The 72,089-nt window shown below is 34.5% G+C and overlaps 2 protein-coding genes and 1 pseudogene across 2 annotated transcripts; all 3 read left to right on the top strand.

Annotated features, from left to right (window-relative positions):
• Nucleotides 1-14,824: 14,824 nt before the first annotated feature.
• On the top strand, nt 14,825-22,019 carry LOC139875046 (TMV resistance protein N-like; annotated as a pseudogene).
• A 5,185-nt stretch (nt 22,020-27,204) lies between these two features.
• Nucleotides 27,205-32,172, top strand: LOC139875047 (disease resistance protein RUN1-like). Its single transcript, XM_071862423.1, has 6 exons — nt 27,205-27,737; nt 28,101-29,223; nt 29,332-29,649; nt 29,737-30,594; nt 30,691-31,264; nt 32,072-32,172. Exons 1-6 carry the CDS (start codon nt 27,205-27,207, stop codon nt 32,170-32,172), a joined length of 3,507 nt encoding a protein of 1,168 aa, XP_071718524.1.
• Nucleotides 32,173-42,454: 10,282 nt separating this feature from the next.
• On the top strand, nt 42,455-43,084 carry LOC139875048 (uncharacterized). Its single transcript, XM_071862424.1, has one exon. The coding sequence runs from the start codon at nt 42,455-42,457 to the stop codon at nt 43,082-43,084; it is 630 nt and encodes a 209-aa protein (XP_071718525.1).
• Nucleotides 43,085-72,089: the final 29,005 nt, after the last annotated feature.

The following is a 72,089-nucleotide window of genomic DNA, read 5'->3' on the forward strand; positions in this document are numbered from 1 at the left end:
CCCGTATCATACGCAGCTTCTAGATGTATTTACTATTGGTATATACCAATAAAAATCTGCTCCTTAGCAGCCTTAAATGATTAAGAAACATGTGGAACCAACCATTTGTCAAGTAGCATGAATTATTTAGCAAGAAAACAAAGTTAGGTATCTTTTTTTTCCTTTATAACCTAAAAACGTTTTTATGCATGCACACCATTTCTTCACCCCATTTTCTCATACTTACACTTCCATTTCTCTCTCAAAATACTCTTAACTTCATACTTGATCATCTCCAAGCATTTTCCCCATCATTTAGCTTCAAAAACCTTACTTAATCACCATAAGAAAACCATACAAAAACACTTCAAGAAATCCTTCCAAGAACACAAACTTACTTCCAATCTTTGATCCAATTCCATCACCCTTTTGGTTCTAGCTTTTTACTCCTCTTTTACAGCAACCTTGTCCAAGGAACTTGAGGTAGAATCTATGTTCATAACCTTATTCGATTCATATATATATAGCTATCTTATTTTGTGGTATAAAATTTTAACAACAAGAACATAGTTTGAATGTTTTCAAACTTGTTTGCAAACTAAATAGATCCTTCTAACTTAACTTTTAAAATACTTCAAGACCTGTAATATATCATAAATATATGCTAATTTAACAAGGTATAACTTGGTTTTTCAAAGAACACCTTAAAAACTGAATTTACGACGTCGGAGTGCAACCGGGGGCTGTTTTGGGTTGGATAATTAAAAACCATCTTAAACTTTGAATTGGAGGTTTATTTTCTGGAAAAATGATTTTTACTATGAATATGATAACACATAAAAATTTCATGATTTAACTCAAAGTATAAGTATTTTTAGAAAAATAATCATTTAAGGTTGTTTACATGATGGAAAATGATTAACTTCATAAGTTTCACTAAAGTTTGACCTATGACCTGTGATTTCTAATACAAACTAAGGTATTTACAGTTCATAGTCTTAAAGAGGGACTCGATCCAAGGAAGTGACAAGTTGAATCAACGAAAACGGAGTTGTAACGAAGAAACTATGACCAAAACGAGATCGGATATCTAAGACTTGTTTAACTTCGGGATAAATTGGGAAAAATTAAATAAAATCACATATTTCTAAGATAACATGATATTTTATATATATGTACTTATAATTCAATTTTATATGGTTCAGGATCACCCGCAAACAACACGAGAAGATTAATCATAAGATCCCATGTTTGTACGCAACACGTCATTTGACAACACCGGTACTTTATGTACGCAACACGTCATTTGACAACACCGGTACCGTGGGTCAAGATTAATCTCGACCAATACATATACGATGGGGTTTTATTTATTTCGTTAGGGGGTTTTATTTATTTCATTGCGGGTATATTAAACATCTAAAAATGAACCATTAAAATTGAATTACTAACAACGAACTGCTAACTACGGACTAAGGAATTATTCAAAGTATTAAAAGTATAACAAGTATATATATGTGACGTTTGTTTAAAAAGAAAAGGTATTGATATATTATATATGGATAGGTTCGTGATATCAACCGGAGACCAAGTCAAATTATATATATCTTCAAGACAACAGTGAGTATATAGTCCCACTTTTAAACTCTAAATATTTCGGGATGAGAATACATGTATTTTATGTTTTACGATATGGACACAAGTAACTGAAAAATATATTCTACGTTGAGTTGTACCACTGGCATACTTCCCTGTAGCTTGGTAACTGTTATTTACAGCGGTATTGTAAACGCGAATCCTGTTGATAGATCTATCGGGCCTGACAACCCCAACCGGACTGGACGACCAGTATTCAACGGTTGCACAGTACTTCGTTTCGTGACTACACTTGGTACGGTGTAGTAAGATTTCATAATAAAGGGAATATGCGACGTGATTAAATGTTAAGTATGGTTACCAAGTGCTCAACCACTTAGAATATTTTTATTAAAATGTTTATATATGAAATCTTGTGGTCTATATTTATATCGCTGCCGGCATTAAACCTATATCTCACCAACTTTATGTTGACGTTTTAAACATGTCTATTCTCAGGTGATAATTAGAAGCTTCCGCTGCATCATGTTGAATCTAAGCAGGATCTTGCGTACGCATATTTGTGTAAAAAATAAGACTGCATATCCAAGAACTTGTGTTGTAAAATATGCTAGAAATCGGGTTGTTATTATCATTTGTAAAGTTTGTAAGTCGAAGATTATCGCTAAACGATAATCATCTTTATTTTGTCCAAAGCTTGTATCAAAAATAAGGATCATGGTTTGTAATGTATAATATATGCAGTTTTTCTTTAAAAAAATGTCGCATATAGAGGTCAATACCTCGCAATGAAATCATACGTTATCTAACACGTTCTTATGGTTAAGGATGTGTTATGACATGTGGTATCAGAGCGGTGGTCTTAGCGAACCAGGTTTGCATTAGTGTGTCTAACTGATAAGTCGTTAGGATACATTAGTAAGTCTGGACTTTGACCGGGTTTGATTTAAAAACCATTGCTTATCATTGTTGGTTAAAATTTATATGTAAATATTATGTTGTACTAATGGGTTAGTTATTGTGTGATAGATGTCGGGCTCAAAACTTATCATCACGTTCAGCGACTCCGAACCAGAATCTTCAGATGGTGTTCCAGTCACAAATTCCGGATGAACCGACTATAGAGAACCCGGAAAGTGAACCCGAGGAGGAAAGTGAACCCGAGGAGGAAAGTGAACCCGAGGAAGAAATACAGGAAATTACAAAAGACGAGTTCGAACTAGGAAAGAAACGAAAGGCTAATGAATTAGAAAATTCAAATCTCGAGTTTAGTAAGGATGATGTGGCACCAACTCCACTAGACACTACCACCCCTATTCCCGCTATTCCTATTCGTTCTATCCCGGCATCCAGTTCTTTAGTCCCACAGCCAAAATATAGGCAGACAGCCAGGATAAGCGTTAAGCGATTCTTTGAACCTAAACGTCCTAGAAAATAGACCAAACGATGCGCTGCCGTATTAAACCATGGGATCATATAATGTTTTGTATAATATTATTAGTGTGGTTTGTTTAATGTTCGATGTAAGATAAGCATATGTAAAATAGTGAAGTGTGAAATGCAATAATTTTCCATGGTTAAGTATTATTTAGATGGTAGTAATTGATTCTGTACTAAGCTATTAAGTATGGACATTAACGGGTAGGTACTACCCTAGATATAATTATAAAACGCTAATAAGAAGAAAAGGCTTTTATAATAATACCTGGTTCATATTATTAATAAGCTATAATGTACTGTAAATATACACTACATCTATAATATTCCATGTGAATAATTATTTTCTTTTCATTCTTATAGAAGAATATGGCGCGATTGAACCGAATGACGGAACAAGAAATCCAGGAACTCATCAATCAGCGAGTGAACGACAGAATGTTATGGGTCGAGGCTGCAAGAGGTGCTGCAGTTAACCCAAATCCTCGTGTGGGGTGCACTTACAAAACCTTTCAAGCTTGCAAGCCCTCATCATTCAGTGGAACAGAAGGACCGATCGGTTTAACCCGGTGGATAGAAAAGATGGAGACTGTGTTTAAAATCAGTGGTTGTGTTGAAAAGGACATGACCAAGTATGCATCGTGCACTTTACAAGATAGTGCACTCACGTGGTGGAAAAATTATGTGAAGGCTGTAGGAGGAGATGTAGCTTATGATACTCCGTGGGAAGAATTCAAAACAATGTTAATCAACGAATATTGTCCAAGGAACGAGGTTAGGAAGTTGGAAGATGAGTTACGAAGTCTGAAGGTTATTGGTACTGAAATCACCAACTACAATCAGCGATTCATGGAATTAGTTTTGCTATGTCCTGAATTGGTTCCAACCGAAGAACGGAAGATTGAAATGTACAAAGATGGTTTGCCCAAAAAGGTCAAGGCAAATGTTACAGCATCGAAACCTAAGACAATTCATGAAGCTATAACCATGGCAAACGAGCTAATGGATCAGGTCATCATGGATAAGAAAGTATCCAATACTGATGTGAAGGTATCAGGTAACAAAAGAAAGTGGAATGGAAATTATGATCGAGGTAACCAACAACAATCTTTTAAGAAACAAGAAAACACGCAAGGTGCGGGTAGTGGTTTAAGCTTTGGTTATAAAGGACAAAATCCTTTATGCAACCGATGCCACAAACATCACTCTGGTTACTGTAATGTGGTATGCAACAAATGTAATCGAAAGGGTCATCTTGCTGAAGATTGTAGGGCTCTCGTTACAAATACAAATGGTACCAAGACTCCTGCCACCAATGCAAATAGAACTGCTTTGGCTACCATTACTTGTTTTGGGTGTGGAAAACAAGGTCACTATAAGAGCCAGTGCCCGAATCCAGAGAAGAATATCAGACCTGCACGTGGGAGAGCATTTGTTATTAATGCTAGAGAGGCATGTGAAGACCCGGAGCTTGTTACGGGTACGTTTACCATTAATAACTTATCCGCATCTATTATATTTGATACTGGTGCTGATAGAAGTTACGTGAGTAGAGGCTTTTACGCTAAATTGAATTGTTCATCATTACCTCTAGATGCTAAGTACATGATTGAGTTAGCTAATGGTAAACTAATTAAAGCCGATAAAATTTGCCGTGATTGTAAAATAAATTTAGCCGGAGAAACATTTAAGATTGATTTGATACCCGTAGAATTAGGAAGTTTTGATGTAATAATCGGCATGGACTGGATGTCCAAAATAGGAGCTGAAGTTGTGTGCGCCAAGAAGGCAATTCGCATTCCTCGTAAGGATAAAACGCCAGTAATGATTTATGGAGAGAAGGGTAAATCAAAGCTAAAACTCATTAGTTATTTGAAAGCTCAAAAGTGCTTGAAGAAAGGGTTCTATGCTATCTTAGCACATGTTAATAAAGTCGAAAAGAAAGAAAAAGAGAAGTGCATCAATGACGTGCCTGTGGCAAGAGATTTTCCTGAAGTATTTCCGGAAGAGTTGCCGGGATTACCTCCATTTAGATCTGTAGAATTTCAAATAGATCTTGTACCAGGAGCTGCACCGGTTGCCCGTGCTCCATATAGACTTGCACCGTCCGAGTTAAAAGAACTTCAGAGTCAGTTAAAAGAATTACTGGATCGTGGATTCATACGACCAAGTACTTCACCGTGGGGAGCTCCAATTTTATTCGTCAAGAAGAAAGACGGATCTTTCCGAATGTGTATAAATTATCGTGAATTAAATAAGTTAACTATCAAAAATCGGTATCCACTACCGAGAATTGACGACTTATTTGATCAACTCCAGGGATCATGTGTTTATTTGAAAATCGACCTAAAATCGGGCTATCATCAACTACGTGTCAAAGAAGAGGACATTCCGAAAACTGCTTTTCGGACACGCTACGGTCATTACGAATTTTTGGTCATGCCGTTTGGATTGACGAATGCGCCAGCTGTATTCATGGACCTCATGAATCGAGTTTGTAGTCCATATTTAGATAAGTTTGTTATCGTTTTCATTGATGATATTCTTATCTATTCCAAGAGTGAGCAAGAGCATGAGCAGCATTTAAGGTTGATATTAGAGTTGTTGAGAAAAGAACAGCTATATGCTAAATTTTCTAAATGTGCTTTCTGGTTGAAAGAAGTGCAATTTCTTGGCCACGTTGTTAGTAGTAAAGGAATTCAGGTTGATCCAGCAAAAATTGAAGCCATTGAAAAATGGGAGACTCCTAAGACACCAATGCAGATACGCCAATTTTTGGGTTTAGCCGGTTATTATAGAAGTTTTATTCAAGATTTTTCCCGAATAGCTAAGCCGTTGACAGCGTTAACGCAAAAAGGGAAGAAATATGAATGGACTTCTGAGCAGGAGAGTGCATTTCAATTACTGAAAAAGAAGTTGACTACGGCGCCTATTTTATCGTTACCAGAAGGGAACGATGATTTTGAAATATATTGTGACGCTTCGCGACAAGGTTTTGGTTGCGTTCTTATGCAACGGAAGAAAGTTATTGCATACGCATCCCGACAATTAAAGATTCACGAGCGGAATTATACGACGCATGATCTAGAACTGGGAGCAGTCGTGTTTGCATTGAAGATATGGAGACACTACTTGTATGGGGTTAAATGCACTGTGTTTACTGATCATAAAAGCCTTCAACATATTTTCGATCAAAAACAGCTGAACATGAGGCAACGTAGGTGGGTCGAGCTGATAAACGACTATGATTGTGAAATTCGTTATCATCCCGGGAAGGCGAACGTGGTGGCCGATGCTCTAAGCAGAAAGGAACGAGAACCAATTCGAGTACGAGCGATGAACATAAAAATTCGCATGAATCTCAACTCACAAATCAAAGAAGTTCAACGAGAAGCACTTACTAAAGAAAATATAGGAAATGAAATAATGAAGAAGTATGAGAAGCAACTCGTTATGCGGGAAGATGGAATTCGATATTTTGCAAATCGTATTTGGGTACCGAAGTTGGGAGGATTAAGGAAGTTGATATTGAATGAGGCACATAAGACAAGATATTCGATACATCCTGGAGTTGGAAAGATGTATCAAGATCTTAAGACGCATTATTGGTGGCCTAATTTAAAGACAGACGTTGCAACATATGTTGGGGAGTGTTTAACTTGTTCCAAAGTCAAAGCAGAACACCAAAAGCCGTCAGGATTACTTCAACAACCAGAAATCCCAGAATGGAAATGGGACGGTATTACCATGGATTTCATCACGAAGTTACCAAAGACTGTCTGGGGATACGACACTATTTGGGTAATTGTTGATCGTCTTACCAAATCTGCACATTTCTTGCCTATAAAGGAAACGGATAGAATGGAGAAATTATTACGATTATATATAAAGGAAATAGTTTCAAGGCATGGAATACCTATTTCCATTATATCTGATCGTGATAGTAGATTTACCTCAAAGTTCTGGCAATCACTACAGGAGGCACTAGGAACTCGTTTGGATATGAGTACCGCATATCATCCGCAAACCGACGGGCAGAGTGAAAGAACAATTCAGACTCTTGAAGACATGCTCAGGGCATGTGTGATCGATTTTGGAAACGGATGGGATAAATATCTACCGTTAGCAGAATTCTCGTATAATAATAGTTATCATGCGAGCATTGGAGCTGCGCCATTCGAAGCATTGTATGGAAGGAAGTGTAGATCTCCTATCTGTTGGAATGAAGTAGGAGATCGACAATTAACGGGTCCCGAGATCATACACGAAACGACTGAGAAGATTGTACAAATCAAGGAGAGATTGAAAACAGCCCGTAGTCGCCAAAAGAGCTACGCCGATGTTCGAAGGAAACCATTAGAGTTTCAGATCGGTGACATGGTTATGTTAAAAGTGTCACCATGGAAAGGTGTAATACGTTTCGGCAAAAGGGGTAAACTGAACCCAAGGTACGTAGGCCCGTTCAAGATTATTGAACGCATTGGACCGGTAGCTTATCGACTCGAGTTACTGCAACAACTCGCCGGAGTACATAATACCTTTCACGTCTCGAACCTTAAGAAGTGTCTTGCAAAGGAAGATCTCACCATTCCTCTTGAAGAAATCCATGTCGATGAGAAACTACAATTCATCGAAGAACCAATCGAAATCATGGACCGTGAAGTTAAACAGCTCAAGCAGAGCAACATACCGATCGTTAAGGTTCGTTGGAATGCTCGAAGAGGTCCTGAGTTTACTTGGGAACGAGAGGATCAGATGAAACAAAAGTATCCACACTTGTTTCTCGATGACGCAAAATAGGTACAATTTTAAAATTTCGGGACGAAATTTATTTAACGGGGAGGTAATGTAACGACCCTCACTTTTTCGATCGTTCTATACTTATAAGATTAATATTTACATAAATTAAACCTTACCAACATGATAAGCAATCCAAATTGTCGAGATTTATATTTCCGAAAAGAGTTTACACAACGTTTGACCGTCTAGTTTGACCGATGATATCACGAACTATATAACATATGATAATTATACGTTTGTGTATATATATGTATATGTACATATTTAACATGATCTAAGAATGTTTTAATATCTCATTTTGTATTAATAACAATAAGTTATAAGTATATTTTAAAACTACTAACTTAAGTTTTCAAAACGATAACTATACGTAATGTTTTTCGACGTAAATACTTATAACCTATATTACTTATACATGCATCGTATAGATATGTATTTTATCACTTTTAAAGGGCTTACATACATAAAACAATATAAGTATATTTACAAAAGATAGCTATATTTGAATCCTCGTTCCGTTTCCTCAAAGATTTCTATACGTATACCTAGAGTATATGTACCCGTATCATACGCAGCTTCTAGATGTATTTACTATTGGTATATACCAATAAAAATCTGCTCCTTAGCAGCCTTAAATGATTAAGAAACATGTGGAACCAACCATTTGTCAAGTAGCATGAATTATTTAGCAAGAAAACAAAGTTAGGTATCTTTTTTTTCCTTTATAACCTAAAAACGTTTTTATGCATGCACACCATTTCTTCACCCCATTTTCTCATACTCACACTTCCATTTCTCTCTCAAAATACTCTTAACTTCATACTTGATCATCTCCAAGCATTTTCCCCATCATTTAGCTTCAAAAACCTTACTTAATCACCATAAGAAAACCATACAAAAACACTTCAAGAAATCCTTCCAAGAACACAAACTTACTTCCAATCTTTGATCCAATTCCATCACCCTTTTGGTTCTAGCTTTTTACTCCTCTTTTACAGCAACCTTGTCCAAGGAACTTGAGGTAGAATCTATGTTCATAACCTTATTCGATTCATATATATATAGCTATCTTATTTTGTGGTATAAAATTTTAACAACAAGAACATAGTTTGAATGTTTTCAAACTTGTTTGCAAACTAAATAGATCCTTCTAACTTAACTTTTAAAATACTTCAAGACCTGTAATATATCATAAATATATGCTAATTTAACAAGGTATAACTTGGTTTTTCAAAGAACACCTTAAAAACTGAATTTACGACGTCGGAGTGCAACCGGGGGCTGTTTTGGGTTGGATAATTAAAAACCATCTTAAACTTTGAATTGGAGGTTTATTTTCTGGAAAAATGATTTTTACTATGAATATGATAACACATAAAAATTTCATGATTTAACTCAAAGTATAAGTATTTTTAGAAAAATAATCATTTAAGGTTGTTTACATGATGGAAAATGATTAACTTCATAAGTTTCACTAAAGTTTGACCTATGACCTGTGATTTCTAATACAAACTAAGGTATTTACAGTTCATAGTCTTAAAGAGGGACTCAATCCAAGGAAGTGACAAGTTGAATCAACGAAAACGGAGTTGTAACGAAGAAACTATGACCAAAACGAGATCGGATATCTAAGACTTGTTTAACTTCGGGATAAATTGGGAAAAATTAAATAAAATCACATATTTCTAAGATAACATGATATTTTATATATATGTACTTATAATTCAATTTTATATGGTTCAGGATCACCCGCAAACAACACGAGAAGATTAATCATAAGATCCCATGTTTGTACGCAACACGTCATTTGACAACACCGGTACTTTATGTACGCAACACGTCATTTGACAACACCGGTACCGTGGGTCAAGATTAATCTCGACCAATACATATACGATGGGGTTTTATTTATTTCGTTAGGGGGTTTTATTTATTTCATTGCGGGTATATTAAACATCTAAAAATGAACCATTAAAATTGAATTACTAACAACGAACTGCTAACTACGGACTAAGGAATTATTCAAAGTATTAAAAGTATAACAAGTATATATATGTGACGTTTGTTTAAAAAGAAAAGGTATTGATATATTATATATGGATAGGTTCGTGATATCAACCGGAGACCAAGTCAAATTATATATATCTTCAAGACAACAGTGAGTATATAGTCCCACTTTTAAACTCTAAATATTTCGGGATGAGAATACATGTATTTTATGTTTTACGATATGGACACAAGTAACTGAAAAATATATTCTACGTTGAGTTGTACCACTGGCATACTTCCCTGTAGCTTGGTAACTGTTATTTACAGCGGTATTGTAAACGCGAATCCTGTTGATAGATCTATCGGGCCTGACAACCCCAACCGGACTGGACGACCAGTATTCAACGGTTGCACAGTACTTCGTTTCGTGACTACACTTGGTACGGTGTAGTAAGATTTCATAATAAAGGGAATATGCGACGTGATTAAATGTTAAGTATGGTTACCAAGTGCTCAACCACTTAGAATATTTTTATTAAAATGTTTATATATGAAATCTTGTGGTCTATATTTATATCGCTGCCGGCATTAAACCTATATCTCACCAACTTTATGTTGACGTTTTAAACATGTCTATTCTCAGGTGATAATTAGAAGCTTCCGCTGCATCATGTTGAATCTAAGCAGGATCTTGCGTACGCATATTTGTGTCAAAAATAAGACTGCATATCCAAGAACTTGTGTTGTAAAATATGCTAGAAATCGGGTTGTTATTATCATTTGTAAAGTTTGTAAGTCGAAGATTATCGCTAAACGATAATCATCTTTATTTTGTCCAAAGCTTGTATCAAAAATAAGGATCATGGTTTGTAATGTATAATATATGCAGTTTTTCTTTAAAAAAATGTCGCATATAGAGGTCAATACCTCGCAATGAAATCATACGTTATCTAACACGTTCTTATGGTTAAGGACGGGTTATGACATTAATAATAATAATAATAATAATAATAATAATAATAATAATAATAATAATAATAATAATAATAATAATAATAATAATAATATTAATGATTAATGATTAATGGTAATAATAATAATAGAAATTAAATCAAAAGCATATACCTATTTGGAACCTTTGCTAAAAAGATTTGTCCCGGAGGAGACTCGAACCCCAAACCCCTTGATAACTCGACACTCCCTCTAACCAACTGAGCTGGCTCACTATTCTGTTATTATTCAATTTCATTTATAACTAAACCGTATCATTAATGCTTTTAATCCCTTCATCTTCTTCTGTCGACAGTAAACGACCAATGAAAAATTATAACGAGTCCTTATTAGTTTTAAGCTTTAAATATATATACAGAAACGATTTGTAATAGATGGTTTTGAAAATCAGTAAAAGAAAAAAAATATAAAAATAAGAAGGACATATCTGCTGTAACTCACGAAGAACACTAACTACTACAACATTGATTTTTAAAAATTAGACTGTTTTAGGCCACAACTCCTACATGAAATATTTTTCTTAACATCATAGAAACACTCGGCAATCATTTTTAAAATCTGAATCAAAATACAATTCACAAATTTGAATGATTTTAAACCGTTTGACCTTTTGACTCAAAACTTTGACTCACAAATTCAGGCTTGATAGGATGAATTGAACTTTAATAATTTACAGAAAGTTTGAAAAAGAGATTCCTAACATAATTGCATTGTTACATTTTTAAAATTCATTCGAATTCGTGATATGCTGAAAAAGTTAGAAGAACAGAGAAAAGAACTCGTTCTGTTTAAATTTTGCTGTTTAATTCTACAAGTTGAAGTAGCTGTAATTGATAACTGATATTGGAAAAGAATGATTTTTGAATTACGTCTAATGAATCGATCACTGGTTATACAAATGGTTCGTGGGTCTCGTTTGGTGATAACAGAGAACAACAAAAAAATAAAAAAATAAAAAGGTGATAGAGATGGCAAACTGCATTTGTATTTTACTGATATTAGATTCATTCTAGTAGAGGATTTTTAGAGACAAGATTATCAATCAAAAATAGTTAGATGGATACTCATAACAAACTCGTACGAAATCTTGATTTTATATGTTATATAATTAATATTATTGACTAATAAATATGTTAGTAATAATAATAATAAATAATAATAATAATACAAATAATAATTATATTAATATTATTTATAATAATGATAGATAATAATAATGATATAAAAAAATGGTGATAATAATATTAATCATAATGCAAATAATAATACTAATTATATTATACTAATAATAATAATATACAAATTATACACATCAAATATCATAATTGTATATCTCTTATATTTATATATTTACCTTTATAGATTCTAATTAACCTTATTAATACATATAAATATAATAATAATACTTTTAATCATTCTTATTTATATATGAAGTCTTTATTTTGATATTCAAAATTTTAAAATTTAAATTATAATATTAATAATAATAATATTAATAATAATAATATAACCATTTATGTTTATTTACTTTCATATATATATATATATATATATATATATATATATATATATATATATATATATATATATATATATATATAATTGCTTACAAACAATTGTTCGTGAATTATCGGGCATAGTCAAAGGTTAATTGAATACATAAATATAGATTTCAAAACTTTTAAGACTCAACATTACAGATTTTTGCTTATCGTGTCGGCAACATATAAAGAATAAAGTTTAAATTTGATCGAAAATTTCCGGGTCATCACAGTTTCCATTATTTGTTGATCTGTTTTGTGATCTTGCAGCTATTTAAATAAATAAGAATATAAAATGATATATAATAGTTGACTTTTTTTAGAAGAAAGATTTTATATACATGTCCAATCCCCTGTGGTGGCAGGGCCAACCAAGATGTATGTCGTCTAATCCAACCTCAGACTCTTTCTTCCCTACCTATTTGACTCTTCAGGTCAGTTGATTTTTATTCTAGATGTCACATGGTAACAATCACTTTGAACTTGATTGTAGTTGCATTTGATGATTAGATGGTTAGATATATTAGGTCACATTGACTATTTATGTTGTGAAATTGTTGTTAGAACATAGTAAACTGAAATGTGTTATCGGAAGTGTGTGATTCAAGGGACAAGGTCTGATACAAATAAGACTTATTTGATACCGGATCAAATATGTGTATCATCAAGTAGATGGATGTACTCAATCTGATCTTACGATTTGCATCACTTTTAATTTCAGTTAATCTCCTGATTTATTTTAATTTATTTTATGCATACTGTATTAGTATATATTAATGGACCACTAAAGTATTTGTAATCACTTTCCATAAAATTATCATCTGAACTCCTAATTGTAACTTTATATATATTTATTATAGATATGATTTGAACTTATTATAATTTTTGTTCTTAAATCTTAAATCATATTTTGCCATTTAAATTGTTGAACTGATTTGTGTTTAATACAGGTTTCAAGATCGATGAGCTCGGGATAGACTTTACACGTTCAATGGTGAGGACAATTGGGAATGGCAACAACACTAGTTTTTGGCACGACCCTTGGCTTGTTAACGCTCCACTTAAAACTGTCTATAGCAGACTGTTTCGGCTCGAAGTAAACCAAGACGCCAAGGTCTGTGATCGAGTGATATGGCAGTCTCCCGCCTTTGTTTTTGATGCGATTTGGGCCCCGGTTCCAAACGGGCGAACAAGAGGTGAGCTGATCGAGATTAACAAGCTACAAGATTTTTGTTTCGATAAAACAAAAGAAGACTCGTGGAAATGGTCGTTAAGTAGCAACGGTGTTTTTTGTACAAAAGTACACACTGATCTTATATTCTCGAAAACTTTTCAAACAAGCGGAATCACAAATGGTGCGACTCTATGGAACAATCTTATACCGAAGAAAGTTGAAATCTTCATATGGCTGACAAAACGGAAAAGGTTGCTCGTACTTTTGGAACTCGACAAGAGAGGCATCGACCTTCACTATGTCCGCTGCCCGTTATGTGACGAGGAATTGGAATCGGTAGAACACTCACTATATTTGTGTAAACATGCGGAAACTATTTAGAAAAAGGTGTTCTCGTGGTGGGGAAAAAATAATGTAAACCAACAAAGCTATGAAGACATCTTCAACAACAACTCCACGTGCGTAACTTCCGGTATTGGTGCGAAGGTTTGTCAAACGGTGAAATGGGTGTGCGGGTATCTCATTTGGAGAAATCGGAATCAAAAGGTTTTCAAACTTAAATGTTGGACTCCTCCGGTCGCTTTAAATGAGATACAAATCTTGAGCTAAGAATGGATATCAAAAAGATGTAAGACTATGAAGATCGAGTGGCATAGATGGCTTCATGACCCGGCATCGATTTTTACATAAGTCGTGAGGCTAATCCTCCTACATTCACATGAAGAACATGGATGCAATCTTTGCAACTAGTTTACTGTGTTGTCTAATATGTAGTAGGTCTAGTTGTGAGACTTTTTACTTGAGATACTTTTGTAAATCAATGTGTAAATTTGCGAATGAATAAAAGCATGCTTTTCAAAAAAAAAAAAATGTGATAATCAATTAAAATATGCATCTTTAGTCATATTAATCGAAACAGATTGTTTCTCTCATTATTTTATCGAGCTTAATTTTCAATTATATTTTTTAGTTTATTCTATATCATATTAGTTCTCATAATAGAGATTTTAGTATAGTTTATTTAACTCAATCTACTATGACTTTTACATATATTTTAAAAAAACTTAGCTATAACCAAATATATAAATATATAATAATATTATGTTTGCCGACCATCAAATTATAATACTCCATATTATTTTTGTAAGATTCCTAACAACTTCATCATGGTAGAAGAGGTAGTTGTTTACTTGTTTACTTGTTTACTTTGTGAATCTAATTAGTACAACCATATCCTCCTACTTGTTTACTCCTCTCTCAAATCACTATTCACTAAAACCTTTTACAATTCACTAAAATGGTAATCCTCACTGAAGTTTCAGAATCATTTTCATCTGGCAATCAAAAGTATGATGTTTTTCTAAGTTTTCGAGGTGCTGATACCCGTAATAACTTCACTAATCACCTCCACAAAGCCCTTGAGGGTGCTAACCTCGAAACCTTTTTGGACAAAGAAGAGATTCATACCGGGCTATATTTAAAACCGGAATTGGAGATGGCTATCAAAAATTCCCGGGCTTCTGTTATTGTGTTGTCTAAAAATTATGCCTCTTCAACGTGGTGCCTTGACGAACTTGTACTGATTCTTGAGCAACATAAGACCTGCAGACATATTGTAATTCCGATCTTCTATCATGTGGAGCCCACTGATGTTAGAAAGCAACAAAAAAGCTTTAAAGTTGCAATGGATGAACATAAGAAGAAGATGGAAGCAGAGTCAGATTTGGGGAAAAAACGTGTGTTGGCTAAAAAGATAGAAAAGTGGAAGGAAGCACTAACAAAAGTTGCTGATTTAAAAGGGTTTGATGCAAAGGACAGGTAAACTTCTTTTGAATGTTTGAAGTTGTTAATTCTCCTACTAATCTTTAAAACTAATTTTTAGGTTATCTTATATAGCTCAATTAAATTAAAGTAATTAACGAAATAAGATATATACAATTACAATTAACTGTAACATAAAATCATATATGTTTCGGAAAATTTGAGAATAAAGAGTGAAGAGTAAACCTCAAATGAATCTTATATGGTTGACCACTTTGACTACTAATTTTCAGGCCAGAAGTGAAGTTTATAGAAGAAATTATCGAGGACATCTTCCGCAGATTAGGTGGAACCATAAGTAGTTCTCTGCCACTACTTTTTGGAAGGGAGGATTCCATTGATTTCATCACTTCATGGTTGAAAGATGTCTCCTCACATACGGTCGACATTCTTACCATTTCGGGCATGAGTGGGATCGGAAAGACGTATTTAGCCAATCACATCTTTGAGTTACATCGTTGTGAATTTGAAGCGAGTAGTTTTATTGAAAGTATCATTAAGGCTCAATTCAATGGAATGCTTGGTTTACAAAAACGGCTTCTTGGCAACATTCTGAAAACAAGTCCAGTTCATGTGGATCGTGTATCTGAATACACCTCCATTATTGAAAGAACACTGGCCCGTAAAAAGGTGTTTCTAGTTCTTGATGATATTAATAGTGTCGAACAGTTAAATGAGTTACTAGGAAATAAAGGTCTTCATCCAGGAAGCAAAATTATAATTACGGCCAATGACATGTCATTGACAGAGCGTTGTGCACTATTCAACCTCCATGTTCAACCTAAGCATACACAATACATAATTGAAGGCTTATTTTACCATGAATCAGTACGTCTTTTATGTTTTCATGCTTTTAAATGTGAAGTATGTAAAGAAGAGTATAAAGAGGTTTCATATAAGATCGTGAATTATTGTGAAGGACACCCATTGGCTCTTATAGTTTTGGGCAGCTCTCTACTTAACAAAGATGTGGCTCATTGGAAAGAATGCATTGATATGCTAGAACAAGGACCAGAAGGCGCTGTTTCTCGTATAAACAAAATCTTGAAAAGGAGCTTTGACAGTTTGGAATCCAAAAATGACAAGGAATTGTTTAAGCATATTGCTTGTTTTTTTATTGGAAAGCGGAGAGATTTCACTGAAACAATATTAAAGGCATGTGATATACAAGCTATAAGTGGGATCTCTCGTCTCATTGAAAGATGCCTTCTTCGAGAAGATAAGTACTCTAATGTGTTGATGATGCATTCACTTATTCAAGAGATGGGAAGAAATGAAGTACGCCAAGAATCACCCGAGAAGCCCGAGGAGCGTAGTAGATTATGGCGCCATACAGAGTCATACAAAGTGTTGAAGAAAAAGACGGTAAGAGGCCATACATGCTTTCATATTTAATATTACGGTAGTAGTGAATTTTATTTGATTTATTTATCATGTAAATCATCTTAATTATTTTAAGGGTCTCTTCTTTATAGGGTACAAAAAATGTTAAAGGCCTTGCCCTAGACATGAAAATGATTAGAAATGAAAAGTTACGCGGATCATTATTTGAGTTGGAAATAAATGCATTAAGTGGGATGGATAAGCTAATGCTACTACAACTTAATTATGTGAGACTCAATGGGTCTTATGAGAGATTTCCTAAGAAATTAAGATGGTTGTGCATGCAATGGTTCCCTTTAGAGTCTATGCCTTCAAACTTACCAATATCACATCTATTGACACGTTTTCTAGTAGTCCTGGAATGAGGCAAAAGGTAAGAAGTTAGAATGATCCACTTCAATTATTAGTGCTCTTTTATACCACGTCACTACAATTTACTTATTATGTATACCTTTCCGGCAGTTGACTGGATCCTCATCAGAAGATACACTATTGCTTGTATCATTAAAGATCCTTAATGTGAGTTTCTGCAAACAGCTTCGTACTTTAGGTGGTTTTTTTGAATATCATAAACTTGAGAGGTTAACTGCTACATATTGCACAAGTTTGATCGAGGTTTGTGAATCGATTGAGCTATGTTCTGAGCTTGTATTCATTGATCTGAGTTACTGCACCAAGCTTGAAAAACTTCCGTTACTAAAGTTGGAGAAGGTTAGAACACTAGTGCTAGATAGTTGTAATTTTGGTAAGAGGGATATGGGTTCACTAGAGATGCTCAACCTTAGCAACATTAGTAAACACTCACACACATCTTCCTCTTCCATTGTGATGTCTACACAACGAAACTTAAAGTTCTTTGCAGTTTCTTTTCCACATTCATTAGTAACGTTGTCACTTCAAAATAATAATTTGTCTAATGAATCATTTCCTATAGAGTTAAGTAGCATACCTATGTTGAAGGAATTAGTGTTAAGATGATAATCCAATTATTTCAATGCCTAATTGTGTAAGAACCCTTCCTCGGCTTGAATCACTTAGTATGAATTCCTGTCACGAGCTGACGTCAATCAAACATCCACCACCTACCTTAACAAGTCTTAGCACCGAATATTGTCAATTGTTGATAAAAGTTGTGTTTGATCCAGAAATGTCCCCAATGATGTTATGTACGACTAAGTATGATATATCATCTTTGTCCATGGAAATTGAAGGTGCGATAAAAGTCCAACCAATGGAAAGTGTTGAGAAAAGAGTATTACATAGTTTGGGGTGGAGTAATTTAGACTTCACTAAAAACAAGGGCACCCTAAGTTATGGAAAATCTCAACCTCAGGTTTTTTCTAGTTAGCATTATCTAGTCTTATATATATATATATATATATATATATATATATATATATATATATATATATATATATATATAGTGGTAGGATCAAGAGGGAATTAACCAATCGGGAGAAGCTGGGGGAAGCAAAAACTTTTTTTTTTTTTTCGTTTTTTGAAAAAACTTTGTTCACGAACATTATAGATGGGATGAAAATATGAACATTTAGTAGAGACACTTTTTAATAAACGTTTTTATTTTGGCGGAAAAATGCTCGAAGAAGTAATATATAACAATTATCGTGTTTTTCGAGCGTATGTTGAGGTTTTAGCTATTGGGGTTTAGATATTAAGGTTTAGATATTAGGGTTTATAGGGTTTAGATATTAGGGTTTAGATTTAGGGTTTAGATTTAGGATTTAGATCGAGTTTTTAACACGAACGGTTTAGAGTTTAGGGTTTAGGGTTTGGTGTTTTGGGTTTATGGAATAAACCCAAAACACCAAACCCTAAACCCTAAACCCTAAACTCTAAATCGGGCTAAATTTTACTTCACAAAACATGAAGAAAAAAAAACGTTCATATTCTCCACGAACAATATTATCTTGAATGTTATTTTTGTCGATCGTTTTCCCGCCTAAATAATAACATTCATCACGAAGTGTCTCTTCTAAATGTTCTTATTTTTATCCAATCTATAATGTTCGTGAACAAAGTTTTTTCAAAAAACGAAATTTTTTTTTTTTGCTTCCCCCCCGCTTCCCCCCGATTGGTTACTTCCCCATTGATCCTGCCCCTATATATATATATATATATATATATATATATATATATATATATATATATATATATATGGAGAGGATCCAGTGAGAACTTTTTTACTGTGAGAACTCTATGAACTCCAAAAACACTCAAAATACACTAAAATTCGAGCAAAAGAGGGCACGGACGAACAAAAAAAAGGAAATTCGAGCAAAATTAAAAAACACGGACGAACAAAAAATTCATAGTCGAGCAAAAAAAATTTTTTTTTTTTTCGAAAAAAAATGTAGAACCATTTTTTGTTCGACTATCCCATTTTTTGTTCGACTACCTATATGTTCTACATTTTTTTGTTCGAATACAAAAATGTAGAACATATTTTTTGTTCTAATTCAAAATTTTTGTTCGAATTTCTTTTTTTTTGTTCGGCCGTGTTTTTTTTTTGTTCGACTATCCCATTTTTTTGTTCGACTACCCCATTTTTTGCTCGAATTTTCCCTTTTTTGCTCGGCCGTGTCTCATTTTTGCTCTAATTACCCGTTTTTGCTCGAATTTCAGTGTAAAATTGAGTTCTCAGGGTTCTCACACCAAAAAAGTTCTCATTTGATCCCTCTAATATATATATATATATATATATATAGGGGCATTATCAATGGGGAAGTAACCAATTGGAGGGAAGCAGGGGAAAGCAAAAAAAAAATTTCGTTGTTTTGGAATTTTTTTTCCGACATCAAGATCACACGAAAATATGAACATTTATAAAAGACACTACGTGATGAATGTTATTATTTATGCGGAAAAACGATCGACAAAAATAACATTCAAGATAATATTGTTCGTGAAGAATGTGAACGTGTTTTTTTTATGTTTTGTGAAGTAAAAATTTAGCCCGATTTAGAGTTTAGGGTTTAGGGTTTAGGGTTTGGTGTTTTGGGTTTATGGAATAAACGCAAAACAACAAACCCTAAACCCTAAACTCTAAAGCGTTTGTGTTAAAAACTCAATCTAAATCCTAAATCTAAACCCTAAACCCTAAATTTCTAAACCCTAATATCTAAACCCTATAAACCCTAATATCTAAAACCTCAACATACGCTCGAAAAACACGATAATTGTTATATATATTACTTTTTCGAGCGTTTTCCCGCCAAAATAAAAACATTTATCACAAAGTGACTTTATTAAATGTTCATATTTTCATCCAATTTATAATGTTCGTGAACAAAGTTTTTTCAAAAAATGAAAAATAAAAAATTTGCTTCTCCACGCTTCCCCCTTGATCCTATATATATATATATATATATATATATATATATATATATATATATATATATATATATATATATATATATATATTTTTTTTTTTTTTGAAAGACAAACTCACACACCCATCTAAATCTAACTCGAATATATACACCACGAATTGTCCTAAGCAGGACTCGAACCCTCAACCTCAAGGTTGTAAGGATGGCCTCGATACCGCCAAGCCATTGGCTCTTTGGTTATATATATATATATATATATATATATATATATATATATATATATATATATATATATATATATATATATATATATATATGTATGTATGTATGTATGTATGTATGTGTGTATGTATGTGTGTGTGTGGTTGTAATTAACTAATGAGATTTAATTGTTATTGTACAGATGATGTACTATGAATTTGGGATATTCAGCACACTATATGAAGGTAATGAGATGCCGAATTGGATTTGTGATGTAAGAAATGGTGGACGTGGACCATCAATATCATTTACCATTCCTTCGTATCATAAAAAAAGACTAACAGGATTGAACATATGCTGTGTTCTGTTTACCGATCATTCAGATATGAAGATGCCAATGATCAAACTTAGTAATATAACAAAGAACTGCACCTGGATGTACTATCATTATATGAGTCAATATGCCTCTGTAGTTGGGGAGTATTTAACATTTATAAGCCATTGGATGTTTACAAAGAATGACATGGAACCTGGTGACCACGTCACTATTAACTGGATAACATGGACAGCTGATGGAGAAGAACTTGGGGAGTGTGGGGTGAGTTTTGTGTATGATGATGGCAACATTAAAGAAGAAGAAGATGATGATGATGATGATGTGTTGGGTTATTACAAATCATGGAATCATATAATTGGTGGTGATCTCTCCCATTTTCGATTAACTACCGGAGAGTACTTCCTACGATCTCTCTGTTTTTACCGCAAGTCTCATGAGATACCTTCATTATTATATCTATATCTTCAACCTGATATTCATCCTGTAGTTTCAAGCGACATGAAATATATTGGTATATTTCATTGTTATTAGATTAATGTTTATCTGCTATCTAAAAAGTAAAAAAAAAAAAACAAAAACAAAAAAAAAAAAAATTGCCAATTATCACATTATTTTTTATATAAATATATTTTTCTTTCATTAGATCAAGCAGTGTTGTTTAAAGCTTTCTCCCACAAGAAGTCCAACTTACATGATCGGGCGATTGAGGTATGATTCCAACACCCAAACACTACAATTCTCTCTAGATAATATTACATGATTGCATTGACTTGAGGGGGTAGTACTCGAGTTAATCCAACAAAAAATCATAATTCACACAAATATAAAGAGTTGCAACTTCAAAAGCATTGCATTGTTTGTGAGTGGAGGTTAGGTTGCAATAGGTTTCATGTATTTTTGGAATTTGGTTTCATCATCTGATTCATAGCTAATTGTTTGAAGCAAATTGTATGTTACCTTATAACATGCAGATTAAGTGCTCGATGAAATGTGTTGCTGAACTTTTGTATAATGAAATTCTTCGATTATTTTATAACTCTTGAACATATTATTCCAGTAAAAACGCAGTTTTAGTATTATATTCTGTATTGCTTACTAAAATTCTGTTTGTTCTGAAACTTGCAGTAACTAGTTTAGCGGTCTTTATACACTTGAATGAATGAACTGATGTATGGAGTGTTACTTGATGATATTTTCAGGTGACAGTAAATGAAATAAAAGAGAGTGGAACTAGCACAAGTGAAGGTTTACAAAGAACAAAGACTCCAGATGCTCGGCATACAGATGAATTGTTCACAACAAGTGAAAACAATGACGTGATATTTGAAACATCTCACCATCCATGTCATATTTTTGGTCTTGCAAAACACGCATTTCTTAAATGCTTAGGAATAGATTAATGTACCCCAAGACACCACAAAAGAGAGAATTCACATTTGTTGATCACTGTTCGGGTCAATTGATTTTGATTCTAGATGTCACATGGTAACAATCACTTTGAACTTGATTGTGGTTGCATTGGATCATTAGATGGTTAGAATAAGTAGGTCACGTTGACTATTTATGTAGTGAAAGTTGTTAGAATAAAGTAAATTAAAATGTGTTATCGGAAGTGTATGATTCAAGGGACAAGGTCTGATATGATCAATCATTAAATACAATTTCGGGCATATTAAATTGTTTGAAAGGCAGTTTTATTGTCCATATTTTTGATCCATCGACGTGTCATATTGTTCAACTACTAATCATTTTCAGGCTTTTATGTGCAATAATCCAAACATTTAAGGTTTAATTTAAATTAAATATCAAAGTTTTACATGTAAAAATATCTATTAAAATGAAGAAACATACTATACATCTTATATATCTATTGAAGCATACCGGTGATATCACTAACCCTGTCTAATATAGAACTATATTATCTGTAACAACGGACTTCTAAATTTGACAAAAAAAAAATTACCAAAAAGATTAATGGTACAATATAAGGCAATATGCAATAGTATAATCTTTGATGAACAAACCACACACTCTAAATGGTTGCAAAAGACCAAGAGACGTGGCTTATTTCAGAGAAATTGGAAATTCACGGAGAACTACACTCAAGATAAATTAGTTTCATTTGGTTTGGAAACCTCCTTATATTCATAGTTGTTTAGGTCAACCCTCTGCTGCAAAGCCTTCAATCAAAACAACCAATTGATAAGCATCACTAGGATATATTTACAAAATGGTGGGTAGGGCAGGTCGGGTAACGTGTAAAATTGGTTAGAGCAAAACGGATCGGGTCGGGTTGGACTGGACTGCCCACAAACACATTCAATTTGTTTTTTTCGTTATCAAATAATTTATGTGTTGAATCTGAACATGGGAATATTAAATTACAATAATACTCTTAACTCTTTTGGAACACTTTCCCCTGTTTGAGCAGTTAACTTTCTCATCAGAGTTTTGGTTGACCCATTTGGAGTGTAAGAGATAAAACATAACCCAAATCAACCCATTTGTATAAACATGCAGCCACCTCTGAAGTGTTGGTTTATTTTGGCTAGTAGAAGATATGTTTATCCCACATAGGTGAGAGGAAGAAATGGGAGGGGTGACTTGGTTATAAAAGGAATGTTAAGCCTCACTTCCAAATTGCACCAATCAATACACTTTAAGTATTTGATTATTTCTTTCTTTCTTACTCTTGTTTAAGAGTTGTATTAGTTAAATATTTTGGAGAGTGTAGTTGGCTTAAGAGAGCCGTCTATATCATTGTAACAATTTGTGATATAGTGAATTTCTCTATTTGGGGGCCGGTGGTTTTTCTTCTGTTTTGGAGTTTTCACGTTAAATTCTTGTGTTGTGTTGTTCTTATTTCTTTACTGTTTTTCATTGGGCGTTTGTTGGGAGTTAGTGAGGCTGTAATTTCCCAACAACTGGTATCAGAGCGTCAGGTTTGACAGGGGTCTCGGTTATAGGAGTCGGAGTATGCACTGTGGTTGCCACGGGAGTGGATCGTCCACATCAAAAACGAGTTCTATTGATCGTATAGGGTATCTAGTTAGACAATATTTTTTCTGATTCGTAGTAATAGTTGGATTTGTTAGTGGCGAGTTGTGGATTTCCGATTTAAAGGGTCCTGGCTACCTGCTACATCTTTTGGCTATTCGAAATGTGGGCAAAATCAAAGAAAGTGTTGTTTATAGGATACGAATACGATGTCGAAGTTCAATCCAATGAGGTTTGATGTAGAGAAATTTGATGAGATGATCAATTTTGGCTTATGGCAGGTTCAAGTCAAGGATGTGTTGATTCAGTCCGGGTTACACAAGGCATTGAAAGGTAAACCCACCTTTGTTCCCGGCAGTGATTCTAGCAGTAAGTTAGATGAAGAAGAATGGGATGATATGGATTTGAGGGCAGCAAGTGCGATTCGTTTGTGTCTTGCAAAGAACGTGCTTGCAAATGTGCACGGGTTATCAACGGCAAAGGAGCTTTGGGTTAAACTAGAGCAGTTGTACCAGGGCAAGGGCATCTCAAATCGGTTGTATCTTAAAGAACAATTTCATACTCTATGTATGGATGGGGGTTCAAAGATTTCAGATCATCTAAGTATTCTTAACGGTATTGTTTTGGAGGCTATTGGAGTTAAAACGGATGATGAAGATAAAGCTTTGAGGTTGATATTATCTTTATCATCGTCTTATGAACACATGAAACCTATTTTGATGTATGGGAAGAAAACTCTGAAGTTTGAAGACGTTACTGGCAAGCTCCTATCCGAGGAGAAAAGACTGGAAGGTAACGGGGTCTCGTCATCAGGAGATACGATAGTGTTGTGTTCGGATAGGCGAAAGAGAAACTCTGGGAAGAATCTGGTATGCTGGAGGTGCGGGAAGACTGGGCATGTAAGGGTTAATTGTCCAGGTGGAGCTAATCCGGAAAATGGCTCCAAAGACGCTAACATTGTCTCCGTTGTTACGGAGAGTGACGAATTCCTCTGAAGTCACACCATCCTCATGGTGTGTCCGCGCCACCATGGAAAGGAATGTTCGTTAGCGGTTCCACAATTACACATGGGCATTGGTTTGGCATTGATGCAGGTTGTGTGGTGAAAACTGATGTTGTAGCTGATGAAACTTCCAGGGAAAGCCAAATAGGAAGTTGCACCATAAAGTTTCAGCTGGTTGTTCAACAACATGTGCCGATGTGAAATGCTTGGAATGTGATATTCTAAGTGCTATACTCTTTATGGTGGAGTATGATAATTCTGTTAAGGGTTATGATTGTCTGTTATGACAATGATTGTCGGGTCTTGACAATGTTCGACGAAGATGCAAGTTTTGTCTCTTGGGAGATAATGTCAACGGCATGAAGATGAGGATCTTGAAGTTGTCGTCGAGGAAGCGTCTACATCGGTTATCCTTCGCAATGTGGAAGTATGGTTATCTTCTTCTATTCAAAAGGTGGAGAATTGTTGGTTTATTTTGGCTAGTAGAAGATATGTTTATCCCACATAGGTGAGAGGAAGAAATGGGAGGGGGTGACTTGGTTATAAAAGGAGTGTTAAGCCTCACTTCCAAATTGCACAAATCAATACACTTTAAGTATTTGATTATTTCTTTCTTTCTTACTCTTGTTTGAGAGTTGTATTACTTAAATATTTTGGAGAGTGTAGTTGGCTTAAGAGAGCCGTCTATATCATTGTAACAATTTTTGATATAGTGAATTTCTCTATTTGGGGGCCGGTGATTTTTCTCTTGTTTTGGAGTTTCCACGTTAAATTCTTGTGTTGTGGTGTTCTTATTTCTTTACTGTTTTTCATTGGACGTTTGTTGGGAATTAGTGAGGCCGTAATTTCCCAACATGAAGTACAAGGGATTAGATTATAGGATGTTATATCACCTTTAGCACCTCCTAAAGAGATGAGCTTTTGGGCTTGTAAGCTTCAACCGGTCCTGTTCTTGATCGCCTTTCACCTTAGCTATTTCCTTACTAACGTAAAAAAATTGGCATTGATAAAATGGACAGTAAACGAATACGAAGTTAGTGATATCATAGGCTATAAATCAATGAATGAGCAATCTCCCATATTTTTATATGGAGAAGTGACTAGACGTCACGTAGTCACTGTTAACTTAAAGAACTAAGTAATAAACCATATATCATTTTGTTTAATTGTCATACACAAACATAAAGGTGGATGACCGAACAAAATAGTGGTTTGTGGACCTAATACAAACATATCCAACTAATATTATTAAGATATGTGTGAATAATAAATAATGACGGTGTGTAAAATCAAGTGGCTTTTTTTTATGTAATTTTTGACGACTTCCTTATTGAAAAAGTAGTTGTTTACTTGATGGATTATTTATGTAAGGTGGAAGAAATAGTTGACTTGGATCATTTATATATAGTCTACATCTAGCATATTATCCGTATATACTAATAGACAAAACACTATTTCACTATTCACCAATACTAAACAGGGGTATTTTCGTCATTTCACTTTTTTTTTTTGTCTCCAACGATATAAGAAGCAACTTCCATAAAAAAACCAACCCTTCAGCGTTACCAAAAAATGTCGAAAAAAATTCTTTTTTTACAAAAAATTCAACTAACTTTTTTTTTCTCTCTTTTCTTCCTCAACGATAAAAGAGTCAACTTTTATAAAATGAAAAACCTTTCAATGCTACCAAAAGATGTCGAAAAACATTCTTTTTTACAAAATAGATCAACTAACTTAAAAAAAAAAAAAACCTAAAATAAGCAACTTTCACAAAAGGAACAACCCTTCAACGTTAGATGTCGAAAATAATTCTTTTTTACAAAATAGATCAAGACTTTTTTTTTTAACTCGCATTCAAAACGGAGCCCCCGGCGCGAAACGAGAGCTCCACAACTAGTTATTATTAATGTAAGTTTCCTGACTAATTCATATGAAAAGTAGTTGACTTTGATTATTGATATGAAAAGAGATGGAATAAATAAACAATGATTTTGCGAATTTCGTTCCTTTGAAAGTTTCTTTCTTTCAAATTGCACGAGTTTGGTACGTTGAGGTTTGTTAAACAATCAACTGTCATGAGCTTTCTGCAATAGGTGTCGAAAGTTTCTAAGAGACATGGACATCTTAAAAAGCGTTAAAACGGTATGAATAGAGGGCTGTGATCTCGGAATTGAGATTGCCAATGGTAAATGTGTTGACATAATATCAGAAACATCTTCCTTTCAAAAAATAACTTTTCCTACAAATCCTTTCCAATTGACATGCTTGTCAATTCAAATAATAATAGCAAATGTGTTGCTTATCCTTTTAATCTTTTACTTGTTCAACCAAAATCTTACTTGTTGAAGGAGTCCTATTACGTACCACCATTATTTGAGTAAAATATATCATATATAATTAGTTACATGTTGGTGAAATCAAGTGGTATTATTTTTGTAAGTTACCTAGCAACTTCCTTATGAAGAAGTAGTAGTCTACTTGGTGGATCATTTAAGGGAAAAAAACAGTGGTTTGTGGATCTAATACAAACCATATTCCACTTGTTTACTCATCTCCAAATCACTAAAACCTTTTACAACTCACTAATGGTTATTCTCTCAGAAGTGTCAGAATCATCTTCATCGATGACTAATAATCATCATAAATTGTATGATGTATTCCTAAGTTTTCGAGGTGCTGATACCCGTCTTAACTTCACAAATCACCTCCACAAAGCCCTTGAGAGTGCTAATCTAAAAATCTTCTATGACGATAAAGAGATCGAAACAGGGGTGTATCTGAAACCGGAATTGGAGACTGCAATCAAAGGATCAAGGGCTTCTGTTATCGTGTTGTCTGAGAGTTATGCTTCGTCATCATGGTGTCTCGATGAACTCGTATTAATCCTTGACCAACATATGATCTCCAACCAAATTGTTATCCCTATCTTCTATCATGTCGAGCCCACAGATGTTAGGAAGCAACAAAAGACATTCAAAGTTGCAATGGATGAGCATGAAAAAAAGATGGAAGCAGAGGTAGATTTGGAGAAAAAAAGTATGTTGGATAACAAGATAAAGAAGTGGAAGGAAGCACTAAAACAAGTTGCTGATTTAAAAGGGCAAGATGCAAAGGGCAGGTAACCACTTTTTGATTTTTGAAATTGTTAGTTCACCTTCCAATCTTTAAAACTATTATAACATCAGTGGCGGATGGCAGATCTGTGAATTGTATTCATGGTGTCACTAGTTAACTCTTCAAAAATATTTTACACTATTGAATGGTGTCACTTAAAAAAATTTAAATTATCCAATGATAACACTCAATATAAACCAATTTAGTGCATTGCGTATTTCAGCAGGTACTACCAGTGCCAATACATTTGATCCGACCTTGTACAACATAAAACCATAAAATTATTAGCGAAAATTTAAGAATAAGGTAAGATTACACCCCAACTAAAGCATAGAAAGTTGACCACTTCTACTACCTCCGATTACAGGCCAGAAACTGATTTCATAAAAGAAATCATCGATGACATCTACCGAAGATTAGGTGGATCGATAACTAGTTCACTGCCCCTACTTATTGGGATGGAGAATTCCATTAATTCCATCAATTCATGGATGAAAAAGGTCTCCTCAAATACTGTCGACATTCTAACGATTTCGGGCATGAGTGGGATCGGAAAGACATCTGTAGCCAGCCACGTCTATGAGTTACATCGTCATAGATTTGACGCAAGTAGCTTTATTGAAGATATAAGTATATGTGCTCATTCTAATGGAATGCCTTGTTTACAAAAACAACTTCTCAGTCACGTTTTGAAAACAAGTCCCGTAGAAGTTCATCGGGTTTCTGAATACACCTCCATTATTGAAAATGCACTTTTTCATAAAAAGGTGTTTCTAGTTCTTGATGATGTAGATAGCGTGGATCATTTAAATGCCTTACTGGGATACAAAGGTCTTCATCCAGGAAGCAAAATCATAATTACAACAAAAGACGTGTCGTTGACAGAGAAGTGTGCACTATTCAACCTGCAAGTTCCACCTAAGCCTGAAACGCACTCCCTTGAAGGCTTATCTTATAATGCATCCGTACGTCTTTTATGTTTTCATGCTTTCAAGTGTGAGATACTCGAAGAACGCTATGAAGAGGTTTCAGATGAGATTGTGAAGTATTGTGGAGGACATCCGTTGGCTCTTAGATTAATGGGAAGTTCTCTACGGAAAAAAGATGTTGCTTACTGGGAAGAATACATTAATGAGCTAAAACTAGGACCAGAAGAACCCATTTCTGAAATCTTGAAAAAGAGCTTTGACCATTTGTCGGAAAATGACAAGGAATTGCTTAAGCATATTGCTTGTTTTTTTATTGGAAAGAAGAGATATTTTACTGAAACTGTATTGAAGGCATGTGATATAAAAGTTACAAGTGGGATCACTCATCTTATTGAGAGGTTCCTTCTTCGTGAAGATAAGTACTCTAATGTGTTAATGATGCATTCACTGATCCAAGAAAAAGGAAGAAATGAAGTACGTCGAGAATCTCCTGAGAGACCAGAGGAGCGTAGTAGATTATGGTGTCATACAGAGTCATACAAAGTGTTGAAGAAAAAAATGGTTAGAGGCAAACAAGCTTTAATTCTTAATTTATAGTATTGAAATTATATTAATCTGTTGTTTATCATGTTGTAAAACTTATATATTTTGCAATCTCTTTCTTTATAGGGTACTAGAAATATAAAAGGCCTTGCCCTTGATATGAATATGATTCAAAAAGAAAAGTTACGTGGATCATTATTTGCATTGGAAACAGATGCATTAAGCGAGATGGATGATCTAAAGCTACTCCAACTTAATTATGTTCAACTGTATGGGTCTTATAAGAAATTTCCTAAAAAGTTAAGATGGTTGTGCATGCAATGGTTCCCTTTAGAGTGTATGCCTTTAGATTTACCAATGAAGAAGCTAGTTGCTCTTGACATGTCTTATAGCAGTATCAAATTCTTTGTCATATCTTATAGTAACATTGGAAATACGCAAAAGGTTAGAAATTATTATGTATACTTCTTTTTAATAGTTCTACCATGTTGACTCTCTATTTTACTTGTTATTTTTGTACCCATTCTTCAGCTTAGTGGATCATCTTCAAAAGATACACGATTGCTTGGATCATTGAAGATCCTTGATGTGAGCTTCTGTGAACAACTTTATAGTTTGGGTGGTTTTTTCGAACTTCATAAACTTGAAAGGTTAACCGCGACAAATTGCATAGGTTTGATAGATATCTGTGAGTCAATTGGCGAATGTTCTGAGCTTGTCTTCGTTGATCTTAGTTACTGCAACAAGCTTGAAAAGATTCCGCTAGGAAAGTTAAAGAAGGTTAAAACACTATTGCTAGACGGTTGTAATCTTGGTGAGTCTCAAACTGAAATAAACTCACAAACATCTTCCTCTTCCATTGTGATGACTATACCACGAAATTTAAAGTTCTTGGTGGTTTCTCTTCCAAGTTCATTAATGAGGTTGTCCCTTCAAAATAATAATCTGTACAGTGAATCATTTCCCACAGACTTGAGTTGCCTATCTATGTTGAAGGAGCTAATATTAGATAAAAATCCGATTGTTTTAATGCCTTATTGCGTCAGAACCCTTCCTATGCTTGAGACACTTAGTATGAATCATTGTGAACAACTGACAACAATCAAACATCCTCCACCAACCTTAACCAGTCTTAGCACCTTATTTTCTTCGCGGGTACGTAAATTCGTATTTGATCCAGATATGTCCCCAATGGCGTTACGTGTACATTTTTATTCTTTAAGATCTTCGACGTCTGTAGAAATCGAAGGTGTGGTCAAAATCCAACCAATGGCAGATGTTGAGGAAAGACTATTACGTAGTTTGAGGTGGAGTACTTTAGACTTCACTAATATCAAGTGCATTGTAATATTCTATGGAGATAATACAAAGGAGGAAATTGAAATACAGGTTTTTTTTCTAGTTAGCCATTTTGATCTTATTGTGTGAATATAACATGTATTTATGGTTGTAATTATTTATGTTGATTTAATCGTAATTGGACAGATGTACTATGAATTTGGGATATTCAGCACAATATATGGAGGTAGAGAGATGCCTAATTGGATTAGTGAAAGAAAGGATGGACCGTCAATATCATTTACCATTCCTTCATCTGCTAAAACCCTCACGGGATTGAATTTATGCTACGTTCTGCTCAACAACATTAAAGGATCTCAATTGCCGGAGATCAAAATGAGTAATAAATCAAAGAATTGCACCTGGATATACATTCATTATTTACATTCATACGTCTTGGTAAATGGGGAGTATTTAATATACATTAGCCATTGGATGTTTACACAGAATGAGATGGAACCTGGTGACCACGTCACTATTTCCCTCTTAATAAAGGAAGATGATGAAGAACTTACAAGTGAGTGTGGGGTGGGGTTTGTGTATGATGATGAAAGTACTGAAGAAAGACAAGATGCATTGATTTATTACAAATCGTGGAATCATATAATTGGTGGTGATCTCTCCCCTTTTCAAACAACTACAGGGAAGTACTTCCTCAACACTAGGGATTTTTCCCGATTTTCCAAGCGGTTACCTTCTTATCTTGGCGGAAAATATATAGGTATATTAATTTATTACTTTCTTATATAAGAAGTAAAATAAATAACTATGATTTATATGTTGTTTATCAGACGAACAAGTGTTGTTTAAAGCTTTCTCCTCCAAAATACATGATTGAGCGAGCAATTGAGGTATGATTTCCAACAGCCAAACACTTCAATTCCCTCATATATAACATAATATGAATGTTGTATAACCAGACAAAACCAAAATAAAAGAAAAAGGTATGAGGTGTTCACTGTTCAGGTTATTTCGGAGGGCGATTGGAGAATTTCTAACTTTGATGTGCGCGACCTATCCGTAACAGTACGTGACCGTTTCCCAAACCTTCCCTGGCCACCCCAAGATTTGAAATCGGGACCTCTATTCAAGGAAAACCTCATAACCGAAATAAAAGGAGTTGTAACCTCAAAACCTCGCATTGTTGGAGTGTAGAGGTAATGACTACGTTTCCATAGGTTTTGTGTATATTTGGCATTTTGGGTTCTTCATGTAATTGATTGTTTGATACCTAATTTTTTGTGTTGTTGATACAATAAATAATTGTGATGTTATTTTTCACTTGAAGCAAATAGTATGTTACCTTATAACATACAGATTAAGTGTTTATTAAAATGCATTACTTTTGTATATGTAAAGTTCCTTGCTTAATTTGTGTTTTAATGATTTATAAGTTTAGTAGCCATTTTACAAGTAGTCCTTCTTTATTTTGTAGAGGTTTTCTTTAGCACTTTATAACCTCCTTTTTTATTTGGGATTGTAATCTGAATTACCGATGTTTTAAACTTTGCATAGATACATGTTTCAGATATCTTACTCAAAAGATCCGGGATCACTAATCTCATTGACAGATGCCTTCGTCATACTGGAATGAGTGGAAGGTGTAGACGTTGTTTGGACAGATCTTAGGTTGCTTATGATCGTGACTAGAGGTGGAATTCACTAGAGACGACTAAAACCGAGATTCAGGTCGCGTTGGGTTTCATATAGGTCAAACCTAGGGTTTAATCTAGATTAGAACGAAGCCTAAACGAGTGATTTCGGTGGTAATTGGTGTTAGGGATCGATAGGAAATGAGACCAGTCTATTAGGGTTGATTAAGAGTGTAACCTAACAAAGTAGGCTAAAACCCGTATATATACTGCAACCAGACACAGTCGGTCGACTGTGTAAGATAGTCGGTCGACTGTGTCACACAGTCGGTCGAGTGTGTGGACACACTCGGGCGACTGTGTATGCAGTTTAACTTATTGATTGTTTAATAAATTAAGCACATACAAACACAGATATAATCAATACTCACAATAGTACGTTATTACATGACCAAATATATTACAACGATAAATGATCTACGGTTGGGGATTACATGCACTAACAAACTCCCCCTAAGACCTAGCTGTAGATAAGAAAAATTCAGTCATCAATCCGTAAAAGGATCAGTCACCCAGTTCTTCAAATAACAGAGTTTGACAACCCTGCAGTATTATTTAGATTGTACACGATTCTCTGGGCGATACAACATCCTTTTATAGTATAAGGTGAACATGTCTTCTTCACAGTAGTTCCAAAGCCAGACTGGATCTAGCACCCGAATATTATCATTCTCATCGCTTCCATCTTTGTCCAACACAATGACCGCTTCCTCCGAGCGTTCATCGTAATACCACCAACGAAAACGTGGGCTGAAGTGCTGCGGAATTTTCCGTAATGGAACCTGTAGCATATACTTCACTGGTTCATATTTGACTATCTTCCTTCGAATTCCCGTTTTCTTGTTCGTCCTGTAAGAGATCTTTGGGAATTGTGGTCGAAAACCTTCAAAATTAGGTGACCGAAATGATCGTCTTATCTTACGAACCAAAAGTTCATGAATACCTGTATAATCCTGATACAACATCTTGAGCCTAGCAATCTGCATAAATTCAAAATAAGGTAATGAAGTGAACTGATAAGCATGCTTGATGTAGTCCACTCCATACTCTTTCTTTATCGCGTAGATATCAAACTCTTTGATGTATGCCCAGGCCAAGATCTTTTCCTTAGCACGCAAACTCGCACTGTGCTCAATAAACTTCAGATACTGAGGATCCACCCCAGGTTTCATCAAATACTTTCTGATTCTCATGGAAATCTTCCATTCTTCCTCCAAAACTTCAACCTTTTCTTTGTTTATTCTCACCGGCAAAAATCCTTCCGGTAAAACATCCTCCTGTTCTTTATGTTCATTCTCTTTACACTTTCTGTTCAAAAGCTCATCATTCATTTTAAAATAATCAGCAAAAGTTAGAAGATCATCATCTGCAAAACCTTCATATCGAGGATAAGACTATGTCGGCTCATCTTCAATAATAACATCGTCAAAACTATTTTCGCTCTCATCAACTACATCAGAGTCACTTAAATCATCATCAAACTTATTTACCCCTGAAGTCGAGGCTTTTGATGCGACGTCAACAAATTCCTTAGCTTCTCGCTCTAGACGCTCCATCAATTCCTGTTAAGTTTCGGAGAGGTCCGGAGGAATCTCCCCCTCTTCTAAATCATCATAAACAGTAATATGATTAAGGCGATCCTGCATAGCTAAATACTCAGAAACAGTTATTACCTGAAATGGAGTTACGTACAGTGGGTTATCCTCGGTGTAACCTTTAGCAACCTCAAGAGGCATATCTTCCTCATGATCAGAATGCCCAAAAGGATCTGGGCTCCCTTCAAGCTCTTCAATCACCACCTTCTTTTCCCATTTATTTAGTCGTTCAGTCAAATCATGAGTCTCATTCTGTAAAGACACAATCTCTCCAGCCTGATTCTCCACAGTCTTTTCAAGTTTATTAATTCTCACCTGCTGTCTATCAACCATCTTTCTCATTTCAGACATCTCAGTGTCTCGCTTTAGTTTATCCTCCTCAGCAGCCTTTTGAAACTTAGCCAAATCGGCAGACAATTGAATAAGTCGTCGATTAATCATCTTAGACAAATCATCAGCAACAACTGTAGGTCTCTGAGAGATTTGAACTTGGTGAGGTGGTTGTGATTGAGGTTGTTGAGTAGATGGAATTTGTGTTGAACCACCAGCATCAGCAGCAGGTTGAGTTGATGGAGTAACCTCCGATTGTGACTTCGTTGTTGAAGACGAACTCCCATCTTTAACTGTAATCCTCAAACGCTTTTGCCTCTGCTTAATGGATACCTTCGGTGCTTCAGCCAGCTTTCTTTTTATCAACTCAGTTTGACTATCATCAAGTGTCGTCACATCATCATCATCACGCAAGTGAAGTCCAGCTGGTCTAGGCGGTGGCTGGTTAACCTCTTCTTCACCAGCAATTGTGATATCTGTTTCATCACCATAAGTGTTGTTCTCATGACGACAACTCAGTCTCTCAGGACACACATAATTTTCATCAGATGACCAATCGGTCTCTTCTCAGGAATCTTACCCGAAGCAATTCTATTTTGCATAAAACGATTAAAAGATTGATCATTAAGATGATTCAGTGTAAGCACATCCTGTGGAATTTTCACTAAACCCTGAACCTGCTTCTCCAACATAATCTGTAAGAACCTCGAAAACACTAGATGAACATTCTTCTTTACATTAAGCACCATACCATCAAAGACAACTTGCGATAAATTGAAGTCAGCATTCAAAACCAAAGCTACAAACATTGAGCTGTAAGTCTCGGTCATTTCATCAAAACCACCCTTCATCGGGCTCAAACATCTCAATAGCACATATGTGAAATACCGGTACTTCCTACTAAACTTCATACGTTTCACAGCCTTAGTTATATCACCTGCATACCCACATCGTTTCAAACATCTACGTACTTTCAATGCCAGTAACGAGGTTGGTATTGTATCATTATCAGGAAAGCCAATATCTTCTCTAATAGTCTGTGTAGAGATTCAAACGATTGTACCATTAGCAGAACTGATAATCACTTTCTTGTTATCCCCAATTACAACTCTAGCAGTTTCCCAGAAAGCTCTTTGATGAGAGTAATACGGGGTGCTCTCAATAGTAATAGCATTGTAGATTCTTGATCGCTTCAGAAACTGAATGATAGGTCCAAAATTTCCTCTAACAGCCTCAGTTTCAGTCTCATCAACAACAGTTAATACATTCGTATCTCCACGTCCAATTAATCCAGGCAAATCAGATGACAATGGGATCTGGGGTTCCACTGAAACAGTTTCCTCTAAAGAGTGTGGTTGTTCTTGAGACATTCTGTATCACTGTAAAAAACTCAAAACAAAAACAACTATTAACAATCACCAGCATGTATCATGGGGTATCAAGTTAATCAATTAAATCCGTAAATTATCAAGCAAGATAATCAAAATAGCTTATTAGCATACAATTTCATAGATCAGATGTCATTGTTAAGTTATTACACACCAGAGTTGCAAGGCTAACAGGCTAGCCTTATTATATTATACATTAAACATGATTAAACATTAGGTTAAAGCACAAGCACTTTTCTTATCCCACAATAACATCTTTTGGTTTCATGGTGTAATTCTTGTCCTCAAACAAATCTAGCTCATCAAACAGATGATTCAAAAGAACATCATAAGGAAACGGTTTTTCCTCCGAGTTCATAACATCCTTCATTATATTAATGAGGATCTGACCAAAATTCACTTTGATCCGCTCCATGAGATAGTATAACAGAACTTCTTCAGTACCAGAAAGAACAACATCATTGATATCTCTAAAATTCACGTTTCTTTTGATGATCCTCAGGTGAGGTACCAAATCGTTTCGAACATCACTATCTCTAAACTCGATTCTACCATTACCAAGTACAACCCCAGGCTTACAAATGTGAGAAGCCACCCCTCCAGTACAAAACTTGCTAGGAATTTTCCTAAGATCTTTGCTTGGACTGTAGATTTTGGCTCCCTAATAAGGTACAGATAAATAATCTGAAAACTCATCTAGGGTCCACTTAAAAGATTGCCTGAAGAAATTTGCATGAACGTACTTCTTCTTACCCTCTTCTAAAGCTACACTGGTATAGAATTCTCAGATAAGCTTGGGACAGTAATAGTCTCCTATCTCAATGAAGGTCAAACAATCTAGACCTTTCCATTGTTCATGAGTTGTCTGAGTGGCAACGACTTTCGATTCCACTTGAATAGGCCGGTGTTTGGCCAAAACTCTCCTACGGTCAATATAGGTCCAAGTTCCAACAAACATACCACCTGACATACTTAAGACAAAAACTATACCAAACATTCAGAATAAGATATCATGAATTCATCAACAAAATACAAAAAACAACAAAATATCACAAATTAGGGTTTGAACACTCGGTAGTGTGTGTAGAGACACACGGCCGTCCGTGTATACAACCGATCGAGTGTGTGGACTCACTCGGTCGAGTGTGTCACAGACTCGGTCGCACGTGTTCTTCGGTTCACCCAATTTGTCAAAACGATCAGACTGTTGTTTTGGTTCAAAATCTGGTCTCTATAGACACTAAGAAGGCCGATTATCACAATCATATCATCAATTTTAACAAACAAAGTCTACAAAATGTTCGATTTATAGTTTCACATTCGAACATAAAATCAATCAAAACTAACTAATGAAAGCGACTTGGAATACCTCGTTTGTGGCGCTGTAATCACAAAGAAAGGATGTATATAACAATCACAATCAAAAACTCGTTCCACAACTTCAAAATTTCTGGGTAAAATTCGCTCAAAAATCACACAAGTGTTTTGAGCCGTCTGACCTTCAAGCCTTTTTATACCCTCAGACACACTCGGTCGAGTGTGTTACTCACTTGGCCGTGAGTGTCACTCACTTGGCCGAGTGTGTTTCAAACACATCTCATTCAAATTCAAACTCGGTCGGTCGTGTGTGGTACTCACACAGTCGTGTGTGTATACTCACTCGGCCGACTGTCTTTAGGTTTTAGACCAACTTAAAATTCTCGATTCAATTTTCACAAACCTTTCCATGTCCACTTCCCCTGCGACTGATCTCTACAGTATAATTTCATCACGCTTTGTTCCATTAAGCTTCAAACAACTAACTTTCAGGTTTAAATTCACGGAATTCCTTTCACATTGAACCTTTTGAGAACGTTGCCAAGCTTAATAAATATGATTAAATGCGCATGCAGAATTTTTCATATATAATCACATGCAAAGCTAAAAAGGAAGATACTGTACAAGATCCAGTGTGTTCATTGCTCTGAGAAGCTTTCTAATGCTCAATGTTTCAGCTTGCTTATATAGATAATTAGGCATACATGTTTACTGTGAATCAATTTTAATATGGACTTTGAAGAAAGGTTCATCTATGTCGATATTTATGTCTGTATGTGGTATTAGATAATTATTTCAGTTAATTCGTTTGTTGTCCACTAAATCACATTAACTAATTGGTTTTAGGATAAAATTCTACTTTGTGTAATGAATATATCAACTTTTTGGATCACAAAAGTCCTTTTATTTACTTTTAGTATTCATGGTGTTGATGATATGCGCATTTGTGAACTGTTGATGTGACTGTGCTATTGGTCTTGGACTGATTAATTTAGCAAACATCACTAACATCTACAGAGATAAACAAATAAAAACAACTTTGTATAATAGTTGGCTGACTTTTGGTGTTCTTTATTAATGTAGTCCTAAACTTGCTGGCACTTCTTGGTTTATCAATGGTTGAAAGAAATATAGCTAATGTAGTATGTGAATCTATTTGCGTTACGTTTATGGACATTATTCCCCTGTTTTTTTTTATTGCGCTACATACAGCGTTGTTACATGCACTATTGTATCACATTGGGTGAATGAGAAGCTGAAGTTGACAAAGTCTCTTCTTCAAAGCAAAGTATTGTCGTATCGATACTAAGGCTGAAAAATTCTGGCTTAAAGAAGGTATGTAAAAGGAAAGGTCGGGTGCAAGTCTATAATGCGCGCAACAGGTCGCATGTGTTCTTAAATATTGGTAGCATTTGTATATGTCAAAATGGGTCTCTAGGGTTCACTCGAAGCACTTACAAAAAAATTAATCATAATCTGCATAAGTTATTTATTAACCCAATCGAGACGCAAAAAAGAAAGAATAGCAAAAGATTACGCGTATCATGGAATTATTAATGCAGGTGACTTTAAAACCGTATCCACTTCAGATGATCTTATTTATTGACCCATTTGAATATGGGTCAGGAATAACTTACACAAATTGACCTTTTCATCTGCGTATGGGCCAGAATAACTATATTCACTCTCTAGGTTTGATAAAAAAAAAAAAAAAAAAAATTAATTTTATTGCTAACATTAATATTGTGGGTACAACAGTTGTCTTCTATTTCGAATTTTTTGCTATGTCCTATATGTTTTGGCAATCTATCATGAGTACACTGATGATGTTCTTCGCACGCCCGAGGGATCTTGCTAACCAAAGTTATGATCTTACTATATTTGTTTTTAAAGCTGCTATTAAACCAGGTTGGCTTATTTTCTATTTTTACAGGCTTAAATCGACATACAAATGGTTTATATACTTCAAGATCTTTCTCAAGGACGGGTTCTCTAAGAAAGGCACTAACCATCTAGGTCTCCATGATTGAGTTGAGGCATTTGGAGGTTTGCTTCTTCTGTAATTCTGACTAAGACTTAATTGATCTTCTCTTATGGGTATTTAGATGTAATATTAATATAAATGTGATAATACAAGTGGCTTGATGAGTTACATAATGAGTCAACATTGTTCCATGTTGAAAATGTCCATATGGGTGGTTTTGTGATTTGAATTTCAGCCTTATGATTTTTTTGGGTTCCATAATTTTCCTGTTTCTAATATGAATACACTAGATGTATAGCAGACGCAACGCAGACCCACTCAAAACAGCCAACAACATTCGGTATGGTTTTGATTTAATGTGTGTGTTTTTTTTCAAGTGTAAACTATCAAATGTTGCTGCCACTGGCTTTTGTAATAGAGTAGAACAATCTATTGCCAAGTGTAAACGTTTATGCATACTAACACAGACAACACAACTGTGATGGCTATTTTGATGGAGACTGTGAAGTATGGAAATGCAGTGAAGTTTCATCTCTTTAAATATTGGTAACCTTTAGTGTTTCTTTCAGATAAAATTAACTAACCATTGTTCTTCAAGTTTATTGTCAATGATGGTGCTAGAATTTGATTATGATATTGTTTATACTTATTCAGGTCTATTTAGATCACCGTTTCGGGTATGATGTTGTGTATCGATTTATGGTGTTCTATCGACTTTTCCCATCAGGTAAGCAATTGATCACTCTTTTAATCTCATCTATAATTTTTAATTAATATTTTCATATAAAAGTATTCTTTATCACCATCACGATCAATGTCGATGGAGATATGTCTTATTGAGTTATCTTCGGATAACGATGATAATTTTAAATTTTAATCGTTATTTTCTATGTTTAAACCCTGACGAACGTAGCTGACATTCCTAGCATTTCATACAATGTGTAAGGTAATATGTGTGATATGCAAATTGGCTTTAGATTTTGGTACTTGTCTATTAGGAAAGACTGTAACTTTTATTGTTATTATAGCAAAATTTGTACCGAGTGTCTACTATGTGTTGCAAATTGTACACCTTTAAGAAAAATAGAGTTTAGAAAGAACATGTTTGATTGACTTGATAAAGTCAAAGTGTAGTTCCTTTTGTCTGTGATGGGAAACTTTCCCTTACGCTGTATTCTCGAGTTTATTTTTTAGCGGAGATGAGTGGAAAAGAAAGGGGATGAGTGTCTTTTACTATCCTTCCTAATCCGTCCAAATATGGGCGGAGAGTGTTGTTAACAAAATATAACTGTACTATCCTTTCTAATCCTCTACTCTCTTCTCCTTTCCACTTAAAATAAAAACTCGAGAATCACTATCAATTTTTAATCTGTCGGTTTCCTTTCCTTTCTGTTATAAAAAAAACTTGAGAATGCAGCCTTACTTTAGTCTACAGTTTTAAAATTGACATGAACCAGAATATTATAACATGGTGTATAACTGACTGTATTAAAAAGTATAGTTCTATGAATAAAATATGAGTGTACTAAGATAAGACATGAACCCTAATATTATAACATGGTGTATGACTGAATATACCAAAACAATATAGTTCTATGAAGAAAATATGAGTGTACTAATATAAGTAATGATAGCAATTCTATCAAATACAAGGCTAAATAAAATATATTTTGATCACTCAAACTCTCAATCAATAAATATATCTTTTGTAAATTGTATTGATTGTATGAACGTTTTTAAATTTTTGATATAAGTTGACTTATATGATTTTGTAGTTCATTTCTGGGCTCCAACATTTCAGTGGGGAATTAGCTAGCTTTTATTGCAGATTTCACAATGCCACCGGAGAAACTTTCTTAACCGATGCGTTTCACAGTGTGTTGTTATTTGTTTTTACCTGTCTTATTTACACTTACGATTATTGTATTTCAATATAGACTCTTAACATAGTGTTCTTTCACATACATTTGTAATATATGCGCATAGCAATACTTAAAATGTTTTCAAATGTTACTAAAACTTTACAATGTTTGTTGTACATGTGTATCGCAGTTTTATGGTCATTCAAAACCCGCAGCAGAGCGCGGAGCACTTACCTAGTTAATTACATATATATATATTACACATATTTTAAAATATTGTATATTAAATATACATAATTATAATCATATATTATAATTTCGAATTATTAATTATTAATTATTATTATAAATTATAATACAAATTCACTATATTAAATTTTGTTTAAGATTTAATCACCGTATATATATACTAGTTTATGAGCCCGTCTGTTGAACGGAAGTTGTAAATATATGTTTTCGCAACTATTGAATATATAATAATAGCAAGATACTGAGTTATATGAGCCCGTCTGTTGAGTGTTTACTGTGAACCTGACTGTTATGACCGATATTTAAAAATTGTAAGGTTCGACTTGGCCTGATTCAAGCAGTCCATTTGTCATCACTACTTTTGATCTATAAGCATAAATTGATGGTTCAGTAGGGTTGTAAAAAAATTTAAAGAAAAATATAAGAACTCGTGTGTAAGTTTTCAATTTGCTTGTTAGAAAATAAGTTTATTCTAGAGAAAAACTTGAGAAGTATATTTTTGAGCACAATATGGTAAGCTTATTTCACACAGAAAAATATGGTGTAGAGAAAAATATGGTAAGTTTATTTTAGACAAAATTATGGTGTAGAAAAAAAATATGGTAAGTTTATTCTAGGGAAAAATATTGGAATAATTAATGGAGGTAGTTACATGTGGCGTAATTGAATCTGGTAGTGACACGTAGGATTTATAGCACACGCTTTATATAATGTACAAATATATATGTTATATGTTGATATGTTGATGGTTCATTTGGATTTGAATTTATTTTGTTATCAATATTGGATGATGTTTTTAAAATTTAGTCAACAATTTTGAAATACCCTATTTACTCCATACTATTACACGTATATTTTTTTCCGTTCATTAACAGTTGTGGAACACACAGGCTCAAAGCTCGATATTTAAATTTGCAATAACTTAACTTTGTAACTTCCACTGCTAACGTGATAACTTTTTATTCATCCAATGCTCACATTTAGTTATTACAATATATCTCATTTCAATTACAATTATCAATTTAATTACAATTATTATCAACGTATTTGACCTGCAATTTAAAACGGATAGTCAACCTCCTAAACAACTTTTACCATTTCTCAAATTTTTAGGGTACTTTTTGAAGTTTTTGCAGATGTATATACAATTTCAGACATACATTTTCAGTTGTATACTTTAATATTTTTTCATAAATTTCCAAAATTACGTAATCTTGTGATTTATGAGTGATTTCATTTGGTAATTCTTATACTTTCTCAATTTTTTAAGTATCGCTATTGTGCCAGATAGAGATGCCCGACTTGTGTCTAGTTTCTGGAATAGTCTACAAGAAAATTTGGGTACTCGTGTCAACCTTAGTACAACTTATCATCCTCAGATTGACAGTCAAAGTGAACGAACTATTCAAATTTTAGAGGATATGTTAAGGGCTTGTGTGTTAGAGTATGGTGGATCGTGGGATTATCATCTGCCATTGGTCGAATTTGCGTAAACGACTCCTATCATTCGAGTATAGGCATGCCGCCATATGAAATGTTGTATGGTAGAAAGTGTAGAACTCCATCGTATTGGTTGGAGGCAGGTGAGAAACAATTTGCGGGTCCAGAAATTGTGCAGCAGACTGCAGAAAAAGTGGCTATCGCACGTGAAAAGATGAAAGCTGCTAGAGATCGACAAAAGATGTATGCAGATCCTCGTCGAAGACCAATGACGTTTACTATGGGTGAACGTGTGTATTTAAAAGTGTCACCGTGGAAGGGTGTAATTCGATTAGGTAAACGAGGAAAACTAGCTCCGAGATACATTGGTCCTTTTATAATACTCCAAGTGCTGAACGATCAAAATGTAGTGTTAGATCTTCCTCCAGAGTTAGCAGGTACTCATGACACGTTTAACATCTTCTATATTCATAAGTGTAAAGTGGACGATGAAAATCAAATTCTTAAGCACCAAGATCTGAAAGTAGATTCAAGTAAGAAATTGGTGGAAGAATCAGTGAGGATCGTCGACAGAAAAGTGACTAAGTTACGCAAAAAGAAGATTTCAATGGTGCTTATGCAATGGAAGCATAGTTTAGGCACCAATCTGACATGGGAGACTGAGGAGTTAATGACCTCTAGATACCCTCATCTGTTTAACCGTGACCATATTCCGAGGACATAATCTTCTTAAGGGGGTAGATTTGTAACAGCCTAGCTTCAGGCCTAGTGGTAATGACTTATTTACCATTATGTGCTAATATAGTGATTTTAATAATTATGTGTTTTATAATTATTGTGTATGGGATAAGGTGCGCTTTGTGACAAGGGTCACAGAACATATTTCCTTTTGTGAATAGGACTTAAAATGAATAAGTTATTAAAGATTTTAGGTTTCAGTTATTAACTGGTAAATACCAGTGTGTTAGATGGAAGAGCTTACCTTCATGTGAAGAAACCTAAATTAGACATATATGCCTGTACGTTTCATTCCATTTCCATTTTTAGCAACACATAAACCCTAAAACAACTTTCTACTCTCTAAATTCTAAAATCAAGAAGTGTAATTCAAAGCTAGTGATTTTGTGCATACAATTCCAAGTGTTTTCAAGGATCAAAACAAGGTAAAAAATCTCAGATTTTGGTGAATTAAATTGGGTTTGAATGGGTTTTGAAAAAGGTAAGCTTTTTTATGATCAATTCATACTTTGAATGTGTTTGTTATGCTTGTTTGAAGTTAGAAATAGATTATATATGTGTTATATAGTGTTATTGGGTCATTGGATTGATCAATACAAGCACAAATCGAGTGTTAGGTGTAAAAAACTCAAAAACAACGAGCTGATGGTGTTTTTCAGCACCCACACGAGTGACAGCTCAACCACACGGTTGAGCACACTTTTGAGGGCTCAACCACGCGGTTGAGGGCTCAACCACGCGGTTGAGCAGTGGTCAGCTTTTGGTAAAATTGAAAAGGCTATAACTTTCAAACCGTAACTCCGTTTTTGACAAATAACCTATCGTTGGAATCGTCTTAAGGTCTAGTTTCCAATGATAAGGTTTTAAAATACTAAATTACTTTAGGTTGGGTGTAAAGAGCTCGAATTGCAGTTGTGCTGCTGTACTTGCTCAACCGTGCGTCTGAGGCACTCACTCGTGCGAGTGAAGTGTCCATTCACACGAGTGAGACACTAAACCGTGTGAGTAGGTTTGATAATCACTAGTATAAGTGATAGGTCAGTTGTGTGAGTGAGGATACTCACCTGTGCGAGTGTGCATAGTCAGTCGCACGAGTGAGACCTCATCCGTGCGAGTAACAGTGTTTGTTTGTTTGGGTCAAGTGAAATTCTGACCCATTTACTGTATTGCTGTGATATTTATGCTAATGAGTAATTTGATTGAAAAGTGTACTAACTAGAGAACTGATATTCTCAGGTGATAAACGGAAAGGTGAAGGCTCAGTGATATAAGACAACTGAGTACTTGTGCTTCTAGGTGAGTGGGATTATCTTTATCACTTTATGGATGTGATTATATAGTGACAAGTATAGTGATATGTGCCATGCTTATAATTAAACTGTGTAATGAGTTTGTGACCAGTATCGTGACTATATGTGATTATGTGCGCACCAGTGAACGTCGATGGTGAATTCCAACGTAAGAGGTCAATGCTATTTACATTGTGTATTTAGGGTGATAGTATTGGGTCCAAGTGTTACTGATTAGTGGTATAGTATGAATGACGAGTGCGTCACGTCTGGAAGACTATACCAGTGACTCATTAGTGTGTACTATCGGTATATTCTAGCTTGATCAGCTATGGGTTGCCGGTCCTCTTGTGTATGGCTTTAAGTGATTAGTGACCAGTGCCTTTAAGTTGTGCTTGATGCTTGTAGTGATGTCTGATCAATCCTAGATTATCCAATTACGGTTAATCAAGGATTGAGTGCAATGAGGGGGTATAATGGATGTCGATTATTGTTTTGGGACCTTATTGTCGTATTTCGTTAAGTGCTAAACGATCAACAACCATGTCCCGGTCTTCGAAAATTACCTTAACCAAACAATGATTTAATCTCGGGCAAAGTCACGAGAGAAATCAATATGGCTAGGGCAACCCTTCCAGAATCAACAACCTAAAATGAGAGGCCAAGCTCCCTATTTATAGGTCCAGGAGTTACGCGGAAGTAAGATTATGAGGGCACTTAGGCATTCCGCACAAACACTGCGAGAAGCCTCCGCACACTTTAATGTTCTGCGCAATTCCTACCGCATTCACATTGCGGTTTAGTTGTCTTGTGCTTTTGCCTTTAAATGGCCTTTCGCACTAAAAATATACATATACATAAGTATGTATATGATCAAGTCCCCCCAGTTTATTGTTTTACATTTTCGCAGAAAAAGTAAGACAATAAACTCTTAAAAAAGAAAAATTATAGTGCATACGGGGTGTAAAGGTCACACGCATGTTTTTCGCAATGTCGCGCATTACTTAAATGATCCATCCGCATTGTGATTTTCCTGCTAACGGCTATATTTCTAGCCGTTGCAATCCATTCGCATGTTAATAACCGTTAGATTATCATGAGTATGCATAAACGGCTATTTGCAATCGTGAAAGTAAAAATAGATAATATCACCGCATATGTCCATTTTCACTTTCTCACACTATTTTCTCTCTCTAAAAAGCATATTTACAATTTTCCTCGCACTTCACCATCTTTCTGCGCTTTTTATTCTTACCCTTAATCAACTCACATCCATACATTTATCATGTCTACATCTCGATCCCCTGCAACTTCCGGACCCTCAGTTCGTGACTTTAATTTGCTGATTACCGAGGAATTGCTTGAGCAGATCAAGCGTAACTATCCACTACTTGACCAATTCGCACCTGTTGCACCTGCAGCAGGTGTTACTGCAGACAATCCTCCAGAAGGATATATTACCATTTACGAAACCTCCCTATACTCAGGCAATTTGAGGCTTCCTTTCACCAACTTCTTTTTATCCGCGTGCCAATTTTATGCGGTTGGGCCTGGTCAAGGGCATCCGAATGCGGTAGCCAAACTTATCGTGTTCGAAATGTACTGTAATGCCATAAACAGACCACCTTCTGTAGATGTATTTCACAAATTCTCATCTATCATGGCACATGATGCTAGCTGGTTCAGCTTTAAATGCCGCAATGGTGTCATGGATACACCGAAGGAAAACGTCGGCAAATGGCAACAATCTTATTTTTTTATAAAAAGATCCGCCCTTCGTGATTATAAAAAGATTAACAGCTGGGTTACTTCCTGTTCAGAATACAGCAAAGATTGCGTCGCACTTGACGATTATGAAACCGATACTTTCCAACTGCTCGTTAATGTGCGATTGCAGATTCGCCCATATGGGATTGTGCCTCTTCATGTAGGCAGAATCTCCACGCATTGGCCTTGGAGAAACCAACATGGCATCTTCAAGGATGCAGATGACAACGGTATACACTTGCGTTTTATTTTAATTTGTATTTTATTACTGCGAATATTAATATATATGACTTTGTAACAATTATGATAACTTTCGCAGAGATCTCTCTCGATCAAATTATGCATCAAAAGAACCTTCAAGGATGCACCTCCTGCCGTCGTTCAATAGAGAATGATGAAATTGTTGATGTTGAGGAACCATTGATTAATGAAAACCAAATTGCAGAGATTCATGACAAAGGTAAACGCAAAAGTTCAACCATTAACCCTTCTGCGTCAGGAAAGAAGCGCGGAAAGCAAGTCATTCAAGAAGATTCTGAAGAAGAAGAAGAAGAAGAAGGTATACAAAATAGTTGCCTTAACTTGATTATTCAAAATGCTATTATTTTTACTACAACGCATTCATACTGCACTTTTATGCGTAACATTCATTGTTACAATTTTACGCAGAAACCATCGACCTTACAAAAGGTTCGCAGGAGGGTGTGCAGTTCAACATCTCACAAGATATTCCACAGAACATTTTCAGCAAGGACTTCACTCCAGCAAGCCCGATTATGTCAATTAAATTTGACAATTTTCTTGAACACATGAACATTGACCGTGCAACTGCCGCAAATCAATTAGAGCAGCTTATATCTGCGGTTCCTCCAGATGTTCGCGCAGAGTTCAAGAAATTTGACGATGAGACCGTGGAAAGTGCACGGGTGCAAAACTTATATACTGCATTATGCCTTCTTTTGGACGATGTCCCCCGCAGGGACAAGTTGGTGAAGGAGCTTATAGCTCAAGAAAAGGCGTTAAAGCAAGCTGAGAAAAATATCGTGCGCCTAGAGAAGGAAAACACAACATTAAAGGAAAATCTTGAATCATCTCAAACCGCACTTCAAACCGTGGAAGCTCAAGTGACCACACTGACTACTGCACTTGAGTTCCAGCTGCAAACTAAAGCTACAGATGAGCAGTTCAAACAACTCGTCGCATACCTTCCCAATTTGAGCCACAAAATAATGGATTCCCAACCTGTTTCGCAAAAATTTCAAGAGTACCTTAATGCAGTTAAACTCCGTGAACGTTGCGAATTTTTATCAGTAATTGAGAAAGCCTATGGAATCGGTCCAACTTATCCAGAGGTTATTGATAAGGAAGTGTGCGAGATGGATGTTGCGCAGAAGATTTACGATGAAACCAGCAAAGGCATAGAATGCATTGACATTCCAGCTCTTACTGCACTCAGCCAAGAGGAGAATGTCACCTAGATATTGCCATCCACTTAGCGTTATGCTAATTCCCCCACAGTGTTGCCCTGCAGGTGTGTATTAGCAGCTTTTTGTGGGTTTTGCAGGACAACTGAAGTTGTTTGACACAATGAATAACTCTGATGTTTTGTAATAAACAATATGGTCAAATGGTTTGTATTAATAACGTAACACCTGTGATTTTGTGTAAACATATAGTATGTACTAATATATGATATGGAAATTAATAAGTCTTCCGCTGTGAGTGTCTTTAAAAAAATGTGTGTATGTAAAAAGTACGATGTTACAAGTTGGTATCAGAGCATAGGTTTGGCAGTATGTGCACTGTGTAAGTGACTTACTCCCAAACTTATGAATGTGTCATGTCAAACATCCGAGTGAGGAATAAGTGAATGTAGAGATATGTGCCTAGGTGATTGTGCTTAGTAATAGGTGCTAACAGGTTATCAACTAAGCTTCTGTGAGATGATGTGTTTGCAGACAGATATGGTTGACCCGACAAGAACTAACGATGCCCTGTGACTCCCGAACCCGTAATATTTAGAGCGCCATCATTGGAATATAGTCCAGAAAGTGATCCGGATGATTATGCTCAACATTTAGAAGGCCAGTTACAGGAAACTTGAGAAAAAGTGAAGGAATTAGAGGCCCTAATCAGGCATTCAACCGTAGTGTCTGAAGCTAGTGATCCACTGAAACCTCCAGGGTTTACTGGTACTCAGTATACATCTGGCCCGTCGAGTAGTGCTTCTCAACCCCGTCAGTCTCAACCTCAAATGCCATATCAATCTTCCAAACAATACCAATACCCTTTTCAATACCAGTATGCAACAATGAATCCAATTCAAACCCCGATGTTTCAGCAAGTGGTGAAGGAGAAAAAGAAGTGTACGTATAAGCAGTTTTTAGATTGTAAGCCTTCTGAGTATTCGAGTCATCATGATCCGATTGTGACAATGAACTGGTTAAGGGAAGTAGAATGGGCATTGAAAGCTTGCCAATATGAACAATAATTACGGGTGACTTATGCCAGTCGACTGTTAAAGAATCGAGCTATGGTTTGGTGGGATGCGATCACTGCTTCGTTGTCATAAGAGCAACTTAATCAGGTTACTTGGGATCAATTTGTAGCAAAGGTCCAGGAGCAGTATTGCACTGCATTTGATATCAATCGATTGAAGCCAGAGTTCATGCAAATGACGATGACTGAAGGCATGATAGTCGATGAAGCGTTTGAGCACTTTATGGACAAGTTAAGGTTCGTGCATCAGTGGATACCTGATGAACAGTCCAGAGTGCAACGGTTTGTAGAAATTCTACGACCTGAGTATCGCACGATTGCAAGACTTGCTACTACTTTGTCACAAGCGCATATGTTGGCAAAGGTAACTGAAAGTGATATTAAGTCGGCGAGAAGTGTGAAAACTGAAAGTGTATCGCAAGTGAAACCAACGGCAAGTCAGTCTAGCCAGCAATCAAAGAAATCAAGTCGGTTTAAGCCAAAAAGGAAATCTAGCCAGGGTGGATCAGTGTCAAGCAGTCAGAAGACATGGTGTAGAGTGTGTAGGGTTTCGCACAGTGGACAGTGTTCAACATTAATGAAACGGTGTTTGCGTTGTGGTATAGTGAGACATGAGCCTCAAGATTGTTCATTTAAGAATAATGTGTGTTGGAATTGTCATAAAGAGGGTCATAGATATGCATAGTCTCCAGCTGTAAGATAGAGTTATTCCGGGGCGGGTCCAGGTAAGGGGTATGTGCTGTGTCATTTGGGGGATCATCTGCTTCCTCCGTGGAGCAGAAGCGTAAGAATCCTCCACCACCTGAAGCTAGAGCATTTTAGATGTCAGTAGACGCTGCCACTACTACTGAAGATGCAATCACCGGTATGTTCTTAGTAATTCTGTGTCGGCTCGTGTACTATTTGACTGTGGAGCAAATCGCTCGTTTGTGTCAACTATATTTTGTGCTAAATTAAATGTGCCTGTTATTGTAATAAATGAACCCTTAAGTGTCGAAGTGGGTGACGGTATGTGACGACTCGAAAATTTCTGACCAAATTTAAACTTAATCTTTGTATGATTAACGTTTCTGACAAGATAAGCAAAGTCTGTAAAACTGAATCTCACTATTTTTGAACTACTTTCATATGTTCAATTACCCTTCGATTGTTCTCAACGATTCGCGAACAATTATGTGTAAATAGATACTATATATACTATAACTTGAAAACGGAACGAAGCATTAATTGTATGATACTGTGCATTAAACTTATTGGTTTAAATATCTATTTGAATATTTATGATAAGTTGGAATATTAATTGTATGAATAACTTGCAATGTGTATTTAAAACGTGTTTATAAATATTGAGAATAGATATTAACTTGGTTATAAAACGTTTGATAATACTATTATATTAGTAAATAACAAGACGATGATTTATAGAAGTAATGGCCCACCCTCGAAATGGCCAAGGCTTTACAAACAAATCCAATGTTGGGCCAAGCGAGCGGAATCAATGTGTTCCAATTTCTGGCCTTGCACCGACTATCCAATGGACCATGGACTAAACGGCCACTGCCTGAAAGGAACGTCGACTGCAAACGAAGGATAGCCAGGCCCCGGTTCCCAACTTCATGTTCCCGAGTTGCAGAGAACAATCCGAACTGGATTTATAGAAGTAATGACCAAAACACTCAAATGTATAAGTTATATTTCGAGTGGTATAGTTTATGGATAATTTAAGGCTATATTTTGTCAAAGGTACGAGTCGTGAAACGTAAAGTACAAGTTTTCTCAGTGTACGTGATGTGGTAGCGTGGTTGTACGAAATAGTTATATTTTTAATACGAAATATGACGAAATATTACACAAGTTTTAATTATTTATTTACAGATGGATATACCTAAACCTTGCTACAACACTATAGGCAGTGTACCTAATCGTAGAGTAGTATAGTTTTTAGTAAGTTCGGTTCGTTCCACAGGGAGACGGTCACACTATATTTTTATTAACTATATTTGTACAAAATATATATAATTATATATAATAATATATAAAAGGGAGTTTACCGTTTAATGACCGGTTTGTCGGTTTTAAGTTTTAAGCGTAAATATAAATGACGATAATTAAATAACGATAGAATAAATAAAAATAATTAAAAAGACAATAAATAAAAGTACGAGGAAATATAAAATATATTATGCTTATTTAAACTTCCGTATTCATGATGTTCGACGTGTTGATTTTAATTTATTACCATGGGTTAATTGTCCTTTGTCCTGGATTATTCAATATGTCCATTTGGTTATAACAGTCCATCGGTCATAAATTTAAAGTGCGAGTGTCCTCGTCAAATTGTCCTTATATCCGAAGTCAAATATTTCAACTAATTGGGGACTTAAACTATAATTACACCAAGTGTCCTTGTATATAATTCACCCCTGATTTAATTAGTCCATTAACTATTAATCCATTCCCGTGTCCGGTTAAATGAACGATTATTAGTACTTATAAATATCCCGCCCATCGTGTCCGATCGAGTGTATGTGGTTATTTATAGGTACGTCCAATTGTAATTTTTATATTAAATTAACGAACTGTCATTCAATTAACAAATATAAAACCCATTAATAGCTCATAGTCTAATTTCCACAAGTGTCGTTCTCTTGTCCAAACCCCAATTATGGTACAAAGCCCAATTACCCCGTCTTAATATTTTTAGCACAACATCATGATTACTTCGGCTTGAATAAGCATAATAATAACTTAGCTACGAGACATTAATTTAAAAAGGAGAACATAACTTACATTGATTATTTATCGCGTAGTGTTACACGGACAGAGTTCCGGCTTTAAAACCCGTAAATAATCGTTGCATTAACTAAACTAATCTAATATAAAACTAATCTATACTATATATAATATATATATATATATATATATATATTTATTATTATTACAGAGGAGTATATGATATATATGTGTGTGTTAAACGTTCGAGCAAACTTTCAATTTATAGGAATGTGACCTGATCCTGAGGCCCATGCGATCGCATGTAAATTGTGCTTCCAGGCCATGCGATCGCATGGCCAGCCTGTCCAGCCCACATGACTTTTGTTCTCTTGTTTGCCGACGTTTTTATTAAATATATATAATATATAAATAATTTATATAATTATTTAAATATTATATTATATTCTTGTGCATAGTTGACTCATAATTTTCGCTCCATTGCGTCGCGCGTTGATAGTTGGCTCAGGTCCCGGTTCCGGATTTTCGAACGTCCTTTCGTATAATTTAATATCTTGTACTTTGCGTTCCGCAACTTGTACTCTTGTCATTTTTAGACGTTTCTTATCAATAAATCGAACCACTTGGACTGTATCTTGTACATTTGAGCTTTTTGGTCGTTTGCGTCTTCAAATCGTCGTTTTTGCCTTTTGTCTTTGCACTTATTTAATATAAACGAATATTACTTGAAAATAGAACAATTGCAACTAAAACCTTTACATATTGGAAGGATATTGTGCAGTGACCCGAACTTTTCCATGTTTATATATATTAATTGAGATTGATATTTACATGACTAAATGTTTCCAATGTGTTAAGCAATCAAACTTGTTAAGACTTGATTAATTGAAATAGGTTTCATATAGACAATTGATCACCCAAGTTGACCGGTGATTCACGAACGTTAAAACTTGTAAAAACTATATGATGACATATATATGGATATATATATATATATATATATAGTTAACATGATATTATGATAAGTAAACATATCATTAAGTATATTAACAATGAACTACATATGTAAAAACAAGACTACTAACTTAATGATTTTGAAACGAGACATATATGTAACGATTATCGTTGTAACGACATTTAATGTATATATATCATATTAAGAGATATTCATACATCATAATATCATGATAATATAATAATTTAAAATCTCATTTGATATTATAAACATTGGGTTAACAACATTTACCAAGATCGTTAACCTAAAGGTTTCAAAACAACACTTACATGTAACGACTAACGATGACTTAACGACTCAGTTAAAATGTATATACATGTAGTGTTTTAATATGTATTCATAGACTTTTGAAAGACTTCAAGACACTTATCAAAATACTTCTACTTAACAAAAATGCTTACAATTACAACCTCGTTCAGTTTCATCAACAATTCTACTCGTATGCACCCGTATTCGTACTCGTACAATACACAGCTTTTAGATGTATGTACTATTGGTATATACACTCCAATGATCAGCTCTTAGTAGCCCATGTGAGTCACCTAACACATGTGGGAACCATCATTTGGCAACTAGCATGAAATATCTCATAAAATTACAAAAATATGAGTAATCATTCATGACTTATTTACATGAAAACAAAATTACATATCCTTTATATCCAATCCATACACCAACGACCAAAAACACCTACAAACACTTTCATTCTTCAATTTTCTTCATCTAATTGATCTCTCTCAAGTTCTATCTTCAAGTTCTAAGTGTTCTTCATAAATTCTACAAGTTCTAGTTTCATAAAATCAAGAATACTTCCAAGTTTGCTAGCTTACTTCCAATCTTGTAGAGTGATCATCCAACCTCAAGAAATATTTCTTATTTACAGTAAGATATCTTTCTAATACAAGGTAATACTCATATTCAAACTTTGATTCAATTTCTATAACTATAATAATCTTATTTCGAGTGGAAATCTTACTTGAACTTGTTTTCGTGTCATGATTCTACTTCAAGAACTTTCAAGCCATCCAAGATCCTTTGAAGCTAGATCCATTTGTCTCTTTTCCATTAGGTTTATCCACAAAACTTGAGGTAGTAATCATTCAACAATTCAATCCACCTACGCTGCCTCATATTCAGTTGTTTCTGATTAAATATGTGTTGAATACTTTTGTGGTCGGTATATATAATACTTTTGACCCCATATAAGTAGTGCCTCCAAGTCTTTAATGCAAAAACAACCGCGCCTAATTCCAAATCATGCGTCGTATAATTTTGCTCGTGGATCTTCAATTGTCTAGACGCATAAGCAATTACCTTCATTCGTTGCATTAATACACAACTGAGACCTTGCTTTGAGGCGTCACAATATATCACAAAATCATCATTCCCTTCAGGCAATGACAATATAGGTGCCATAGTTAGCTTTTTTTTCAATAACTGAAATGCCTTCTCTTGTTCATCCTTCCATTCAAATTTCTTCCCTTTATGCGTTAATGCAGTCAAGGGTTTTGCTATTTTGGAGAAATCTTGGATGAATCTTCTGTAGTAACCAGCCAATCCTAAAAATTGACGTATATGCTTCGGAGTTTTTGGGGTTTCCCACTTTTCAACAGTTTCGATCTTTGCCGGGTCCACCTGGATACCTTCTTTGTTCACTATGTGACCGAGGAATTGAACTTCTTCCAACCAAAATGCACACTTTGAAAACTTAGCGTACAGTTTTTCTTTCCTCAATACTTCTAGCACTTTTCTCAAATGTTCTTCGTGCTCTTGATCATTCTTTGAGTAAATAAGTATGTCATCGATGAAAACAATGACAAACTTGTAGTGACCCGAACTTTTCCATGTTTATATATATTAATTGAGATTGATATTTTCATGATTAAATGTTTCCAACATGTTAAGCAATCAAACTTGTTAAGACTTGATTAATTGAAATATGTTTCATATAGACAATTGACCACCCAAGTTGACCGGTGATTCACGAACGTTAAAACTTGTAAAAACTATACGATGACATATATATGGTTATATATATAGTTAACATGATTTTATTATAAGTATATATCTCATTAGGTATTTTAACAATGAGTTATATACATAAAAATGAGACTATTAATTTAAGAAACTCGAAAACGATATATATAACGATTATCGTTATAACAACGTCTTACTAGGTACATATGAATCATATTAAGATATTGATACACTTAGTTAATTATGTTAAATGATAAGTAAATATATTATTAAGTGTATTAACAATGAAATACATATGTAAAAATAAGACTACTAACTTAATGATTTCGAAACGAGACATATATGTGACGATTATCGTTGTAACGACATTTAACTGTATATATATCATACTAAGATATATTATATATCATAATATCATGATAATATAACAATTTAACATCTCATTTGTTATAATAAACAATGGGTTAACAACATTCAACAAGATCGTTAACCTAAAGGTTTCAAAACAACACTTACATGTAACGACTAACGATGACTTAACGACTCAGTTAAAATGTATATACATGTAGTGTTTTAATATGTATTCATACACTTTTGAAAGACTTCAAGAAACTTATCAAAATACTTCTACTTAACAAAAATGCTTACAATTACATCGTCGTTCAGTTTCATCAACAATTCTACTCGTATGCACCCGTATTCGTACTCGTACAATACACAGCTTTTAGATGTATGTACTATTGGTATATACACTCCAATGATCAGCTCTTAGCAGCCCATGTGAGTCACCTAACACATGTGGGAACCATCATTTGGCAACTAGCATGAAATATCTCATAAAATTACAAAAATATGAGTAATCATTCATGACTTATTTACATGAAAACAAAATTACATATCCTTTATATCTAATCCATACACCAACGACCAAAAATACCTACAAACACTTTCATTCTTCAATTTTCTTCATATAATTGATCTCTCTCAAGTTCTATCTTCAAGTTCTAAGTGTTCTTCATAAATTCTACAAGTTCTAGTTACATAAAATCAAGAATACTTTCAAGTTTGCTAGCTCACTTCCAATCTTGTAAGGTGATCATCCAACCTCAAGAAATCTTTGTTTCTTACAGTAGGTTATCATTCTAATACAAGGTAATAATCATATTCAAACTTTGGTTCAATTTCTATAACTATAACAATCTTATTTCAAGTGATGATCTTACTTGAACTTGTTTTCGTGTCATGATTCTGCTTCAAGAACTTTCAAGCCATCCAAGGATCCTTTGAAGCTAGATCTATTTTTCTCATTTCCAGTAGGTTTATCCAAGGAACTTGAGGTAGTAATGATGTTCATAACATCATTCTATTCATACATATAAAGCTATCTTATTCGAAGGTTTAAACTTGTAATCACTAGAACATAGTTTAGTTAATTCTAAACTTGTTCACAAACAAAAGTTAATCCTTCTAACATAACTTTTAAAATCAACTAAACACATGTTCTATATCTATATGATATGCTAACTTAATGATTTAAAATCTGGAAACACGAAGAACACCGTAAAACCGGACATACACCGTCGTAGTAACACCGCGGGCTGTTTTGGGTTAGTTAATTAAAAACTATGATAAACTTTGATTTAAAAGTTGTTCTTTTGGGAAAATTATTTTTCTTATGAACATGAAACTATATCCAAAAATCATGGTTAAACTCAAAGTGAAAGTATGTTTTCTAAAATGGTCATCAAGATGTCGTTTTTTCGACGGAAATGACTACCTCTTTAGTAATTGACACGTAACTTAATTTTCTGACTGTAAACCTATACTTTTCGGTTTAGATTCTTAAATTAGAGTTCAATATGAAACCATAGCAATTTGATTCACTCAAAACGGATTTAAAATGAAGAAGTTATGGGTAAAACAAGATTGGATAATTTTTCTCATTTTAGCTACGTGAAAATTGGTAACAAATCTATTCCAACCAAAACTTAATCAACTTGTATTGTATATTATGTAATCTTGAGATACCATAGATACATATACAATGTTTCGACCTATCATGTCGACACATCTATATATATTTCGGAACAATCATAGACACTCTATATGTGAATGTTGGAGTTAGCTATACAGGGTTGAGGTTGATTCCAAAATATATATAGTTTGAGTTGTGATCAATACTGAGATATGTATACACTGGGTCGTGGATTGATTCAAGATAATATATATCAATTTATTTCTGTACATCTAACTGTGGACAACTATTTGTAGGTTACTAACGAGGACAGCTGACTTAATAAACTTAAAACATCAAAATGTATTAAAAGTGTTGTAAATATATTTTGAACATACCTTGATATATATGTACATATTTGTTATAGGTTCGTGAATCGACCAGTGGCCAAGTCTTACTTCCCGACGAAGTAAAAAAATCTGTGAAAGTGAGTTATAGTCCCACTTTTAAAATCTAATATTTTTGGGATGAGAATACATGCAGGTTTTATAAATGATTTACAAAATAGACACAAGTACGTGAAACTACATTCTATGGTTGAATTATCGAAATCGAATATGCCCCTTTTTATTAAGTCTGGTAATCTAAGAATTAGGGAACAGACACCCTAATTGACGCGAATCCTAAAGATAGATCTATTGGGCCTAATAAACCCCATCCAAAGTACCGGATGCTTTAGTACTTCGAAATTTATATCATATCCGAAGTGTGTCCCGGAATGATGGGGATATTCTTAAATATGCATCTTGTTAATGTCGGTTACCAGGTGTTCACCATATGAATGATTTTTATCTCTATGTATGGGATGTGTATTGAAATATGAAATCTTGTGGTCTATTATTATGATTTGATAATATATAGGTTAAACCTATAACTCATCAACATTTTTGTTGACGTTTTAAGCATGTTTATTCTCAGGTGATTATTAAGAGCTTCCGCTATCGCATACTTAAATAAGGACGATATTTGGAGTCCATGCTTGTATGATATTGTGTAAAAACTGCATTCAAGAAACTTATTTTGTTGTAACATATTTGTATTGTAAACCATTATGTAATGGTCGTGTGTAAACAGGATATTTTAGATTATCATTATTTGATAATCTACGTAAAGCTTTTTAAACCTTTATTGATGAAAAAAAGGTTATGGTTTGTTTTAAAATGAATGCAGTCTTTGAAAAACGTCTCATATAGAGGTCAAAACCTCGCAACGAAATCAATTAATATGGAACGTTTTTAATCAATAAGAACGGTACATTTCAGTTGGTATCAGAGCTTTGGTCTTAGAGAACCAGAAAATTTGCATTAGTGTGTCTTATCGAGTTTGTTAGGATGCATTAGTGAGTCTGGACTTCGGTCGTGTTTTCTTTAAAAATGATTGCTTAACATTTTTGTTGGAAACTATATATTATTAACATGTATATATTATGTGATATATTAATCTCTTAACATGTTTGATATTGTGTGATAGATGTCTACCTCTAGCACAAATCCCATTGACTCACCTAATAATAACGAAGAGTCGAATATATATTGGACTGATTCACAAGTTCCCGAAGAGGAACCGGAAGAAGAATCAGAACCGGAAGAGGAGGAACCGGAGGAGGAAATAGAACCGGTGGGGAAAATAATAAAACGGTTAAGTAAAAGAAAATCCTCAACCAACCGACCAAGGTTAATTATGGTCAATGGTGTTTCCGCTAAGGAAGCAAAATATTGGGAGGATTACCAATTCTCCGATGAATCGGATTCCGACGAGAATTCCGATGATGTTATAGAAATTACCCCAACTGAATTTAAAAAGGCAAAAGAAAATAATAAGGGAAAGGGCATAAAAATTGAGAAATCTAATTCCAACCCCGATGAACTTTATATGTATCGTCAACCCCCGAAGTCCTTAAGTTGTAACAATGACCCGGGAACCTCTAAACCACCAGGTTTTTCTAAACCGTTGTGGAAAATGACAGCTAGTATTAGGGGAACATCATATATCCCTAGAAACTTGGCAAAACGAACCAAAACCGAAGAAGAAGAAACGAGCAAGTCAGAATAAGATAGTTGTATTCGTGTGGTGTAATATATGTAATATAGTGTGCTTATGCTTTATGATATATGTAAAAATTGCTTGTCTAGAGTCGGTCAGAATTCCTCGGCACAACTATTTAAGGCGAGATCAGTTTGTAAGACATTCGAAGAACGTTCCAAGAATGCCTTGGTTTATAGAAAGACTTTCGTTTCAAAGATGGGGGATATCACATTGGGAAACCCATAAGTTACGATGTGTTTACTTTGACGCATATATTGCGGGGAACCCAAGTGCTATTTTACGCAACGGGTTAAGAAATTATTTTGACTCAATGTATCCGAACATAGGACTTCATGATTTAGAAAAAGCGGCTAACATGCAACATAAAGAAGCATGTTATGCTTATGGGTTAGTAATGTTCGCTTCTCACCAAAGTGAGAACAAGAACATCGGGCTACAACTATTAAACAAAACATTCCCACAAGTGACGGACTCAGTAGTTAGGGTGAGAAACAAGGTTTTTAGATTGTTACGGGACTGTTGGACATTACGTAACCCTCGTCCCTTTGACGACGTTACAACACGCTGTCTTATCAACGGCCATAACGGTTATGTTCCACAAGACCAAGGATGGGAAGTAGTCCTAGTAAAACCAGAATGCATGACTTGTTTCTGGACGTATGAATTACGTGTCTTTATTGCCTTTGCTGAACGACTTGTGTACTAGCTAGAATTATCTTCACAACTATCTTGTATCAAAGTTATTATGTGCTATATTTCATGCTTTATATAAAATAAGCGGTATTGTAAGTATGTAAAATATTGTATAAAAGTTTGAACGCGAAATATTATTATAATCAGTTTTTCATATAGAATTGTAGTAGTTGAATTGTATATTAGCTACTAAGTATGAACTTAACGGGTAGGTACTACCCGAATTTAAACTTATAAAACGCTAATATGAAGAAAAAGCTTTTATAAATGAGTTCATATTATGCTATGAAATACTATTAACAACTCTTAATATTCTGTATGATTAACTTGTTCCATTTGACTATTTTGAAGGAAATGGCACCGACTACTCGACACACCGTGAATATGAATGAAGAGGAATTCCGTACTTTTCTAGCTTCAAACATAGCCGCAGTACTGGCTGCGCTACATACCAACAATAACCTTGGATCTAGCAGTACATGAAATCGTGTAGGATGCACCTACAAAGAATTCACTGCCTGCAAACCTTTGGAATTTGATGGAACTGAAGGACCGATCGGATTGAAACGGTGGACCGAGAAGGTCGAATTGGTGTTTGCCATAAGTAAGTGTATTGAAGAGGATAAATTGAAGTACGCTACGCATACCTTCACAGGTTCTGCGTTAACATGGTGGAATACCTATCTAGAGCAAGTGGGATAAAATGATGCGTACGCACTACCGTGGTCAGCATTCAAGCACTTGATGAACGAGAAGTACCATCCCAGAACCGAGGTCAATAAGCTCAAGACAGAACTTAGAGGGTTACGAACCCAAGGATTTGATATTACCACGTATGAAAGACGATTCACATAATTGTGCCTATTGTGTCCGGGAGCGTTCGAAGATGAGGAAGAGAAGATCGACTCGTTTGTGAAAAGATTACCGGAAAGAATCCAAGAAGAAATAAGTTCACACGAGCCCGCCTCCATACAATAGGCATGTAGAATGGCTCACAAACTAGTGAACCAGATTGAGGAAAGAATTAAAGAACAGGCGGCTGAAGAGGCCAATGTGAAGCAAGTCAAAAGAAAGTGGGAGGAAAACGGTGATAAGAATCACCAATACAACAACAGCAATTACAACAATAATCGCAACAACTATCCCAACAATCACAACATCAATCGCAACTACAACAAACGGCCCAACAACAACAACAACAACAACAACAACAACAACAACAACAACTACAACAATCATCCCAACAACAATAACAACCGCAACAACAACAATAATCAGAAGCAGCTATGCCAAAGGTGTGAAAAGTATCACTCGGGGTTCTGCACCAAATTTTGCAACAAGTGTAAAAGAAATGGTCATAACGAGGCGAAGTGTGAGGTCTACGGACCAGGGGTTAACAGAACGAAAGGAACAAATGGTGTCGGAACGAGTAATGGTGGAGCAAGTAGTGTCGGAGCAAGTTATGCCAATGTAGTTTGTTATAAATGTAGAAAACCGAGCCACATTATTAGAAATTGCCCGAACCAGGAGAACACGAATGGACAAGGCCGCGGAAGAGTTTTCAATATTAATGCGGCAGAGACACAGGAAGACCCGGAGCTTGTTACGGGTACGTTTCTTATTAACAATAAATCTGCTTACGTTTTATTTTATTCGGGTGTGGATAGAAGCTATATGAGTAGAGATTTTTGTGCTAAATTAAGTTGTCCATTGACGCCGTTGGATAGTAAATTTTTACTCGAATTAGCAAATGGTAAATTAATTTCAGCAGATTATATATGCCAGAATCGAGAAATTAAACTGGGTAGCAAAATATTTAAGATTGTAACGACCCGTCCTTATTCACCTGGATGAAGTCATCAACATTTGGTCCCATTGCGATGATCGACTCCAAGTAATGTCCTTAAATTGAGCAAATGCACAGCGGAAGACTTAATTCGTACCTGAGAATAAACATGCTTTAAAGTGTCAACCAAAAGGTTGGTGAGTTCATAGGTTTATCATAACAATCATTTCAATATTTTAATAGACCACAAGATTTCATCATCATAAACATAAAGCATTCTAAGTAGTTGAGCACCTGGTAACCATACTTAACATTTAATCACGTCGCATATTCCCTTTATTATGAAATATCACTACACCGTACCAAGTGTAGTCACCGAAACGAAGTACTGTGCAACCGTTGAATACTGGTCGTCCAGTCCGGTTGGGGTTGTCAGGCCCGATAGATCTATCAACAGGATTCGCGTTTACAATACCCATGTAAATAGCAGTTACCAAGCTACAGGGAAGTATGCCAGTGGTACAACTCAACGTAGAAAGTATTTTTAAGTACTTGTGTCTATTTTGTAAACATTTATAAAAGCAACGCATGTATTCTCAGCCCAAAAATATATATTGCAAAAGCAATTAAAAAGGGAGCAAATGAAACTCACCTAATGTATTTTGTAGTAAAAATACATATAACGACAACGAACAAGTGTAGGGTTGGTCTCGGATTCACGAACCTATATTAATTATATATTTATTAACACATATAATGGCAATCAAATAATTACATATATTAATTATATAATACTTACTTATTTAGTGTTGTAGTTTATATAAAATTTGTTTTACATTCTGTCTATCTATTATATTTTATTTTGTATATTTATATATTAATATGTTAATATATTTAATATATATTTATAGGTAATATAAATATGTATAAATTTTTTTATTTGTTAGATAATAATAATAATAACAATGAAAATGATAATTTTAATAAAAATGATGGTTTTAAAAATATTAGAATTTTAATAAAATGATACTATAAATAAATATGATAATAAAAATAATATTACTAATAATAATAACAATAATGATAATAAAAAAAATGATTATACCCTTTTATAAGCTTCCTAAAAAGAATTGCCCACGACGGGACTCGAACCCGCGACCTCTCGCTTACCAGCTAAAACCCATGACCATTTAAACTGTTTCGCTTTTCTGTTTTATAACCCAGACTATATTTATATATCCCGTAATTTCGTGTCCTATAATTCTTTTTGGCCCAAATCAGAAAATGGTATTATCTCAGCCCAACAGACCTAATTCTCATGGCCCAATCTCTAAATCAATTAACCGATTGAATGTGGTAGAGTTTTATCGGAGTATTAATCAGGAACGGGTATTAACAGTTATTATTATTCCATCGTTAATCCATCATCATCACATCATCTCCCATTATCCCTAAAAAAAAATAACTAACGTCAATTTCTTGTTTCCTGATCTTCGACAATCGTAACCCCACAAGAAGGAAAATAATCCGTAAAACATCAATTATTGTTATCTTTATTATTTTATGGTAATGATAAAAAAAAAGAAACAGATACCCAGCATCGTCACTGTATTAATTGTTATTATCATTATCGTGATTGAAACTGAAGAAAACAATTATACAGCAGCAATAGTAGGTTCTTTAACCCGATACGAGTAACAGCCATCATCTTGGGTTTTGGTCAGGAAAACGAACAAGAAATATAAAGAAGATAGTTGCAGCTGGGTTCGATATTGGGCTTTCGATGGTAGTAGTTGAAAAAGAAATTAATATTGGTTTTGTGGTGGGTGGTTTATGTGGGTTGTATCCATGGTGTTCACGAGGAATATATATATAGAGAGAGAGTAGAGAGAGTTTGAGAGAAAATGATGGTGGTGGTCTATTCATGGTGGTTGATGGTTACAAAGTGGTGGTGACTCCGGTGATGAGTTTCAGGTTTTACGCGAGTGTTGTTCAAACAAGAGTGTTGAGCTGCAACTAAGATGAACTGGAGGTCGAGGAAGACAGGAATATACATAATAATTTACCTGGGTTTGAGTGACGGTGGTTATAGTTGTTCTTGTGGTTGATCGAACGGGACTATAAACAAGCAAATGTAGTCGGTTGTGTGGTGATAAAAGTTTAGCTTTTAAAGGTGGTGATGATGGTGATCAAAGGTAAGTTGTAGTGGTAATCGATGGTAGTAGTTTGCGAATAACAAGTGGTATGGAGATGAAGTGTTGTCGGTGGTGGCCTTGTCTAGGTGCTTGACACCATAAAAGAAAAAGATAGGATGTTTTGGATGGTGATGATTGCCGATGGTGGATCATGGTAACGAGAACAGTAACATCGAAATGGTGGTGACTAAGGTTTGAATTACAGTTTTAAAATAGAAAGAGGAAGAAGGAGTGAAGGTTGAAGGTGGAATGGGTGTGTGTCTCGTATGCTATGTAAACATATATCTATATCTTCAACTAGTGAAGAAGCAATAAAGTAACAATAGTATTCTTCAATCATAACACAATAATCACGGACATAATATAAGAGTTAAATTTGATATATGGATAAGTGAAACAAAAAGGTGCAAAGTTAAAATAATAAACTAATTTAAGCAGTCTCCATTTTGGATTACGATATCGATACTAATTCAATGGAAAACAGTAATCCATACATCATGATTATGATATCTAACTGCACCCTTTCTTTTCAAAGATATTTATATATTATATTTATATATTGCGAATAATAATATCAATAATACTAATATAAATTTTTATTATTAATAATAAAAGAAAATAGTAATAAAATAACAAAAAATTTTTATTTGAAATTACTTACATATACATAAATTTTTATAAATTTCCACATATCATGTTTATAAATTAGTTATATTATGATATAGGTGATTATGTATGAAAATTATATGTATATATAATATATATTATTCTATAATTAAATATTCGTTATTAACTTCGCTAAAACGAGTACTTCTAAATAATGTATTTCGAGTTATCTAGTTATTGTATATATATTTATAATCAATTGTTCGTGAATCGTCGGGAATAGTCAATGGTCAATTGGTAACTGATTATCCGAATATAGATTTCAAGCTTTCTAGACTCCACATTACAGATTTTTGCTTATCGTGTCGGAAACATATAAAGATTAAGGTTTAAATTTGGTCGGAAATTTCCGGGTCATTACAGTACCTACCCGTTAAAGAAATTTCGTCCCCGAAATTTGATAGAGGTCGTCATGGATAACAATAAGAATGTTTTCATGATGAATATGAGGAAATAATGAAGTTTTATCATTATTGGGTAATATAGATTAAACAATTTGATAACACGAAGAGTATAAGCGAAGCTATCGCAAAAGAGTGAAATGAGTAAATAAATATATTTGTTTCAACCGATGACGTAGTTACTATTGATTTTCGGGATTTGAGGGATTTAAAGAAAATCTTTGGAAATCTATAAGATCTGATTCTTTAAGGAAATTAGGACCTCTTTAATTAAATACGACGATCTGTCCCGATTACTACGTCTGATATTTCCAGTATAAATTTACCTTTTTCATTCCATTAGTTTTCACCACTTCTATATTCAATTCCTAAACTCAAAAGATTTTGAAATTGCCTAATCCAGTTCTGATTCTTGTTCTTATTATCACTATCGCAACAATCATTCTCCTTTTCCAATTACCACCGGAGGAATCTGTTTTCTTTTACTTCGTCCTTGGGGTTATAATGTTTTTAATTTTCCCGTGTCTTTACGTTGCGATAAACATTGATATACACGGTTTGTAATTCCTGTGTTTGTGATCGCCTTTATATTTTCCTTTATTTTTCGGAGCTCCATGCTCTTGTTTTTCTCTTCCCGACTCTAAGTCAAGCGAATAATGGTCCAGAATTCATAGAAATAGAGTTTTGAATGATTGTAATGTTCTAAGCAGGGTGGAACGTGATAGCACGATTTGATTTTCAAATTTATCAAAATTACAGAAGATAGAACTATCAAGAATACATTTTCTTGATATGTTCAGAAGTTAAGTAGAATGAAAGAGTTATGTAACATGGCACATGATGACGTTATGATCTGTGGATCATCATGTTCCAATAGAAACTCAGCATGACTTACTGTAATATAATCACGTTGGCCAAGCACCATTATATTATACTAACTCATGCTTCAATTCCCAACACTTCTCCACAATTCATTCATAATTTATACTTAGATTTTACAGAAGTTTCCAATATAATGAAATACAGAAAACACGAAAAGGTAGGTAATTTCGGACAAGAATATTTATGAAAATATCCTCAGAAATATCGAAGATATTTATGATGATATTTTGGAATTTCTAAGTTCGAAGGTTGATGAAGAAAAATTTTCCACAAGATTTTAACATGATTTAGGAGCAAGATATTCTCTAAAGATTTCATCGGATCCAGAATTACCTGGATTCTTTGAATATAGGGTTTGGTCCTTGTATTTGTTCTTGATCTCCTTCATGGTGTGCTCAATCCGATTTTTAGTACCAAATTTTATATCGAGCGTTCCTAACACTTCCTTCTTTATCATCAACTTTTAGCCATTAAGACCATCTACAACATGCTACTTCGTCAGCATTTTCAAAGTTAACAGATCTGGGTCATCGGTTATCAAACCGAGGTGGTTTCAGGAGAATTGTGTTTTTAGATGATTAAACGCTGATGGTAGTATGGTGGAATATGAAAGGTTCTCCGGTAACGATAGAAGATTACGCATATATATATATATATATATATATATATATATATATATATATATATATATATATATATATATATATATATATATATATATATATATAAAGATTATAATAAGGGTTGTTTTGAACGAAAAGTCGAAGTTGACTTGCTGGAGCTATGACAAAATTTGCTAATTTGAAAGGGATTACCGAATTGTTTTGGGTAATAATAACACTAAAGGAATTAGCACGGCTACGTGTTAAACGTTTACTCAGTTTCCGAGGGTTTTTCAGGTGCATAACTTTATGCATCAATCTTTTCTTCCGTAGATGAAGTGCGGCTGGTTCATCCTCTCGATCGAGGTATTTTCAAGAATCGTGAAAGGTTTGAACGCAGATTGTAATCGTCAAGATACAAATGAGGTTTAAGATGAAATCAAGTGGCAAACTTAAAGAATTATTTAGTTTCATATGTTATAATCAGTATTTTAATTCATTTTAATTGTCCAATATTATTCGTCCACCGTCGATAGTCCACATTTAACAGTCCAATAGTTCATATATAGTTTGATATATAACATTCGAATTAATTAATACGTATCGTGACCCGTGTACTGGTCTCAGTATTGATCACAACTCAAACTATATATATATTTTGGAATCAACCTCAACCCTGTATAGCTAACTCCGTCATTTGCATATAGAGTGTCTATGGTTGTTCCAAGATAAATATATGGATGGGTCAATATGATATGTCGAAACCTTATATACGTGTCCCGTTATTTAAAGTGCGTAAAATAAATACAGAAATTAAATGACGATAAATAAAATTGCGAGAATGTAAATTGCGATAATTAAATTGTGATAAATAAAATGTAACCAGTTAGCTAGGAACAGTTAGCGTAGATTCTTAACAATATTTCAATTAGTTAGTTCATTTGTTTCTAACAAATTTTACTTTGTCCGATGTTTTCTTCATTATGCCACTTGTTGGATTTTGATAGGTCAAAATCCAAATATGAAATTGAATTTGAATGAAAATAGTGGTTCTTTGGTGAACGGATACGTACATCTGTGGAGGTAAACATAATAGTAAATAATCGTTGAATCAGATTCGAAGGATGTACAGTGTAACTTATTAATGTGAAATCTAAATATTCCTCGGGTATTACCTACCCGTTAAAAATATTTTCACCATTAACAGTTTGTACGAAAGAATTTTTAATTACAATCTTTATGAAAATATACTTACATATATATTTTCTTCAGATGTAATATAGATTTAATGAGTTGATATGATATTAATCTCTTTTAGTTTACCTTTAGAACGAGAATATATAATCTCTAAAATATTAAAGATTACATAATCGTCATGTCGAACGAAGGTAATTGATGTAGAACGATTCGTAGAACGATGATTATACTCGAGGTACAGAATGAGATGGTGAGGCATGGATTGTTGAAACTTGGGTTATTGGTGGTACTGGTACCGTTGGTGCTGAAGCTGGTGATATTACTGGTGTTGGTGATACTGCTGGTGCTTGCAAATTGTGTACCGTGCTCTCTAAAGTTAATACTCGAGCTCGAAGTTCTCTAACTTCTTCTACTAACCCTGGTTGGTTATCAGTGTGAGGTAAAGGTCGGATATCTTCTCTAGTTCCGTTAATGGTAGTCTCAAGACGAAAAATTCTTGCAAAAAGTGTATAAACGGTGTTGCGAACGGGTTCGCCGGTTAGCGGGTCAAGTACTCCAAGGTTAGGTGGTAGATTCGGTTCATGATATGGAGTACCTTCTTCCCTTCTCCATAGGGTGAGTATGTCGCGAACCCACCCCCATTTTCTCCAGTAATCACGGTAGTTGATTGGTTGGTGTGCTCCTGTCATGCTGTCTTCGGAGTCAGAGGAACTTGATCGATTCGTAGAGGCCATCTTACGCGATCTCAGAAAAGATTTTTGGTATGAAGAGTTTAGTGACAGCAATTGATAGTTGGATGGTATTCTCAATGCATCATATGCATAGATATATATAGTACCAGATTCCCCTAAGTTACGGAGAAATTTACGGAAGGTATCAGATAAAGTCTATCGTAATAGATACGCTAAGATATGATTTACTAGATACGCTAAGATATGAGTTTTGTCTATACACTAATCATGCAGTCAATGCAGTAAGATGTGTCTAGACTAATACTGATAAGCAGGCAATTTCCGACAAAAATGATAAGCAAAACTTTTGACATGCAGTCACGGTCGAAGTCCAGGCTCACTAATGCATCTAAACGACTATCAGTTAGACACATTAATGCAAGACCTGTTTCGCTAAGACCACCGCTCTGATACCACCTGTAACGACCCGTCCTTATTCACCTGGACGAAGTCATCAACATTTGGTCCCATTACGATGATCGACTCCAAGTAATGTCCTTAAATTGAGCAAATGCACAGCGGAAGACTTAATTCGTACCTGAGAATAAACATGCTTTAAAGTGTCAACCAAAAGGTTGGTGAGTTCATAGGTTTATCATAACAATCATTTCAATATTTTAATAGACCACAAGATTTCATCATCATAAACATAAAGCATTCTAAGTAGTTGAGCACCTGGTAACCATACTTAACATTTAATCACGTCGCATATTCCCTTTATTATGAAATCTCACTACACCGTACCAAGTGTAGTCACCGAAACAAAGTACTATGCAACCGTTGAATACTGGTCGTCCAGTCCGGTTGGGGTTGTCAGGCCCGATAGATCTATCAACAGGATTCGCGTTTACAATACCCATGTAAATAGCAGTTACCAAGCTACAGGGAAGTATGCCAGTGGTACAACTCAACGTAGAATGTATTTTTAAGTACTTGTGTCTATTTTGTAAACATTTATAAAAGCAACGCATGTATTCTCAGCCCAAAAATATATATTGCAAAAGCAATTAAAAAGGGAGCAAATGAAACTCACCTAATGTATTTTGTAGTAAAAATACATATAACGACAACGAACAAGTGTAGGGTTGGTCTCGGATTCGCGAACCTATATTAATTATATATTTATTAACACATATAATGGCAATCAAATAATTACATATATTAATTATATAATACTTATTTATTTAGTGTTGTAGTTTATATAAAATTTGTTTTACATTCTGTCTATCTATTATATTTTATTTTGTATATTTATATATTAATATGTTAATATATTTAATATATATTTATAGGTAATATAAATATGTATAAATTTTTTTATTTGTTAGATAATAATAATAATAACAATGAAAATGATAATTTTAATAAAAATGATGGTTTTAAAAATATTAGAATTTTAATAAAATGATACTATAAATAAATATGATAATAAAAATAATATTACTAATAATAATAACAATAATGATAATAAAAAAAAATGATTATACCCTTTTATAAGCTTCCTAAAAAGAATTGCCCACGACGGGACTCGAACCCGTGACCTCTCGCTTACCAGCTAACACCCATGACCATTTAAACTGTTTCGCTTTTCTGTTTTATAACCCAGACTATATTTATATATCCCGTAATTTCGTGTCCTATAATTCTTTTCGGCCCAAATCAGAAAATGGTATTATCTCAGCCCAACAGACCTAATTCTCATGGCCCAATCTCTAAATCAATTAACCGATTGAATGTGGTAGAGTTTTATCGGAGTATTAATCAGGAACGGGTATTAACAGTTATTATTATTCCATCGTTAATCCATCATCATCACATCATCTCCCATTATCCCTAAAAAAAATAACTAACGTCAATTTCTTGTTTCCTGATCTTCGACAATCGTAACCCCACAAGAAGGAAAATAATCCGTAAAACATCAATTATTGTTATCTTTATTATTTTATGGTAATGATAAAAAAAAGAAACAGATACCCAGCATCGTCACTGTATTAATTGTTATTATCATTATCGTGATTGAAACTGAAGAAAACAATTATACAGCAGCAATAGTAGGTTCTTTAACTCGATACGAGTAACAGCCATCATCTTGGGTTTTGGTCAGGAAAACGAACAAGAAATATAAAGAAGATAGTTGCAGCTGGGTTCAATATTGGGCTTTCGATGGTAGTAGTTGAAAACGAAATTAATATTAGTTTTGTGGTGGGTGGTTTATGTGGGTTGTATCCATGGTGTTCACGAGGAATATATATATATAGAGAGAGAGTAGAGAGAGTTTGAGAGAAAATGATGGTGGTGGTCTATTCATGGTGGTTGATGGTTACAAAGTGGTGGTGACTCCGGTGATGAGTTTCAGGTTTTACGCGAGTGTTGTTCAAACAAGAGTGTTGAGCTGCAACTAAGATGAACTGGAGGTCGAGGAAGACAGGAATATACATAATAATTTACCTGGGTTTGAGTGACGGTGGTTGATAATGCTAAAAACGAACATATATTTCATAGCATTATTCCTCAAGAAAGACAAGCTTTTAGTTGCAATTGTTCTATTTACAAGTGATATTCGTTTAAATAATAAAAGGTGAAGACAAAAGACAGATTCGACAAATTGAAGACAAAAAGGTCCAAAGAGCTAAAAAGTACAAGATACAACTAAAAAGGTTCAAAATATTGATGAGGAACGTCTCAAAATGACAAGAGTACAAGTTGCGGAACACAAAGTACGCGATTTAAAATAATACGCGAGGACGTCCGAAAATCCGGAACCGGGACCTGAGCCAAGAAGAAACGCCCGACGCAACGGACCAAAAATATCTAGTCTACTATGCACAAGAATATAATATAATATATATATAATTATATATAATTATATATTATATATATTATTATTATTATATTACGTCGACAAAGAAGAAAACAAAAGCAGTTGGCTGAATCCAGGGTGGCCATGCGACTCGCATGGCCAGAGGCACAAAACCATGCGAGTCGCATGGTGTGAGATTGCTGGTCAGGTCCTATATAAAGCCAGTTTTGTGCCGAGTTATGATCATTTTTTTTTTCGCTTCCTCTTCATAAGTAATATATATATTTATATTTATAATTTATATTTTAATTTTAATTATAATTCTAATAATAAGGGTATGTTAGCGAATGTTGTAAGGGTGTAAGTCGAAATTCTGTCCGTGTAACGCTACGCTATTTTTAATCATTGTAAGTTATGTTCAACCTTTTTATATTAATGTCTCGTAGCTAAGTTATTATTATGCTTATTTAAAACGAAGTAATCATGATGTTGGGCTAATTACTAAAATTGGGTAATTGGGCTTTGTACCATAATTGGGGTTTGGACAAAAGAACGACACTTGTGGAAACTAGACTATGGGCTATTAATGGGCTTTATATTTGTTTAACTAAATGAAAGTTTGTTAATGTTAATATAAAGATTTACAATTGGGCGTCCCTATAAATTACCATATACACTCGATCGGACACGATGGGCGGGGTATTTATATGTACGAATAATCGTTCATTTAACCGGACACGGGAATGGATTAATAGCCACTAGAATAATTAAAACAGGGGTGAAATTACATTCAAGGGTAATTGGTGTAATTGTTAACAAAGTAGTAAAACCTTGGTTTACACGCAGTCGATAACCTGGTGTATTCATTAAACAAAGTATTAAAACCTTGTTACAATTCGAATCCCCAATTAGTTGGAATATTTATCTTCGGGTATAATAATAATTTGACAAGGACACTTGCAATTTATATTTATGACTGATGGACTGTTATGGACAAAAACCAGACGGACATATTGAATAATCCAGGACAAAGGACAATTAACCCATGGGCATAAAACTAAAATCAACACGTCAAACATCATGATTACGGAAGTTTAAATAAGCATAATTCTTTTATTTCATATTTAATTTCCTTTATTTTATATTTAATTGCACTTCTAATTATCGCACTTTTATTTATTGTTATTTTATTTAATCGCACTTTTAATTATCGCAATTTAATTTTATCGCATTTTTATTATTCGTAATTTCATTATCGTTATTTACTTTACACTTTAATTTAAGTCTTATATTTATTTAATATTTTACATTAGGTTTTAACTGCGACTAAAGTTTTAAAATCGACAAACCGGTCATTAAACGGTAAAAACCCCCCTTTATAATAATAATATTACCTATATATATATTTGTATTTTTATAAAAGTAAACTAATATAGCGTTGAGCTTTGTTTAAAGATTTCCCTGTGGAACGAACCGGACTTACTAAAAACTACACTACTGTACGATTAGGTACACTGCCTATAAGTGTTGTAGCAAGGTTTAAGTATATCCATTCTATAAATAAATAAATATCTTGTGTAAAATTGTATCGTATTTAATAGTATTTTCTAGTAAAATAATAACTATTTTATATACTACCCCGCTGCACATCAAGTATTTTTGGCGCCGCTGCCGGGGACATTCGCCGAAGCGAAACGC

Source organism: Rutidosis leptorrhynchoides, chromosome 11 (assembly GCF_046630445.1).
Source record: "Rutidosis leptorrhynchoides isolate AG116_Rl617_1_P2 chromosome 11, CSIRO_AGI_Rlap_v1, whole genome shotgun sequence".
NCBI classification, from domain to species: domain Eukaryota; kingdom Viridiplantae; phylum Streptophyta; class Magnoliopsida; order Asterales; family Asteraceae; genus Rutidosis; species Rutidosis leptorrhynchoides.

What these genes read in the sequence shown, in the direction of transcription:
- LOC139875047 (XM_071862423.1), top strand. Translation starts at nt 27,205, where the DNA reads ATGGTTATTCTCTCAGAAGTGTCAGAATCATCTTCATCGATGACTAAT. An exon ending in ACATTGGAAATACGCAAAAG is followed by an intron (nt 29,650 to 29,736) that starts GTTAGAAATTAT and finishes CCCATTCTTCAG; the next exon opens with CTTAGTGGATCATCTTCAAA. An exon ending in TCTTGGCGGAAAATATATAG is followed by an intron (nt 31,265 to 32,071) that starts GTATATTAATTT and finishes TACATGTTTCAG; the next exon opens with ATATCTTACTCAAAAGATCC.
- LOC139875048 (XM_071862424.1), top strand. Translation starts at nt 42,455, where the DNA reads ATGTTGTATGGTAGAAAGTGTAGAACTCCATCGTATTGGTTGGAGGCA.